At 34.3% G+C, this 72089-nt stretch overlaps 5 protein-coding genes across 8 annotated transcripts in view; 3 read left to right on the plus strand and 2 right to left on the minus strand.

Annotated features, from left to right (window-relative positions):
- Positions 1 to 23306: 23306 nt before the first annotated feature.
- On the minus strand, positions 23307 to 25510 carry LOC121241647 (beta-1,6-galactosyltransferase GALT29A-like). Its single transcript, XM_041139508.1, is given in 2 exon segments — positions 23307 to 24617; positions 24620 to 25510. Coding segments are annotated over 2 exon segments (1338 nt in total). The 5' UTR covers positions 24765 to 25510; the 3' UTR covers positions 23307 to 23424.
- Positions 25511 to 43118: 17608 nt separating this feature from the next.
- On the plus strand, positions 43119 to 44972 carry LOC121240874. Its single transcript, XM_041138399.1, has one exon. The coding sequence runs from the start codon at positions 43119 to 43121 to the stop codon at positions 44970 to 44972; it is 1854 nt and encodes a 617-aa protein (XP_040994333.1).
- Positions 44973 to 46173: 1201 nt separating this feature from the next.
- On the plus strand, positions 46174 to 48306 carry LOC121240875 (pyridoxal phosphate homeostasis protein-like). The gene is made up of 3 exons (XM_041138400.1): positions 46174 to 46398; positions 46633 to 46699; positions 48131 to 48306. Exons 1-3 carry the CDS (start codon positions 46174 to 46176, stop codon positions 48304 to 48306), a joined length of 468 nt encoding a protein of 155 aa, XP_040994334.1.
- Positions 48307 to 67127: 18821 nt separating this feature from the next.
- Positions 67128 to 71155, plus strand: LOC121241377 (subtilisin-like serine-protease S). The gene is made up of 10 exons (XM_041139125.1): positions 67128 to 67296; positions 67394 to 67491; positions 67754 to 67906; positions 67995 to 68106; positions 68299 to 68836; positions 68931 to 69025; positions 69565 to 69804; positions 69953 to 70067; positions 70225 to 70429; positions 70509 to 71155. The coding sequence occupies exons 1-10, from the start codon at positions 67220 to 67222 to the stop codon at positions 71054 to 71056; spliced, it is 2181 nt and encodes a 726-aa protein (XP_040995059.1). The 5' UTR covers positions 67128 to 67219; the 3' UTR covers positions 71057 to 71155.
- The window catches only part of LOC121241376 (pentatricopeptide repeat-containing protein At2g27610), a 6884-nt gene continuing 2917 nt past the window's right edge, over positions 68123 to 72089 (minus strand). Inside the window, exons 1-3 of one of the 4 annotated variants that reach the window (XM_041139120.1) lie at positions 71419 to 72089; positions 70200 to 70685; positions 68123 to 68771 (exon numbers count right to left, since the gene is read on the minus strand). The exon at positions 71419 to 72089 is cut by the window's right edge and continues 2917 nt beyond it. In XM_041139120.1, the coding sequence (XP_040995054.1) occupies positions 71857 to 72089 (233 nt within the window). In that variant the 3' untranslated portion in view covers positions 68123 to 68771; positions 70200 to 70685; positions 71419 to 71856. Of the gene's footprint in view, positions 68772 to 70199; positions 70686 to 71418 lie in introns of those variants that run through there. The other 3 variants (XM_041139124.1, XM_041139121.1, XM_041139123.1) reach the window with 3 other exon arrangements.

Below are 72089 nucleotides of genomic sequence, written 5' to 3' on the forward strand. Positions count from 1 at the left end.
CAACACTTTTAAATATTTTTAAGAAAGGAAAAAAATTCATAGTATTATTAAACAACATTTTCTTAATCATTACATAAACAACACTAAAAAAATAGAGCGGAAATAAACAGGATCCCCTAACGAGATCCCTATCATTTTCCTAAAATAAAATGATAAAGTTTGCTAAATATTTTTAAGAGAAATAACATCATCTAAATAAGTAGAGTTTTTAACATAAAATGAAATAACGAATATTACATAATACTATATAATACTCTTAAAGAACAAAAATCATTTAAATAAAATGATTTGCTAAAACTATGTCATTTTCGAGACTTTACAATATATAAAGGCTTACTTGAAAATATGATATTGGTTCAATAATACTAAAAATGCCCCATTTAAAATAATTTTAGACATTTAAAATATTTCGAGAATTTTAAAATACTCGACTTGCCCTAAAAATCATCTGCTAAATTAAAAATATGATTTCAAGATTTAACGCGTAAAAGCGAGGCTCGTGACCAATTCAGAGAAAAAAGAGTAGTTGGTCACACATTGGACCCAAGAATTTTGGCCACTTTGGTAAAGCATCTTGAGGCAGTTTCCCCCCATCCATAATAGACCAACTTCTATCCATGGCAGCCCCCAAATAGTCTCTTTATGTGAAAGGAAAATCCACCTCACCACCTCCCTTCTACACTGCAGCAGTAGCAGCCCATTTCCACTCACTATTTGTACCCTTTTGTAACCTAATTATCATCCATCAATGTGTCACTCAAACTCATACTTCCCTTTTCATAAGTGTATTAGGCATGCATGTCATCATTTCACTTACTTCAACCCTTTTTATTTATGTTCTTGGAAAGAACACTTAGAAGCTCTCTTGGACAGTTTTTTCAACCTTTTTGTGTGCCATTTTTTAAACTCTTGTAAAAAACTTCTCACAATTATTCCTTCACGAAAATTGTTTATATTTGAGTATATTTTCCGTGGGTATATTTTTTGTTTGATTTCATGGTATTTGGTTTGCTCAAAAGTTAATTTAAACATGGAAAGGTCAATCTGTTCAAAAAACTGGATAGTGTGTTGTATTTTGAAGTTTTTGACCAAGCTAATGGACAAATCATTGTCCGAGATTTTTATGTAGTATTGTAAACATGTTTATATGAATATTTCTTAAAGATTAGTTGCATGATAAAAGTTTTTGATAAAATATTTTCTATGATCTAGAAACTTAGAAATTAGAAGGAGAAAAACAGTTTCTGTTTTAAAAAAGTTTGGATCTTTTGTGGTCTATTCTTGCTCCAATGGCTTTGATAAATTTATTTGATGATCCTAAGCCTTTTATCTACATGTTAGGATGTTAGCTTAAAAATTTTTATGTTAGTTTCAAATATATAAATTTTTTCTACAAGAGAATACTCGTTCAGCTAAATCCATATTTTAGTTTATTTTTAGCCATGTGATTTGAAGTTTAATAATTGGATTTACTTTAGTACACATTTTTAAATCATATGATGTTTTGGTTTGAAGATCTCATCATGGTATGCCTCAGATAAATTTTTTTACCTAGGCAAGTTGAGAAACAAATTCTGTTTTTGGCTAATGTTGGAGCCAAGTACGTCAAGTGAGATTTGTGATTTTTGGTGACTTTTATATATTGATTCAAAGCATGTTAGTTCTTAGGAATGTGTTATGAACATATTAAAAGAAGATTTTGAATTTTTTGAGTTCTTGAAAATGTTTTGAAATAGGTCAAACCTTGAGATTAAGAGTTTGTATTTTAGTTAAAAAGTTTGGATCGTTTTACTAAAGCGATTTGTGTTTCTGAGAAGTATATTTTGTTGGATGTTTTAAACATGTTTTTAAACTTAGGATATGAGCATCTTTATTGAAATATTTCGGTTTGATCATGAATTTTGGAGTTGGAAGAAATTGCAACAAAAAGTAAGGGATATGGCCTTCGGTAGTTTTTGCCTTATAATGTTTTTCATAGTTGTGTTTGGTTTTAATTTTTTTAAGTTGATATTTGAGTTTAAGACTAAATTTACATGAAGAATATAAATTTTGATGATTTTTTGTGTTAGAATGTGAAATCATTAAATTATGGGTAAAATAATCATTTTTCCACATGTAGAGGGTAAAAATGGTAATTTTATTCTAAGTTAGCATTTTTCATGTTTCTAATTGTTAGTGATAACATTTGTGACTTGCGCATGGGAACGTATGGGCTAAGCTTATTGGGACAATGGTTAGAGAAACCCTTGGTAATGCACCTACATCTACACATACCCCACCGCCTCCTTCAAAAGTTGCGGCAAGGAAAAAGCGTAGGGTAGCGCGGGCTATAAGCCTCTCACAGAACCCCCTACTACTCCGGCAATCTACTAGTCTTCAATATAAGGAGGTAGACAGATATGTGATAGAGGATTATCTCCCATATATACAAGAATTTGATATATTAGCATGGTAGAAAATCAATGCCGTGAAATATTCCATCATTAGAGAGATAGCCTGCAGTATTTTGGTTATCCCTATTAGCATCATTGCCTCAAAGTCGGCCTTTAGTACCTAACGGCGCATATTAAATCCATTCCAGAGTTCATTGTCTGCTGCCACTGTGTAGGCATTAAATTGCACGCAAAATTGGATCAACGAGACGGAAATTCATGTTCTGAATGTTCTTGACTTTAAGGAGACCGACGAGGAGGAGGGTGGTGATCAACGTAGATCTAGTAATCGTTGATTTCATTTTATTATTTTGATTTATTTATATTCATTTCATCGGTATTAATTTCAAATTTTATTGTTGTAGCAATACATGAGACGACATCTACTCCGCTGCAATATGACTTTGCGATATTGGACCACCATTGTCATTTGCCATAGGTTTGTACAATTTGGACTGTCATATGTGCAACTCAAGCCTCAATCCTAATCCCAAGCCCAAGGACCAAAATTCAAATGATTTATTCTCATCTTGATCTCCATCTCATCTTAGTTAGTCAAATTTTAGTTTTTAATTTTTTTCATTTTTAATATATGTTTGTAATTTTAATTTTTGTTTCTTGTTTATATTTCTAATTTATTTTCCTAATAATTTTTAAATGTTTCAAATTTTATGATCTCACAGCAGGCAGCACTAATTACATATCTTTCCACCCTTGGCCACCCATCCCAAATGTCAAACAGCTCACTTAGTTCAGTTGTATTCAGTGATTCAGTTATTTGAAATGTTGATACAATGTTTTATGTTTGTAATTTTGTAATTGTTTGCTCTTAATTTTTATTATTGTAAGAGCTTAGTTATTATTATTAATTCATTAGGTAGTAGTAGTAATTCATTTTCTCTTAATTTGTATATTATTTTTATTAGTATAAATTCTTTTTTTTTTTTTTGTTAATTTATCGGCCTATTTCAGCTGCTTCTAAGCCATTTTGGGCCCATAAATATGTTCTAGGCTGATGGCCCATTTTTGGAGAGGTGGGGGGCGAATGGATAGTATGTCTACCCCTGCACCCCGGTACCCAGACGGGGTATCCCACCTTGACTCACTCAAAAATGAGTAGCACAAAAGCTATCTCAAGTGCAGGAGGATGTCGCGTAATAATTAGGAATAAATTTCTAGATCGTATCCTCAGGAAAAGTTATTTAAAATCAAACTCGTTTAAAATAGTAAAAATATTCACAAAGAGAAAATAAAAATGGTGATATGTGCAATGAATGGAAGAGTCTAACGGGAATGAAAAGGGCACTAATCATGGACTAGATTCATATTTTTGAATTTTTGAGTGTCGAAATGAAACGTAAAAGACTAACAAATTAAAATTAACAATCAAGGAATCAACTAAGCTAAACAATCTTAATTAATCTGAAAATTAAACAAGAAAATTGAAATTATTTAAGTCCTAATTAAATTTTAATCAATCTAATAGCAATGGAATTAAGAGATTAATAAAACTAAGGTGAGAATTAAATTAGATTAGAAATTAATTGACAAAATATGAACTGAGAATTGAAAAGCCCCAAAATCAAGATTCTAGAAATCATCCTTGTACTCAAATCACAAATTCTCAAAATCAATCCATACAAATTGTAATCACTGTTAAATGAAAACTTAAAGAAACAAGAAAAATAAATAATACGAACTAAATAAACAGCAAATAAAAATGCCCAAAAGTCTACGCCAAATATCTCAAAAATACATCACAAACTTTAAACTAAAATTAAATAAATGGTAGAGAGTGAAAAGAGCAAGCCAAATGAATGCAGATAAATGTGGTAGGCAATGGAGGAGAAGGTTGGAGCTGCAATTGGACCCTAGAGGAGTTCTTCAAGTGCGTGCAGCACTGCATTCTCTCCCTTCCGTATGAAAAAGAAAGAAAAAAAAAAAATCCCCGTGCTTATATAAAAACCACAAAAAAACTTTTGCCTTGCGTGTTGCATCCAAATAGCCAATCCTTTTTTTGCGTGCAGTTCAATCCATTTCGTTAAAGAGTCCAGCTCTCCTACACCAATTCAAACCCGCTTCAGTCCCATGTCCAACTCCATGAAGATCAAGTCAAACCAAATCTCCAATTGCAGCGTCAATCTGTGTGAAAGCCAATAGAAGAATAAAATCTCATTTGTGCCTAGCCGTTCGTGCATGCATTTTTTTCTCTTTTATTCAGTAGCTCTTATATTTAAATAACATCTTCATTTAAATGAGAGAGTTCATTTGACTTTTCTTTGCATTTTTTTTTTTTTGCCTAAAAAAAATAAAATAAAATTAGAAAAGAAATAAAATAAAATAAAATAAAAAGAAAGAATAGAAAATGAAAAATATGTTGTGCATGTGTATGAACATTATCCAATTAAATCACAAGTTATAAAAATTAAGCATTGACTATGCTATAAAGCAATTTAAATTACAACTCGGATTTATTTATCTTAACTATTTTTTCATGTAAAATTAATAATAATGTAATGAAATAAATAAAATATATCGGTTCTAAATGTATAAAATATGTAATAATTCAGCTCAATCACACCTCCGCACACCGGGGGCAGGTTCTAGGGTACAAAACCTCACCCACGCCTATGCGGACATGAGGGTAGGGAGGGGACTATCGCGCCACGTAGGGTGTGGGTAGCACCCTCAGGTAAAATAATAATTTTACTTTGAATTAGCGTTTTTCATATTTTTAAGTTATTAGTGGTAAAGTTTATAATATTTAGAACTCCTACTTACATTTTCTCGTATTTTATGTTTTGCCTCATAAAATGTAACGATTATTGTAAGTTAGCTTCTAACTTACTATCAAATTGCTGTGGATATAACTCAAGTGGGTTACTTCGAGGAGGGAGGACCTATGCAGCCAAAGGAATATCCATGGGGTATTGTCCCCATTAAGTTTACAATATTTTGTAATTTAGGATGTTTATTCTATTTAGGTGATGAACAGTATATGATGTAATATTATTTGGGTTGGGCGATCAACAGATTTTGGTCTGTAATTACCTTATTGATGAAGTGATAATAACTTATGGATACTATTACTATTGATGGGTGAGTAATATACAAATCTCTGGTACTAATAATATTAGTCTATAACTAATACTTTACTATTTTTGCATCAACTTTAATACGCGCGTGTGCATGGCATACTATCACACAAGCTCCAATTTTATGTGAGGGATGTAGCCTATTTGGCAAGCATCCTGGGCATCGCAGTTCCTCGCCAAACGATAAATGTGGGTCGGGGGAGCCACACACCACACCACTCAAGAAGTAGAACAGCCATGGTATTTGGAGAGTGCAGCCAAGGGAGTGATAAAAGTTAAAGTTGGGAATGGATGAGGTTTGCTCATAAATTACACTTGTTCTTCTTTCTTGAACTTTTTTTTTTGAAAATATTGTACACTTCCCACATGCCCCCTCAAATCTTCTCTCTATTCAATGTTTTTTTTAAAGATGGTAATTGTTTTTTTCATTTTAATTAATTCTTACTTTGTTGTCAAGGATACCTAGACTAAGGAAACGCTCCTCCAAGGGTCGAGTGAAGAAGAGTTATACCCCATTTACCTTCAACAGTTGAAGCCCAATAAGGCTTCGTCCAAGATAACTCTGCTTTCATCTTTTACTATATTTCTAGGAGTCACAACCCATGTCCAAGTCTGGCATGCTCGATTGGGACATCCCTGAGAGTCTGTAAGTCTCTTATTCCAGTTTCTGGTTCCACCAAATTGTGTCATGTGTGTGAGTCATGTCAAATGGCCAAGAGCCATAAACTCCTTTTGGTGGACTCTCAACACCAATCGACACGACCTCTTGAACATGTCCACTTAGATGTGTGGACCTCCCTTGTAATGTTAATTAGTGGCTGTAAATGTTATGTCTTATTTGTAGATGATATCTTTCATTTATCTTGGTTGTTTCCTCTCAAGCAAAAATCTAATGTCTCCTTATGTTTCTTTTAAGTTTAAATTCTTAGTGGAAAACCTATTCTCTTGTAAAATTATACATCTCCAAATAGACAATGGTAGAGAATATGCCTCCACTTCAAAAATTTCCTAGCAAACCATGGAATCCTACACAAGCTCACATGCCCACACACCTCACAACAAAATGACACTTTTGAGAGAAAATATTGACATATCACCAAAACGGACCTTGCTCTCCTAGCTCAATCCCATCTACCTTCCTCACATTGGGTAGATGCCTTTCTCACAACCGCATACTTGATAAACCGCATGCCATCTCTAGTACTAGACAACCTGTCTCCCTACTTCAAATTGTTCAACAAGCATCCAGACCATTCCCTCCTCAAGACCTTTGGTTGCACTTGCTTGCCTCTCCTTCAATCCTACACACCTCACAAGCTCTCTTATCATTGCAAGATACGAGCATTCATTGGTAATCAAAAGGGCTATTGATGCCTAGATGTTCAAACTAACCCCGTCTACATTTTTAGACAAGTAGTATTTGATGAAAGAAGCTTTCCAGCTACAGGTATAATAGATATCTCCCCTTCCACTACATCCTAAAAGGAACCTTCCTTGGCCACTGCCCCTCCTTCGATAACAGGTAATTCTTTCTCACTACCTTTAACCATTTCACCCCTTAATACTTTACCTCAGCCAATATCACCTCCAGAACACCATGTTGCAGACACAAGTTCCTCCTCACATGAAGACTCGCCAACCTTTGAACAGAACACCTCTTCCCACTCTCCCAATCATATCAACACCCGCTCCCAAACTAACGCCCTCAAACCAAAACATTTCCTGGATTTTAAACTTTATCATTTTACTCGCCATACCATATGTGGCCCTTTCTTCCATTAGTATACCATTGGACCCAAAAACTTTAGCCCATCTAGCGAGTGATAAAAATTGGCTTGCAACTATGAAGGCTTAGCTTTCAATTCTCCTTGCAAACAAGACCTAGATACTTTTTCGCTGACCACCTAACAAGCATATTATACATATTAGGTTCTAGTGTAGACGATTCTCTCTTTTATCGTACTAAGCATAACATCTCTATTTTTTTCCTCATTTATGTAAATGATATCCTTGATTAGTAACTCATTTAGTGTTGTCTCTAGTCTCATCTCGAAGCTAAGGTGTGAATTTGCAGTAAAGGACTTGGCTCCCCTCCATTATTTTCTTGGCATACAAGCTCACCACGCCAAACATGGCCTCCACCTCCATCAAAGCAAGTGCATTCTTGACCTCCTTCACCGTATCAAAATGATTGGCTGCAAACCAACTCCTACCCGCTACAACTTGGGCAACAAGATGTCTAAACGCACTAGGGATCCCTTATACAACACTAAAGAGTACCACCACATTGTACGTGCACTTCAGTACTAAACTCTAACTCGACCAAATATTTCATATAGTGTTAACCAACTTTGTCAGTTCCTGCAATTGTCCCACTTTAGTAAATCTCACAGCAGCTAAACAAATGTTAAGGTATCTCAAGGGAACACTTGGAACTTGGACTGCATTATACAAAAGGGTCTCTCAAGCTTCATGGGTTCTATGATTTTGATTAGGCATGCAATCCTAATGACAGAAAATCCACATGCAACTAGCTACTGCATTAATTTGGGTTCTTGTCTTATATCACTGTTAGCCAAGAAACAACTCGTGATTGCACGTTCCAAACCGAGACTGAGTTTATATATAGAGCAATGGCTCTTACTATGACTAAACTATATTAGGTTCGAATGTTGTTTAAGGAGCTTGGTCTGCCTTTCAATACTCCTCATTGTCTCTGTACGTGTTGATAATCTTGGTGTTCTATCTTTGTCCTCCAACCCAATGTTCCACGCATGCACCAAACATATAGAGGTCGACTACTAATTTATTAGGGAAAAAACATTTTCAATAGAGACATCCTGGCTCACTACATCTCAATTGTCTCTCAACCTTCAGATATTTTTATCAAAGGTTTGACAACCATACGCTTCCTTCAACTTTGGGACAAACTAATGGTTTGACAACTCACGATGATCTCACGGGGGAGTGTTAATCATGATACCCAAACAACTCAGTTACATGATAGTTCAAAGTCCATAAATAATCAACTTCATCAACCAATAGCAACTCACTCATCAGAGGACTCTGCACCAACTTAACATGATTAAATGCATCAGGATTTATCTTATCATTGCACCGGCTCAGTCTTATCACATAAAGCTTTGTAACTTATCTTTACGACTTATCTTATCCGGAGATAATCTTATCCCTCTAGTAGTTGTTACGGTTTTGTATTCTTTAGAAGCCTTATAGATTCTATATATAGGGAATGACAAAAAACAGTGATCAATTGAACCATTCTAAAACATAGTTACTAACACCAAATAGAAAACACGAATTGTAGCTTTTAATTGATTGAGAAGAAGTCTCACTTCTTTGATTGAGAAGAAGGTTTTTGTCTAATTGTTGTGCCTTTGGATGGGCGAAATGCTTTCCTACTGCACCGAGAAAAATGCTTCTGCTTTGTTTTTGTTTTTTTATTAATAAAGCTTATCCACTTTGGCTTGGTGTGCAAGGTGTGCTATTAATTGAGCTTTCTTGTCGCACTTTTGTTAACATATATAGATAGAGCCCGCCAGAAATTCAATAGAGGAATTTTTTTAAGTTTTAGGAACTTCGTGAGAACTCAAAAGCTTTCATGAATCAACCCAATCGCTTACGTTTTAATCTATTAGCATAGTCAATTTTGCTACTCACTATGGTGTCAAAAAATGTAATTTTACTTATTTGAAGTACTTAGAAGCATGAGAATTAGAAACAGTCTGCACCATTACTTGTGTTTGAATATTTAGGATTTAATGGCACAATAAAACCATTTTCGATTTCCTGAATAACGCTTGTTCAAAAACTCGTTTTGATTATTTTAGGGCATTTCAAAGTCGAATTTCGATAAACAATTTACACTTTGAGGTTAGTATAAATATTTAGTATATTACAATGCAAAGTTATTTTTCAATTTTTTGGAATGAATAGTAACCTCGGTGTTAGTACCTAGCGTAGTGTTTTCAAAATCACAGTGTGAAATGTCTAAATTAGATTAGAGAATTTTTATTTGGACACTTGACAAGATTTTAGTCACACTTGGGAAATAGTATTGGACACTTGACACTAAGAGGAACCATGAGATGGAAATGTAAAGGAAATCAAGCTTTGTGATTATGTCACCTAAGCCAAACACTATTTATCCAACCATATAATTTGTGCCAAACCAAAGAGGGTTTCAACCCTAGTGAAACTCCAGATACTTCGAATCCAATTGAAACCCAAAATGTTAAAGAAAACTGAAATTTTAAATGGTTTACCCAAACTCCAAAGTTTGCCTCCAAACCTTAAATGAACCTAATTTTAGCTTAGTGTTTATCACTTGATTAAATCACTTCCAAAAGCTATTAACCCAAATTCATGTTGTTATATTATTATTTATTTTTTTAAACATTGGTAATTTTATTGGGTCAGAAAAAATTGAATTTTGGCTTGATAGCAACTTAAACGCCAACCAAACCCATTAAAACCCTAAATGGAAGCTTATTCAGTTAAGACCCATAAAATTGAGCCACCAAAGCAAGGCTTGCAGAGGAAGTTTTCCCCTTCCATGACAGTCCTCACACTACCCAAAGCAGCTCCAAACAGTGCATGATGGGAAGGCCAAAAGCCACCTCACCATCACCCTTCACAAAAGAGCTTTCTTGGTAGAAAACCATTCACTGTTTCCCACAATTTTACCCCTAATTTTGGCTGACCACCCCATCACTCTAAGTGTCATTCACACCCCTCATATCACCCTCCAAATGTGTATGAGGCGTCAAGGTCTTTTTCCCTTTACTTTGGTCACTTTCCAACCATTTTCTTGGAGAGAAAACTAGAGAAGCCCTCTTGTAAATTTTCTGGCTTACCTTACTCGATTTTTTCTGAAGCAGTTGTAAGTATTTTCTTACAAAGTATCATTCACTAAAATTGTTACTCTTAGGCTACATTTGGGTAGTGAGAATACCTGAGAAGTGTTGAGAATGTTTGTGAATAATTATGAGTAGAGATTAAAATGGGTTTGTGGGTCCCATTAAGAGTATTTTGAGTTGTTTGGATGTATGAAGTATGTTGAGTTGTTGACTTTTGAATAGATAATTGAAAAATGTGTGGGTCCCATCAATGATTGATTTTTTTTTAATGATGATTTTATTTATATATAATAGTGATAAATATTATAGTGATTTTATTTTCTTTTATATATAATAGTAATAAATATTATAGTGATTTCATTTTTTATTTATATTTATTTTTTATTTATATATAATAGTAATAAATATTATAGTGATTTTATTTTTTATTTATATTTAATAGTGATAAATATTATAGTGATTTTATTTTTTATTTATATTTAATAGTGATAAATAGTATAGTAATTTTATTTTATTTACTATATAATAGTAATAAATATTATAGTGATTTTATTTTTTATTTATATTTAATAGTGATAAATATTATTGTGATTTTATTTTTTATTTATATATCATAGTTATAAATATTATAGTGATTTTATTTTTTATTTATATTTAATAGTGATAAATATTATAGTATTTTATTTTATTTTATATATAATAGTAATAAATATTATAGAGATTTTATTTTTTATTTATATTTAATAGCGATAAATATTATAGTGATTTTATTTTTATTTATATATAATAGTAATAAATATTATTGTGATTTTATTTTTTATTTATATATAATAGTGATAAATATTATAGTGATTTTATTTTTTATTTATATTTAATAGTGATAAATATTATAGTGATTTTATTTTTTATTTATATATAAGAGTGATAAATATTATAGTGATTTTATTTTTATTTATATTTAATAGTGATAAATATTATAGTGATTTTATTTTTTATTTATATTTAATAGTAATAAATATTAATTTTTATTTATATTTAATAGTGATAAATATTATAGTGCTTTTATTTTTTATTTATATATAATAGTGATAAATATTATAGTGATTTTATTTTTTATTTATATTTAATAGTGATAAATATTATAGTGATTTTATTTTTTATTTATATATAATAGTGATAAATATTATAGTGATTTTATTTTTATTTATATATAATAGTGATAAATATTATAGTGATTTTATTTTTTATTTATATATAATAGTGACAAATATTATAGTGATTTTATTTTTTATTTATATTTAATAGTGATAAATATTATAGTGATTTTATTTTTTATTTATATTTAATAGTGATAAATATTATAGATTTTTATTTTTATTTATATATAATAGTGATAAATATTATAGTGATTTTTGAAAAGATTTTGGTATGAAGATGGTTCAGTGCGTTTGGCATGTGGAGTATTTCCAATAGTACGATAATACTTTGAAAGTGTTGAGGTATGTTGGCTACCCAAACGTAGCCTTAGAGTCTAATTTCTATTGGTATATTTTATATTGATTTTCATGCTTGTTTAATGGGTCAAAAATTGGTTTAAACAGGTAGAGGTCATTCTGGTAATAAACTAGACAATATGTGATATTTTGATGATTTTGACCAAGTTATTGGCAAGATCGTGATCTTATTTTTTTATGAAATATTGTTAACATGCTAATATATAAGATTCATGATGATTCGTTGCATGTCATAAGTTTTTGATGAAATTTTTACTTAGATCCCAAAAGTTGAAAACTAGAAGGTTGAAAATAGTTTCTATTTTGAATAAGTTTGATCTTTTGTTGAGAAAGCTTGCTCCAATGGATTTAAAGATATGATGTTTTATGCATGAAGGAGTTCGGTTAGGTCATGTATTCGAGATTTTCAGGTAGACTGATTTTTTGATTCATTTTGCCATGTGATCTTAAGTTTGATACTTGCATTTACTTTAGGACATGAATTTTAACCATATGATGTTGTTTACTTGTGATTTATTTCATGCTATGTTTTGGATCAAAGAGGTTTGATCAAAACCAAACCACATAGGAATCAGTTTTAGGGAAAGTGTTAGGGCTAAATGCTTCAAGATGGATTTTTGTGGTTTTGGCTTGATGGTTCAAAGTGTGTTAGTTCTTAGGAGTATGTTATGAATGTATTGAAAGTATGTTTTTGAACTTTTGGACTTCTCGTAGTTGTTTTAAAAAGAGATAAAACCTTGAGAAACAAGGGTTGTGCTTAAGGTTTAAAATCTTTAAGTTTTATATTAAAAAGATTTCTAATTTTTGTGAAATAAGTTTTGTTGGCTTTTCTTGTATGTTATTTGATTATAAGATATAATTTTACATGTTGCAATATTTTGGTTTAAGCGTGAGAAATGAGATTTGATAGAATTGCAACAAAAATCAAGGAATTTTGCTTATGTATGTTTCGGCCTTGTCATGGTTGACATAGTTGTGATGTGTTTTTAATTTTTCTAATTAGATATTTAGATTTAGGACAACATTTACATGAAGAATATAAATTTTGGTGTTTTGGAGTTAGAGTGTGAAATCCTTAAGTTATGGATAAAATTGTCATTTTTCAGCATGTAGAGGATTAAAATGGTAATTTTACTTTAAGATGGTATTTTTTTGTTTCCAAACTGTTAGTGATGAGTTTCTAACGCTAAAAATATCTACTTAGTGATTCTCGTATTTCAAAACTGTTAGTGATCAATTTGTGATGTCTAAGTTACAGTGATCGTTGCATGACGGATAAAAGTGTTCGAAATATGAGAAACTATAAGTAGAGCTTTCTAAGCGTCCAAAAATAGCACTAATAGTTTAGAAACATAAAATTACTATATTAGGGTAAAATTACCATTTTACCCCTTCACATGTGAGAAAATTATCATTTTACCCATAATTTAGGAATTTCACATCCTAACTCCAAAACTCATCAAAATTTACATTTATCATCTAAATTTTGTACTAAATCCAATTATTTAATTAGAAAAATTTAAAATACATCACAACTTTGTCAACCATGACAAGGCCAAAACATACAGAGGTCAAATCCCTTGATTTTTGCTGCAATTTTATTAAATCTCGTTTCTCATGCTTAAACTGAAATATTGCAACATCTAAAATCATATCCTATGATCAAATAACATACAAGAAAATCCAACAAAACTTACTTCACAAAATCAAAATTCTTATCAATGCAGAACTTCATGTTTCTAACTTAAAGCACAACCCTTGACTTTCAAGGTTTCATCTCTTTTTAAAACAGCTCAAAGAAATCCAAGATTTCAAAAACATTCTTCCAATACATTCATAACATATTCCTAATAACTATCATGCTTTGAATCATCAAGCCAACACCACAAAAATCACAAAACATCTTCTTAAAGCACTTGGCCTAAACACTTTCACCAAAACCGATTCCTACATGGTTTGGTTTTGATGAAACCATTTGATCAGAAACAAAGCATGAAATAAATCACAAATAAAAAACATCATATCGTTAAAAGTCATGTCCTAAAGTATATTCAAGCATCAAACTCAGGATCACACGGCAAAAATTGAATCGAAACATCAATTTACCTGAAAACCTCAAATACATGACCTAACCAAACTCCTTTAAGCATAAAAAATCATATCTTTAAAATCAACACCAAAAATTCTGAAAGTAACATCCTAACTTGTAAATCAAAGTCTTAGGAACATAATATAAAAATATTAAAGTCATTGGAGCATGCTTTCTCAACAAAATATTCAAGATTATTCAAAAATAGAAAGTGCTTTCAACCATCAAGTTTTCAACTTCTTGGATCTAAGTAAAAATTTCATCAAAATTATATATTAGCATGTTAAAAATACTCCATAAAAAAATTAGACCAAGAGCTTTCATCCAAATCCTATAAAATGAACGAATATTCATCAATATTATATATTAGCATGTCAAAAATACTCCATAAAAAAAAAAAAAAAAAAAAAAAAAAAATAGACCAAGAGCTTGCTAATAACTTGGTCTGTGATACCCTGTATTTTAGTGTATTTTAATTGAAGGGTTATTTTAACTAATTTAAATATTGAATCTCTTGTTTTAAGTTTATCGAATTTTTCGTTGGTTTATTTTTATGATTTTTAAGTTGTAAAATTTATTTTGATATGCTTTCTTAATATTAATTATTGTTATGCACTTAAATTTCTCTTTATTTTAAATTAGTTTATTGTTGAATTTAATTATTTTATTTTTATTTAGTCAGTACATTTAAATTATTTTATTTAACTTGCCGGTTTGAAATTCTTTTCGTTGGATCATTTTGTGACCCAAGATGTGAGGATTAGACCTCATTTCTTTTCCTCACTTTTTCTTTTTCCCTCTTTTTCTTTTTCCTTCTTCTCTTTCTTTTTCTTCTTCTTTTCCCTTGCTTCTCCCTCCCATGCACAACGTCTTCCTTCCCTTTCCCCATTCATTTTTTTCTTCCCTCCCAGCTCACCGCCAAGCACTGTCGTGGCCGTCACCGCCCTTTCCAACCTCTTCCCCACTAGCCGGTGACCACCCCCCTCTGTTTTCAGCCCCTCCCGCGCCGCCAATATCCTCCATGCACGGCTTCAAGCCGCACGACCTTTGTGCTCTAGCGCCGCCGTCGTACCACCATCGGCCACCATATTTTCACCATAACACCGGTGGCCTCCTAGCTACCTAACCCACCCAAGCTCAGCCCTGATCTGCCACCTTTGAAGCTTCTCTAACTCATTTTTCGATTTGAGTTTTGTGGACTCCAACCGTCGCCCACGCCGCCACCCACGGCCAACCGCCACCTCCATTAACTTCACCAACACCTCTAAATTCTTCCCTAGTAATCCCAAGTCTTCGTTTGTCCCTGTTCCAGTTGGGTTTTTGAGACCCATGACCATTGTCCAAAATACATTGTTTCATTGTTGCGCTGCCACTTCTAGCATCTGCGTGATCCTTGAAAATTATATTATAGCACAATAAGTATTTTTCCAAAGAACTTTTGAGATTTAAATATATTTTTGCTCTAACTCATATTTATTATGAACTGGTTGGTTATGTCGGACTGAGTCCGAAGAGTAAGGGGCGATTGGATTGGAGGATGGAGTTGTTGTGTGATTGGATTATGTTGGGTTTTGTTGGCTATTGAATATTTGTGTTGTGTCATATACAATGCATTTATATGCATGTTGATGTCTGTAAATGAAAATTGAGTTTTCGCATAATTGCATATATGTTCATGTGTATACTTGAAATACTGGGTTTTCATGTGTGAAATGATTTTGAGTATGTTTGAAATGATTGAATTGATCAATTTGAGAGAAAGGAAAAGAGACTGTAGGGATGGTGGTATAATCCTGCTTGTGATTCCCACTTACAGTTCATGCAGTAAAGATGGTCGTAAGCAGGGATGGTGATATAGTTCTGCCTGAGATTCCCGCCTACGGTGCATGCAGTAGGGGTGGTGGTAAATAAGAATGGTGGTAGAGTCCCACCTGTGATTTCCGCCTACAGTACTCTGATAAGTACCTCTTGTGTCAAAAGGAACTATAGGGATGGTGGTATAATCCAGCCTGTCATTCCTGCCTACGGTGCACGCGGTAGGAATGGAGGTAAAGAGGGATGGTAGTATAGTCCCGCCTGTGATTCCTACCTACGGTGCATGCGGTAGGGATGGTGGTAGAGTCCCGCCTGTGATTCCCGCCTACAGTGTCCGATAAATGATTATGTTGGGTCATTTTCTGAAAAAATAGTGTATTTTATTCATGGCTTGTTTTGGGTCAAATGAGATTTTTGGCATGCATTGAAAAATAATCATTCAGCGAAAATGAGGTTTTGGGGTCATATTTATGTTTCGTCATGTACACATGTTTGTTTGCTGCATTAATTCATTTTTATCTCGTGGGTTGTTTGGATTATTAGTTACCTGTGATACCGTTTTATGGTATCTCGTAGATTTTGATACAGATGAGGACGACAAGTCTTAGGCTTTGGCTCTGCTGGAGGAATGATTTGGGGTTGCTCTCGTGTACCAAAATTTATTTTTCCACTTGTTATGTATTTTGCCCTTTGTATGATATTTTTGGGATAACTGTATAACTCCTTTCTGTACTACTTTTATTTTGGTAACTCTGTATTTAAATTTCTGGTACTTAGTTGGCTAACTTTTAATTAATCGTTACAACTTTTGTTGTGCACTTTTACATGTTACATACACTTGAGCACTTATCGTTGGGATACGTGACCCACGTTGTCATCATCCAGGCGCCCCGATTCCCGAGTTTCCATACATAGGGGTCGAGGGGCGCCACATGGTCAAAATCATCAAAATATCACACATTGTCCAATTTATCGCCTAGAGTGACCTCGTCATTCTTAAACCCAATATTCATCATCAAACAACCATGGAAATCAACATAAATCATACCAAAAGAAACTAGACTTGAAGTGGAATAACATTTGTGAATGAGACTTTGTGAGCAAATACATAAACCAACTTGAAAAAAGTCAATCTAGAAAATCTGTCTGAGAGCTTATCTTGTTTTCTCTCTAAGAAAAGGCTTAAAAAGTGACCAAATGGAAGGGTAAAGGACCAGGAAGCCTCTTACACATCTGGACGGTGAATTGAGAGGTGTGAATGACACTTATAGTGATGGGGGTGCCACCTAAAACCAAGGATAAAACCATGGGCAATAGTGAATGGTTTTCATCCAAAGAAGCTTCCTTGTGAAGGGTCGTGGGAGAGGTGGCTCTTGGCCTTCGTATCATGCACTGTTTGGGGCTACTTTGGGTAGTGTTAGGACTACCATGGTAGGGTGAAACTTCCTCCACAAGTCTTGCTTTGGTCGCTCAATTTTGTGGGCCTTAATGAGCCTTAACTGAATGGGTTTCCCTTTAAGTTTTCAATACGGTTTGGTTGGGGTTTGGGTTGCTATCAAGTCAAAATCTAATTTTTCTTGATCCAATAAAGTCTACTCTTTAATTATAGTCAAAGCCATACTTAGATGATTTTTGTGCTTCTCCTTGCTCTTCGAATAGATTAGGATGTCATCAATGAATACGTCAACAAAACTATCCAAATAGGGTCTGAATATTCTATTTATCATGTCTATGAATGTTGTTGGAGCATTGGTTAACCCAAAAGGCATCACCAAAAACTCATAGTAGTCGTACCTTGTCTTAAAGATAGCTTTCGGCACATCCTATTCCTTGACTTTTAGCTAATGATAACCTGATCGCAAATCGATCTTTGAAAATGTTGCTGCTCCTTGTAGTTGATCCAGTAAATCGTCGATCCTTGGTAACGGACACTTGTTCTTGATCTTCACCTTGTTCAGCTCTCTATAGTCTATACACATTCTCATGGAATCATCTTTCTTCTTTACGAATAGCATATGTGCTCCCCAAGGCGAAGAACTGGGACGAATAAATACTTTCTCTAGCAGTTCCTCCAACTACATCTTGAGCTCTTTCAATTTAGTGGGGTCCATACGATACGGTGCCTTCTGTGTCGAAATTGTCGTAGGTTTCGTCTCTATTTTGAATTCTATTTCTCTTTCGGTGGTAATCCAGGTAACTCATCAGTGAAAACTTTGGGAAAGTCTTCAACTAAGGGTATTCCATGGATTTCTTCACTCCCAACTGCCTTCTTCACAGTCATTAATAGAAATGTTGAGGCACCATCCTCGATGCACTATCTGGCTTGCAAAGCCAAAATTACAGGAGGGGTGGCCTTAATCGATGCTCCTGCGTAACTTATCTTGTCTTCACTTGGGTGTTCAAACACAACTTCTCACTTATGAAAATCTATCTTGGCATGGTGCTTGAATAGCCAATCCATCCCCAAGATTAGGTAAAACTCCATCTGACCGAAAACTAACAAGTCAGCCTTCAACATCCTTCCTTCTAGCTCCACGGGACAATCCTTAACTGAACGGGTACAAGCTACTGTATTTCCATCAGGAATCATCACTACAACCCTTCGAGGTAACAACTTAGTCTGCAAACTACAAATATGTGCAAACACTGCAAACACAAAGGACTGCAAAGCGCCTGAATCCAATAGTGCACATATCGTGAACCTTAATTGGTTAACGTTTCCTAAAAATAATATAACGCAATACTACTATTAATACCAATCCTATTATTCAAGCTAAAAACAACTGCACAAATAATAATAAAATACCAATGATAACGTCAGCTTCCCCAGTCTCTGTTGCATCAACATCAATATAGCATGGGGTTATTGCAAACACGCGCGCTGGGACGTGGAGCCTTGGCTTGTTGTCACTAGCTTCACTACCTTGTGTGGTGTTGGGAAAATTTCTTATCAAGTGTATGGGCTTCCCACATTAGAAACAAATTCCATATCCATAGCGACATTCTCCTGGGTGACGCTTTCCACACTTTGGGCACAACGAGTAGAAAGACAGCATCTGTCCTCTTGTTGATATACCCTTGCCTTTAGCCAACTAGGAAAAGATCTTCTCTTCCTAGCACTACTGCTTGCAGCAAACGACATGGTCCTCTTTCGTATAGCATTGGTCTAGATAGCCAGACCTCTCTGCTCAGCTTCTGTTATCGCAGCCATGTTTTCCAACTCCTAATAAGTTTCTAAGTTTCTATTCGATGACAAGTCACTTGATTACGGATCCTAGGCTGAAATCCTCCTTGAAACTTCTGCGCCTGCATCCTCTTTGTAGAAATCAGGTGATGTGCCAACTTCCCTAATGCCATAAACTTGGCGGCATACTGCTCCACAATTAAACTTCTCATAGGAACAACCTCTAACTTTGGGACTACGTGTGTGCACTTGCTGCTTTTCTAATATCTAAGCACGTCAGTCAGCAGATGTATAACTTTAGTAAATCCTTGTTCCCTATCCATCAGGGATTCTGATTTTCTTGGTTGATATCTCCACCAATGTTCCGAGATATCCTACCCCACGTCATGTGTCACTTCCTGAAATACATAGGCACATGTATCAAAACCACGTACTAGCTCTTATACTTCAAGAAATTCAAGCCTAATAAAGATTAAAATTTCAATCCTAATATTTGGTGCGATTCCTAAGGACATGTGGTTTTAACCCTTAGACGTAGTATTCTGATACCACCCTGTGACGCCCCCAAATTTCTCTTGGGATCAGACGGACTCTGAAAGGTTGGGACATACAATACAAGGTTACCTACCCCAGTTCATGACAATTAAATATGCAATGCACCAAGCATGCATATATCAATACATAATATTCACAGTGAATAATTTTTTCCTTGAGCAATAGTATGCACCAAATGAGATATATCCCAAAAAACTTGAAACCTAATACATAAACACTAGAGTGATAGACAATCTTGATTACAGCATAAGTCTAAAAGGTCTGTAATCACAAAAGTATGGGAGATAGAGCTCCATAAGTGCATGCATAAACTGAAATATCTACTGGGCTAATCAGTCAAGTAGCTCATGCAACTCGGTTAGGGACGCCATTATACTATCTATGAATCGAATCATGGAGGCTATAAGCTTCGCATCATGTTTGTGTTGCCTAGTCGACTGTGTCTAGTCGGCCAACATTCGTTGTATCTCCCAGTTCTAACACATTGTCTACCATTTAATGGGAAATGGTATTTGGGACTATTAAGGTGAGATTTGAATACAAATCTAAATAAGTTAATAAAGAACCTAACTAACAGTTTAAAGATGCATGCATAACAATTAAAGCATGAATGCATAATATGATCATAAATAAACTTGACGTGACTTGACATTTAACATGACAGATACTAACATGACTTGAACTTAAACGTAAATTGAACTTGAAACTAAGCTTGACATGACATGAACTTAAACATGACTTGAACTTGAAATTGAACTGAATGTGAACGTTTAAATAACATGAACGTGAACGTGAAATACATGAACTTGAAATCATGTTCATTAAATAAGAATGATTAATAAAAGTGACCATGTGGGTACTACATAGTTTCCCTTGAGCTGTGTATCCCTACCGATTACCGCATCACAATAAAGTTGTGAGTGTGTTAACATATGTACCAGTTCATATGTATTTGCACCTACTATGCAAAACATAATGTATGTATCCCGTGTTAAGTATCAGCACCAACACAAGTACGTATAACATGAAATTGAAAGTATAGGGACACCATCGACGTTAGTGCCCCATCTTCACTCCGGAGATCAGTTAATTAGACCCCATTTGGAGCCTGTAAATCTTTACTTTGTCAATCTAAGGACTTTCACACTAATTTAGACACTCCAATATGAACAAAATAGTTTCACTAGGATATTATCTTATCCTATCATTTAGGGTCATAATAAATGTAAACAGACTTAATTGACTTAAAAATACTATTTTCGAGACACTCTGTACAGGAGACATGACGTCACATGAAATACAAGGACAGATGACCTAACGTAACGCAACATGACACATTTGCGTAAAATGAATGACATGAAATAATATGAAGCATACAAACATTCTGTGGCATGGAATAACATGAAAAAGACAAACATTTCTTGACATGGTATAAGATGAAAAAAATAAATATTTTGTGATATGGCATAACGTGTAACAGATAAACATTGTATGATAGAGTATAATGTATAACAAATAAACATTGTACGACAGAATATAATATGTAATAGGTAAACATTGCGTGATAGGATATAATGTGTTACACGTTAAACTTCATCAGCCAAAACCAGGGGCAAAACCGTGGGCAACAGTGAATGATTTTCAGCTAAGGAAGCTTCCTTGTAAAGGATGGTAGTGAGGTGGCTACTAGCCTTCTCATCATGCACTGTTTGGGGCTCCTTTGGATAGTGTTAGGACTACCATGATAGGGGAAAACTTCCTCCCCAAGCCTTGCTTTGATAGCTCAATTTCTTGAGCCTAGGGTCCGTTTGGTTACTAAACACCTCTCAACTCATCTCAACTCATCATTATAATTTTTTCAAATTCTAACACAAAATATAATAAACAATTCAACTTTTTCAAATCTCAAAATAATAATAATATTAAAAAATAATATTCTAACAATATTTTATCATCTCAACTCAACTCAACTCAACTCAATTCACTTCAACATCCAAACGCAACCTTAATGGGCCTTAACTAAATGGGCTTCCATTTAGGATTTTGATAGGGTTTGGTTGGGGTTTGAGTTGTTATCAAGCCCAAATCTAATTTTTCTCGACCCAATAAAAATACCAAGGTTTAAAAGAATAAATAATGATGTAATAACATGAATTTGAGTGGTTAATAGCATGTGAAAGTGATTTAATCAAGTGATTAAACATTAAGCTAAAACCGAGTTCATTAGGCTTTGGAGGCAAACTTTGGGATTTGGGGAAAACTATTTAGGGTTTCAGTTTTCTCTAAACTTTTAGAGTTTCAATTAGATTCCAAGTATTTGGGGTTTCACTACGGTTGAAACCTTTTTTGGTTTGGCACAAATTGAATGGTTGGGTGGAATAGTATTTGGCTTAGGTGGCATGATCACAAAACTTGATTTCCTTCACATTTCCATCTTCTACTTCTTCTTGGTGCCAAGTGTCTAATATTACTCATCAAGTGTGGCTAAGATCTTGTCAATTGTCCAAATAAAACTTTTCAAATCTAATTTGGACATTTTACCAGTGTTTTGGATTTCGTACCGTACCGACCGATACGGCAGATATTTTTCGTCAGGTACTATACTCGTTTCGTACTGGCCCAAATACCGACCATACCGGACTCAATTTTGGCCTGTACCGGCCTCTATTTCGGCCTGTGTTTTTTTTTTTTTTTCATTTTTTCAAACTACAAGCTTATTTTTTAACCCTCAATTCAAACTATACTATTTACAATTTATATATATATATATGTATTTATATATAATTTATTTATATATCGACTATCCCAAAACGCCATCCCGAAACGGTACGGGTATCGAAATATTTCGTTCTAGTGCCTTGACCGGTACAGTATTCAAAACATTGCATTTTACACTGACTTTTAAAACACTGCTCTAGGTGCTAACAAGGTTACTATTCACTCAAAAAAAGTGAAAAATAACTTTACACTGAAAAATCTTAAATATTCATACTAACCTCAAACTGTAAATTGTTTATCAAAATTTGACTCCAAAGTACCTCAAAATAATCCAAATGCGTTTTCAAATAAGCGTTATTTCAAAAATCGAAAATGGTTTAATTACACTCTAAAATTCTAAATATTCATACAAAACTAATGGTACAGACCATTTCTCATTCTTACGCTTCTAAGCACTTCAGATAATAAAATTATACTTTTAACACTATAATAAATGACAATACTAACTAAATTGACAGAATAAAATATATGCGATTAGATTGATTCGTAAAAACTTTCGGATTTTACGAGATTTCGAAAGCCCGATGACATTCTTCATTTGAATTATTGGCGGCCTATTACACAGGCTATGAACTGCACCACATTAATGCTACTCGACCATAAATCCCAATGTTAATTATAGGAATGTTTCCGTAAAGTGTTAATATCTCTTCGCATTATAGAAGGGGAGCTTCTATGGAGACCGATGGAATGCACCGATTGGTGAATTCCTGTTTTTCTTTTTCTTTTTTTTCTTTTTTAAACATTAAGAAATGTATGCATTCCTTTCCTCTCTTTTTTTTTTCCTTAAACTTTAAGAAATACCTTCTTTTTTTTTCCTTAATGTTTAAGAAAAAGAAAAAGAAAAAAAGAGGAATACACCAATCGGTCTACCTAGCTTTTTCCCTGTAGAAAATGTTTAGTTTGGGTTAAAAGAAATAATGATTTCAATTAGAGACAAGCAGACATTTTGCCACACAAAGAAATGTGGACCTAAATCTTGAATCATACTTGCATTTTCCATTTTACATTTTTTTCCAGAATATGAAACAGAAATTCTCAACAATTCTGTCCCTCAAAACTTCTTGAGCAGGCGAAAAAAAAGATCAATGGTATATTACCGAAGGAGGAATCTTGAATTTGCCGGAAATGAAGGGAATTTCCCAAGGCTTCTCAATCACATCTCGATAGAAGGCATACTCTGCCTCATAGTCGTGCAATGCAAGCTCAATCTTCTGATTGGTATGATAGTGATGCTTAGCAGAAGCCGATTTCCCAAACCCAAAAATGCCAACTTTATCACAAATTCCCAAAGCCAACATCACAGCCTGCATACCTGAAGAGTAATGAAAATTAGGACCATCATGAACAGCTCCCCATTCCTTCAATGGCTTCCCCGTCTCCTCTGCAAACCTTTTCAACGAGTAATACTTTACAATTCTTCCGCACAGAGCGTCAAAGCGCGGATCGGTGATGAGCAAAGGAGCCTTATGGGAGGAATTGCAGATGGTGTAGTCCCAGATATGCGCCGGTTGACAAATGTACATGACTATCGGTACTTTTAGCCCATATGGATGGCAGAAGCACCCTTGTCTCCTCACACAAAAATGCAAAATGTTACTATTTACAAACGAAATATTGGTTTTTGAGCCCACATCGCGCTCAAAACCCATGATTCTGGCGTTATTCAACCTTATCACAACCTCGTGGCTATCAATCAGATCGCCGTAATCACTTTTCAACAAAATCCCACTGTTTCCCACAACCGCACACGACGCGTACCGCCGGTCGGAACCCACCAAGCCAATGTGCTTGTCAATCGGATGTTTCATTTGTCTCGTCAGCTCCGATATGATTTCCGGCTGGAAGAACGCTTTCTTTCGAGCCCATTCTTCCAATACTCGTCCGAAATCCAACATATAACGATGTAACTGTGACGGCCGCATTGTCAACGGCAGCCCATCCCAGGACCTCGCTCTGACATCGTGGTGATTGAACCTTCGCGGAGCGAAGAAGGTCCTGTACCTTACCCGGTCGCTAAAGTTTCCATCCAACAAGCGCTCAATCTCTTGCTTCGCTCGTGCTTCACCCATGTCCATCGCGGCATATTGGAGCAGCGTGGAGTTAAAGACCGGCGCTGGCGGCGCCGTCTGCCCGAACATATTGATCAGGTCAAGCTCGATAACGCCCAAGCCCACACTGTGGCGGGTCATTGAGCGGAAGCTGACGGTGGCAGCCAAGACGAAGAGCAGAAGAATGCTGAAAAGAGGGCGGACCGACCGTTTCATTGGGGCAATGAATCGCCGAACTGGTTGACAGGTTGCGCTAGAGACGGCCACAAGTAGTGGGTTGTGGGGAAGTTGAAGGTAGCGGATTCAGATTCATCTTCGCTTTCAAGGATTTTCGAGCACCGGAAGAGAGAGAGAAGGGGGCAAATCTGGATCATGAAATGCAAAAGAAAACGGAATAACTCAAGTAGCAGTGAGAGTCTGAAAGCAGTAATCACATGAAAATAAGAATCGAATTTGAATGTGGGATTTGGTTGGGAAATGGGAATTCCATCGTTGTTCTATCACTGATTGAACAGAAACAAGGAATATTAAAGATCAGGTTTTTTGTGGTGAGAAAGAAAACCATAGAAAATTCATAAGTTTCGTTTCTTTTCTTTGGGAGTGATTGAGCTGAAAGCAAGTTTTGAAGAGTAGCTCAAAGCGAGGGGGGTAGTTTAGAGGGCAACTGGGGGGGATTTGGACAAAGTTTGGAGAAACAAAAACACAGAAATATATGAAGGACTAGAGAGAAAGTGGGATTGGGAAGGTAAGCTGGGGTCTCTGGATAGATTAAGGATGACAAATCAATATATATATATATATATATATATATATATATATGAGCAAAACCCCACACCTTACTGACAACCAGAAGCGCACCTTTAAGCAGATGATAACATGCCCACATCAAAGAGGAAGGTGAGGTGGGGTGTGGTGTGGTGTGGTGTGGTGAGGGTGGGACTTGAGGATGGGTCATGGGTGGGTTGATTTGAGAGAGGACCCACATCAGATCCCAGCACGATGATGCAAATTTTTCAATGTATTCAAGATTTTGAGAGCAGGAATCAAGTCTGTGTATTGGCTTTGGCATTCCCATCATGATTCATGACTGAAAAAGCGTGCTCCAAGTCCAAGATGCATACATGATATGGTCACATTGCTACTTAGATTTGATTTAGGCAATAAATATCAGATTTACAAGTCCCTGAAAGTGGTTAGTACGTCTTTAGGCAATATCAGCGGATAAAGTACTGCTTTAAATTATTTCATTTTGTTGGTAAAATGATCCAAGAAATTTCATGAAAGACTTCCTTTCTACCAATTTTGCGGGGACCAGGACCCCGTGCTCTCCTCCAGGTGGGGGTGAAATCGACTAATAACTGAACGTGCATCTCACGTTTATTGAATTGGCTCAAATATCGCCATCTGTCTATGCTTCTTGGTAAAAAAGAAAGAGTCAATGACATTCTCAAGTTGGTGTATGGAACACACCATTTATATTTACTTAAATGATAAGATTTAATTTATAAAATTAACTTTCAAATTAAATTATTTCACGTACAGAGATCTTACAATATTCAGAAAGAAATAGTTACTCTTTCTAAATATATAAAGCATTAAACGACTCTACTCTTTTACTGTCTCCTTTTAATACATCAAAGACTGCCCACAAGGTCGTCATCATCATTCCTGCTTAAAAAAATGAATCTCTAGTAGACTTGAAACATACGTGATCAATGGATCGGTACTCGAGTACAATCAATGAAGGATTACCACACATGTTTATTACTTATAAGTTATACGCGACTACATATGTCACCACACTTTCCTCCTCCGCTATTAATTTATAAAATGTTGATTGCAAGTTTTTATTATTTATAACCGAGATTGTGAATGAGTTGCGGATCAAGTTTACGTTAGATTTAAAATGTATCAAAGTTACAACTCATTGGAAGCTCATTGTCAAGAATTAAAAAAAGATAAAACAATGAAAAGATAAAGTCAAAAGAGAGGTTGATTGAAATACAAAAATGTTAAATTAACATAAAATAAGTGGAACTCGGCTATTCATAAAATAGAAGAAAACCTCTATAAAAAGGAAATGATCTTTACAAAGTAGAAAAACTTTTCTGCACAACTAATAATAGATATAGTTATGAGTTGTGAAAGCGTTGCACTCTACTTTTGAAAAAATGTAGGGTATGCTATTAAGAAATAATTTTATTTTTTTTATTATTTGGATCTCATATTGATGCAAGAGGATCTGAGTCAAATGACGCAAAGTTGTCAGATTGTATATTGACTGCACTGAAATACTTTGAGATGGCAGATCAGCGCAAAAATAGCATGAAATCGGGATCTTTCATTGATTGGGACAGTTTTGAGCACGTTTCAGTATTTTGGCCATAACTTTAGCTACGGGTATCAGAATCGCGCATATGAATACAATTCGAAAAGCTTTTTTCAGCGTGCATGTCGTGGGCACCCAACTATGCTATGTGTGCATGTATTTTAGGCAAGGTTTCACTGTTTTCTCCTCTGAATTCTTATTTTTAGTTATATTTTATCTTTTACATTAATATTTCATTTATTATTTAGGAAGTGATTCTAAACTTAATTTGGGCTAGATTTTTGGCAAACTACTTCTTTTATTACGTATTTATTTTTGGCATGACTATTGAGATTTTTCTATTTTTGGTTAAATTCTGATACGGTTGATTTTCAGCTATTGCAACCCGGCTTGTGGGTTGACTGGATCATTCTTGAATTATGATAATTTTGAGTTTAGCATCAGAGGTGTTTTCTCTGTGTTTTGAGCGATTCTCTTATCTTATTGCTTGTAAATTATCAGTTAAAACTAGCCTGCAAAATAATCATTATTCTGTCCAACATCACATATTTATTTATTTATTTTCAAAATAAGTGTAAAAATTCTATAACTACAAATATCATTTCTCTTTCTACACAGTCACAAGTATAAATACATTCTCTTGAGACATTCTGTCTCTCCAAGTCTCTACAAGGATAATATCTTCTTAAACCTCTTATCAACCATATTTTATATATTTGATTCAGAGCTGCGTCAGGTCATGGGAAATTGTAGACGTAGACGTAAGCTTTTATAACAAGGGTAATGATACCCTTTCAACCGGTTTACTTCTCATTTACCACTCATGCTATATTTTAAATTTTTTACTTTTTTATTATTTTCTTTTAAATATTTTTTAACATCTTTAATCATTAAGAAAAAATTAAAAATATATATATATAATTTTACTAATAGTCACTTCTTTAACTATTAAGTAAAATTAAAAATTAAAAAAAATCAAATATAAAAAGATGAATAAATTAATAATAAATGAAAAGTAATCTTATCATTTTCCTTATAACAAATTATCTACTTCTCTTTATTTATATTTTATATATTTGATTTATTAGTTACTTTATAAATTTGCATCCACGTCAAAGTCATCATTGTGAGCCATTCAACGGGGTATCATTGGTGGGCTCTGCCATGCCGTAATATACAAATTGTAAATATCTAAAAAAATGTATACATTTTCATTTAAGGGTGAGAAACAACTTTTTATTGTTCAAGCTATGAGCATCAAATTTGGCTCGACCATCCGTCTTGCGAACTTAAATTACAATTTTGTTGGATCAAATATTTGAAATCAGCCAATTGCTTGATGGAAACTCTCTGATTTAGATTTATTTCTTTTTTATTTTGTTCATTTGATGACTACCGCAACATCCTCCCGTTGAATAAATATATTGAGGACTGCGCGTGGTCCTGGTTGAATAAAGAGCCACACTGTATATATCCACCCCTATATTTTATATTTTTTAAAATATATTATACTAAACTAGGATTTTTCTTTCTCATCTTGTCTAGCACAGCTACTTCTTTTCCTTTCCTTCTCTTTTGTTGTGATCTCTTGATCTTTTTTTTTATTCTTTTACTTTTTCTCAAATTAATATTTCTTTCTATTGAGATATTAATCTCGATTTATTTCAACTTGTTAAAATCGTTGCTTATAGGGTTTTGATTGGAATATTCATTTTTTTTAATTGTTAATTCTTCTACCTTGAATTTATGAAATCATAGACGAGAAATAGGGTGGGCGGCATGGGGCCAATCTGCCCTTAACAGCCAGACAGAGAACCTGTCTAGAGGGTGCGGGTAGCACCCTTAGTGAGAAGCATTTTCAAATTGCCCACTTATAAGGGCACGAGTGGATATGACTTCTCTTAGATTGGAAACGGGTAGCAATTTTTCGGATGAGAGTGGAGTGGAGGCAAGAGGTCACCACAAACCCTTGCCTCCACTAGGTTTCAAAATTGAAACCAATCTTTTATCCATTTCTTCTTTCCCACTTTTTTGGATAAGTTCCCCTCTCCATTTGCAAGTAAAAACACAAATCCAATTTTTTTGGTAATTTCCATTCTTTAAATAGATTGATTGGAAAAATTATTTTCTTATCATGACAGATAATTTTGATCATCATGAGATAATGTGGTGCCTCTTTTTTTTTCAGAATTTTGTCACAGTTTCATATAAACCGTAGTTTGCAATTTACACGTATGAGACAGGGAAGAAAAGAAAAAATAAGTATTCTTCACGTATATTTGCTAAAGAAAAGTCTCAATCTATTACTTTTCAAATAAATCTATTTGCAAGAGTATTGTTATTGACACACCAACTATATTGTTGACGTAGAAACATGCTATATATATTAGTTTAAAAATTGTTTATACTTTCACTCTTTTTATAAATATAATAGACCTCGTAACAAGTGATGTGTTATTGTTGAGGAAAATATCAACCACAGAAAATAAGGTGCGGCATGTATTATTAGTATGTGAAGAGTTTTTTACAATAGAAGCAGTAGTGGAAAACTTAACAAAGTCTATTGTCTAAACTTGGATGGACTTATCCTTAACATTCCCCTATAAGTCCAATGAGGTGGAAACTACATTGAGCTTAGAATGAATTGTTGTAAATTTTGATAAAGATAGGGGCTTGGAAGACAAAAACTTGACTTCAATAAGTTTCTTGGCAACCAAGTCCCTGACAAAGTGAAAATCAGTTCCTGTATGTTTTGTACGAGCATGGAAAACTGGATTTACAAGCAAGTACGTTGCTCCTATATTGTTGCACCATAAGATAAAACGTTTTGAGAGTTTACTACCAAGTTCCTGGAGTAACGATTGAACTTAAGCTGTTGTACTGGCCAATGCTTTATAATCAGTCTTGGTGCTTGACCGAGCAATTGTAGTTTGCCTTTTCTAGTTCCATGAAATTAGATTTTGTCCTAAGAAAATACAAAATCCTCCGGTTGGTTTACTATCAACATGGGAGCCCGCCCAATCGGCATCCAACAATGCTTGTTGAACAGTATTTGTAGAGTTTCGAATATAGATACCATTGTTGATTTTCTGTTTTAAATAACGAAAGACGCTTTGCTGCTTGTTAATATGAAGATTTTGCCTTGTACATGAACTGAGATAATTTGTTGACTATGAAAGCAATATCTATGCGACTAACTGATAAGTATTGTAAGACCCCAACTATACTACGAAATAGAGTAGTGTCATTGAAATCCTTAGCATCAAAGGCACTCAGATTGGTGGAACTAGCCATTGGAGTGCCTATTGTTTTGGCCTCATGCATTTTTATCTTTTTGAGAATATCCATGATATATCTTTGTTGAGATAATAGGATTTGGCCATTGGAATTGAGTGCCTCGATACCCAAGAAAAAATTCAAACTTTCCAAGTCCTTGATTGCAAAATCACAATGCAAAGTATTCAATAAGTCATCAATGGCATGCTTATGTGAGCAAGTAATCAATATGTCATCGACATAGATTAATATATGCATTGTGAACTTGGTAGAGTTGTGAATAAACAGGGAAGTATTTGAACATGAGCCATGGAAGCCTAACTTCAATAAACGATTGCTTAGACATGAAAACCACACCATTTGGGCTTGTTTCGGTCCATACAATACTTTGTGCAGCTTGCATACGTGTTTTGGAAAGTGAAGATGAACATATCTAGTAGATTGGGTCATGAAAACCTTGTGTGAAAGTGTACCATGCAAAAAAGAGTTTTGCACATCAATTTGTCTAATTGAACATCTTGAAGAGACATAAATGGAGACAATTGTTCTTACCATTTGCTTTGATAACCGGAATGTAGGTGTTAGAGACATCAACACCAAATTTTTTGAGATATCCCTTGGCAACTGGACGTGTATTATAGCGTTCAGCCTCACCATTAGCTTTCCTTTATATCCTATATACCAATTTTGAACCAAGGATATTTCAGGCTGTGATGGTTGGAACTATACTCCAAGTGCCATTTTTTAGTAGCGTAAAGAACTGATTCATGGCAGTTCTCCATTCAAGGTGTCTGACTGCAGTAGTATAGCAAGTGGGTTCAACCCTGTTTGAATCAATTTCAGCGAGAAGGACTTTGGGAAGGGGATAGCAAACGATACCATCAGTGTGTGATTTGGGTTTATAGATTAGACCGATTGACCATAGGGTGTAGGGAGGGCAGGGAATTTGTTGGTGGTTGAGTGGAAGAGGTTTCGAGAAGATTCAGGATTGAGGAAGGAGATGTTTGAGATTAGGATGAAGGTTCCGGCAAAGTTGAGAGTGAGGAAGGAGATGATTGGGTTTGTCGGATGTGTCGGCTATCGCTTGAATCTTGTAATTGGGTTGGTACAAGTTTAGTTACAACACGAGTTGAGTAAGAAGGGACAAGCCTGAGTGTGGGAAGAAAAACTATGAAGGAGGTTCACTCTGGACTAATGGAAACTGATTTTGTGTTGGCAGAAAATAGGCTGACTCGAGCTAAAAAGGAAAAACTGATTCCTAAAAAATGGCATCCCATGAAATGATTATTTTTCTTATTTCAGGTTGAGACATTTTATACCCTTTGTGATTTAGGCTATAACCGAGGAACATATAATGGATGGATCGGGGCTATAATTTGTGACGAGGATATAGTCATAGTTTTGGCCAACTGGCACAACCAAAGACGCCAAGGAAAGAATAATCAGGGCCATTGTGAAAAAGACATTGAAATGGAGACTGATTGTGAGAAACGAGTGATAACATGCAATTGATTAAATACCAGGCAGTGTCAAATGCATCATAGGCAAAGAGGAAGGTGACTATAATTTAAAAGAACCAAACCGGTTGCAACAATATGACGGTATTTTCACTTAATAGCACCATTTTGTTTATAAGTGTGAGGGTAGGAAAGGCGAGGAAAAATTCCAAGAAAGGACATGAAGAAAGATAAAGAGTGAAATTCATCATCCTTGTCGGATTAAAAACTTTAATTTTGCAATTAAAGAATCATTCGACAAAGGGTTGAAATTTGCAAAAAACATTGAGAACATCAATTTTGCAAGAAATAGGATAGAACCTTGTATAGTAACTGCATGAGTCCAAAAAGGTAACATAATAGCAAAAACCATTATGTGAAAGAACCGGGGAAGGGCCTCTAAACATAACTATAAATTAATTCTAGCGGTGCTGAGACACGATTACATTACCATAAAAAATGACAAATGCTGACTTTTAGAACTAAGACATGCAGGACATGAAAATCTAGACTTAGAAGAAAGTATAGGGAGAGAAAATTGAGATAAGACTCAACGAACAATTTTAAAAGCTTGATGATATATCCCAAAGTGCCATTGGAGAAGTGAGGTTCGTCCTCTAACAAGTGCAGTTGAATGAGAATCCTTATTTGAAGCAAGAAATGAGTAAAATCCATTCTTACTCGGCTCGTGTAGTAGAATGTTCCCCGTTGCTCGATCCTTCACAAAACAAAATAAGTATGAAATTCAAAAAAGATATTAGTAGTTGTAGCAAATTTTTGATGATTTGCAGGACATGAAGAAGAATATGTAAGAAAAAAAAAATTAAGCGTTAGAAAGTTTAGATGTACCATAGATGGTTAAACCAGTGTCTTTACCAATGCGGATCTGATCGGAACCACTATACTCTTCAGCTTTGACATTGAGATTTGATAGATCTAAAGTCAAATGATGTGTCACGCCAATGTCAGGTACCAGTTGAAATTGGATGACTGAGAGGGGCTGATGAAATAAGCCTGCATAGAGGAGGGTTCACTTTGGTAAGACTCATCATATCGATTTTAGCATCCTAAAGTAGTATGTCCCACCTTGTTTCACACTTGACAAATGAGTGAAGGACTGGTTGAGCCAGTGGGGCATCAACTATAACCTCTACCACGATTTGAGCGACCAGAACCATGACTAGCAAACTCGTAACCAGAAGAGCGACCATTATAACCACCTCCAGACCCATTGGAATGAGTTGTGACATTAGCAACGACCATTGTGAGATCAGTAGATGAAGTTTAGAAGTGAGCATATATGGCCATAAAGATCCTCTAGCGAGATTGGGTCAATGCCAGCAGTTACAAAGGTCACTAAAAGTCATATTCATTGAGGAGTTGATCGGTGGCAACAGGAGTTTAATTAAGTTAAGGTAGTGAATTTCTGGAAGTAATACGAGATGGAGGAACTACCTTAATTTCTTTACAATTGCCAGTTGATAGTGTCGATTCATGAAACGAGCACGAGATGTAAAGGTGAACATCCGTTGTAGCATTGTCCAAACTTCGCGAGATGTTTGGCACTACATAACATGAGTGAGCATGGTCTCGAAGAGGGAAGAGTTAAGGGAAGAGAGAATCAACTGATCTTGTAATGTCCACTACATGAATGCAGAATTGGCAACCATTTGGTTGGTGGCGGAGGTGATCAAGGATGGAGGGCATGGAGAGGACCCATCGACAAAGGCAAAAAGATGCTACCCCTTAAGGTAGGGAACAACTTGAGCTTTACAAAGAAGGTAATGTCTCTTGTTAGCTTGATCGGGGTGAAGTTAGGAAGCAAGGTAATAGGTGCATGAAAGGTGTTTGACGTAAATAGTGGATTGGGAAGCATTGGAGAGAAGATATTAGACTCTGAGATGGGTGTACTAGAATCGGCCAAGGAAAAAGTGATGTTAGCCATCCGGCTCTTGATACCATGTTGAGGAAAGTATCAACCACACAGAATAACATGTGACATGTATTATTAGTATAGGAAGAGTTTGTTACAATCGTAGTAGTGGAAAACATAGCAAAGCCGAATTGAGCCGATCTGCTAAACTTGGATGGACTTACCACGATCAGATTCCTTATCCTTAACAGTCACACACCTTGCTTGTAAATAGCATAATTGTTTTCAATATCGTTTTATCTAAAAGCCCAAAATAGTCACTCCTCCAAACCAAAAACCCACACAATCTTCCATTGTTCAATACTAACTTGCTGCCATTAAACATTTCTCGTTGCCAAAACTCATAAATTTGCTAAAACATCATCTTTAGTGGCTTTGTTCCACAGCTAGCCTAGGGATTGGGTGACGGGCAATGGGATGAGAAAATGTGAAAGGGAGGTATGAGATTGTGAGTTTTAACTCCTATGGAGAAGTCACTACAAGAAAAAGGGGTTGTTGCGGCCAAAATCTTTTGCGGCAAGTAAGATTTGGTCGTAAAAATACGTTTTCTAACTATAGCTGCATTTTTTATGCATCGAGTGAAAAAGGAGCCACAAATAAGGATTTTTGTAGCGATTTTTGGTCACCACAAATAAATCGGCTTGAAAAGGGGCGTAAATCACAACACTATTGCTTTTACGGAAACAAAGAATCACCTCAAATAGTTAGGATATAAAAAAGTGGTCTTTTCTCCTTTCTTTCTTTCTTCCCTAGCCCGATACTCTCTCTCCATTCTCTCTAGTTTTCTTTTGGCCCTTACCCCTATCATGCCCCTAATGTGCTGTCGCCACTTAGGGAAGGCAATGACTCTCTCTCTCTCTCTCTCTCTCTCTCTCATATGCTATTTTCTATTTCCTCAAAAATCCTAACCATTGCATCTCCAACGACATTGGGTTTCTATTTCCTATTTCTCTTAGCGAGTTTGTTTTGGCTTTATGCTTCTTCTTTTGCTTTGTATTGATTAATGGTTTTTTGTTGTTTCACTGATTTCTAGCTTAGAAGTTGGTTAAGGTTTTCGATGTCAATGTTTTCATGTTAAGGGGTTCAAACCTATTGTTGGCCCATGTTGATTCTGTGTTCATTTATGCTCTCTATTTATTTATTTTGCGCTTTGCTTGATTATGAAATTTATTTTTTCTTTGATAACTTGAAGTTAAGTTTTAGACTACAGATGAGACCTTTTTTTGTTGGGATTGGTACTTACTCTTTGATTTTAGGTTTTAATGGCTGTAACTTCAGTTAACATTTGTGCATTATGTATACAACTTACTGCAACTTTAAGTATGTGAATAAGACTATATATGCTTCATGCATGATTACCAATAGTTATGCACTTATTTTTCACTCGGGATTTGCCAGTATACCTTGAAAGCTTGTTGACTCATTCCTTGGATGTTATAATTGTTGCCGTTCTTGCTTAAAAATTGTAGAATAGATAGATCCGGATAGATTGTTTGTTTTAACTTGTTTTTGAAGTGCTCTGGTCCGTCCTTGAGTTTTAGGTATTTTATTTATTGTCTATGGTAATTTGGTATTTGTTAACATGGATTTTAATGTCCAGCTGACCTGCAAATGAAAAACTGTTGGCATTGTTGGCATTTCTAATTACTGTTCACATTGTTTTCTTTTTCTTGGCTTAATCTTAATTGATTAGTTGTTTCAGTTCCAATTTTGGCAAATAATTATCCTTGCATACTTTATAAGTATCCTCTGTGCTCTTGAAATCAATTTCTTATTGAGTGATTGTTGTCTTAGGAATCAAATAATGGCAAGAACTTGGTTGGCTCAAAGATTAAGGTTTGTTCCTTGACTATAGTTACTTTAAGTTGTTTTGATTAAGTACAAATAAAGTTATGGTTTTGATAAAGTGTTTTTTGTATTATATGATGTAATCATTTCAAGGTCTGCATAAAAATTATTGATTAGATTCAGTCATACACTTTTTGCAACTTTGCCAACTATATCCTTGATAAATGTTGATGTGGGATATGGAAATCTCGACCTTTTTTTTCCTTAACATTTTATCTTCCAACTTTGCAGGTTTTATAAAGGTGTTAATGATTCGACAGAGAGATCCTAAGGAAATGAAGCATAAGGTGAGATGTCAAGTATTGAAGCCAGATACAGTTATTGAAGGAGATCCTTTGAAAATTGATCAGGTCAATATTCGCCAAATCAAGTTTAAAAAAAAGCAGGGAGTTACAGTATCTCTCTTGGACAATCAACTACGATGTTAAGGGTGGTAGCTCAACTAGAGGGAAGTCTAAAGGGAGGGCATTGTGAAGACGGGGAAACAAGGGGTTGGGGTTGGGCTTGGCGAATTTTGGATTATTTTTCACTGACTTTTTGGGTCATTAGGGGGCTTTCTATTATGGGCAAGGTATTTTCTTGTATACATTCAGTGTACTTGGTTACTCATTTTTATATATATAATATTTTTACTTATCAAAAAAATATTCACCAAAAAAATATAAATAAATAAAAGAGCTTACTGGTACATAATAGAATATAATGGTAAATATAATGCCATGAAAAATCTCTTTTAGCATGTCACTAAATCTTTAGAGCCCACAATCACATGAAGTAAACATTAGACTGCATGTGTGTTCGTAGATGTAGGTCTTTTGTATGCAAAAACCTATTCTTTAATAGAGTTTTTGTTTATGAAACAGATTTCATCTAAACAGTTAGTGAGGACTGAGCTGTGTGGTGGATTTGGTGAGTAGAGTGTTTTTTGCTTAACTTGTTTTTTAAGTGCTCTGGTGTTAGTCTCTTGTATTGACCCAGTTCAATAGTTTTTCCCAGAATGTAAGTGGATCGAGGTTATTTCTAGAAGATCACTAAATCAGTTGGCATATTCATTTTCTTCTAATTCAGGCATGTTGCTTCTTTCCTCCATTTGAGTTTGTATATTCTTTTACTCTCTTTTTATATTTTTTCTTTTTGATTAGGTGAGACAACATTTATATTGAATTTGGTAGCCTTGTGAGTTTCTATTCTTATTTCTCATATTAATTTATATGTTCTTGCCCTATGGTGTTCCCAATCTATTGATGCTTAAGATTGTTTACAATGTTTTAGTGGTGAGTCTTGTGACTTGTTGAGGACATTAACAATTTATTGACACTTAATATTGTTTCCAATGCTTCTTAAGATAGACTGATGTTGTATGAATCTCATCTACTTGCATTATGCTCTTTGGTTTTCGAATAAGATCCTAGTGTACTTGTGAAAATATAAGTGCGACTTCATAATTCATTATGTCACATGTAACTGCTGGAGGTACTCACACTTTGGTACGTACTTACGCGTAATGGGCATGTATGGACATGGGGTCAGCCATGGCCACCTAGAGACAGGTATAATCTCCTCATGTTTTGTCCTCATACATGTCAGTATTTTGAAAATTAATATTGAAAATTAGTGTTCAATTTATACAAGTATTACTATTTGTCAACCTTCACACTATTTAGTCCAACTTGTTAAGCAATAAACATTTTAAATAGCTTTAAAATTATTAATATCGAATACCAGACTATCGAATGTAGGATCCTTATATTAAAAAGCTCATATGTTACAATCACTATGAATGCAGGATTCTTTGGGTAGAAACTTATATTGATGTTTGCTGAATAATATTGATGGGTATAGACAGATAAACTTAGTGTAATTTTGACCCTCAATCAATGTTTGCTGATATTTCACTATGTTGTATATAGGGGTGTAACCGGTCCAGTTCGGTCCGGTTTTAGACAAAATCTAGGACCAAACCGGTATGTACCGGTTTTGTATTTTTCAAAACCGATTACGCACCGGTTATCCACCTAAACCGGTACTTCCGGTTTCCGGTCCGGTCCGGTCCGGTTTTCTGGTTTTTTTAAAATGTAAGTTTTACAATTTTTCATTAAAAATTTTTTTATAAAAAAAAAAAAAAAATTTGATCTAAAAAAATCTGTTTTATACTTTTATTAATATATTAGACTATATAATAATGTATTAATATTAGACTATTGGTATAGTTATAAGTTATATATTAGTATTAGTTATAAACATTTAGTAAAAATATGTAGTATTAATTATAAGTATAACTATAGGCATTAGTCTATATTAGACTATTGGCATTAGTTATAAACTTTTAGTGATTTAGTATTAACATTTTATGTAATAATTTATAAATTATAATAAGAAATTATTTCATATATGAATATATATAATTATATATATTATATATAAAAATTTCACATAAAAATTTATAATTATACATAATATATAAAACTTATATATATTAACATATATATATATATATATAATATTTTGTATAAAACTTATATATATAATAATACAAATATTATTTTTTATATATATATATTTTATCAACGGGTCCGGTCCGGTCCGAAAAATCCTAAAACCGGAACCGGCCGGTTTTCACATTCTAAGAATCGGTTCCGGACCGGACCGGTTCAAAACCGGTAAAACCGGTCCAGTCCGGTCCGGTTCGGACCGGTTTTCTGGTTTGAATTTACATCCCTAGTTGTAGACACCATGCGATGGACTAGAAGTAAAGGAGGTCAAAACTCTATTTAGGTGGAGCTGAAATATATATATTTCCTATAAATTCTGTTATTTATGATGGCATGGTTGTTTATAATTGCTGTGTCAAACCCATATATATGTAGTTTTGCAAAGTCACTTTTGCCTCTTCATTTTCATAAATGATGGTCATAAATATTTTTTGCAGTTGGTAGAAGTGAACTCTAGAGGACTTGAAATGTTTACGAAAAGTTGGCTTCGAGTCACCTCTCGCCTCAAAGCATTGATGTGCTTTTGTCATGGTTATGGAGATACTTGTACATTTTTTCATTTCCAAGATTTAGGCACAATGAAAGAGATGAAACTTCATAAGTTTTTATTTGGAGCTGGTGTATTTGTAATATATTGTTTACATTAATCTTTATGTGTTCTAAGATATCAGGCTCTGATACTGTCTTACTAGTTTTTATTATTTTATTTTTGTAAAATGCTATTTCCGGCGATAAAAACTCGCTAGAAAAACTTTTTACAGATTTCATCGTAAGAATCTTTCCCAGATGAATTTTGCAGCGAATAAAAGGTGGAAAAATAAGTAGACTTTTTCATAAATCTTCCATCTTTTTCATTTACTTTTCACAACAAGATATATCCAATAAATTATTAACCAGATATGAATCAAGCTCGGCATATAGGTGCTACAGATGACACAATATGCTAAAAATAAAAATATAAATGTATGACCTAATAAATTGTCATACATAGTCATACAGCCATGGCTTGTATTGCAGCTGAACATGACGATTTTCCTATTTTCTTTTTCTCTCTTTATTTTGTTGCTTTTAGGATCGTTTAGATAGTAAAAATATTTTATCTCATCTCATCTTAATTTATAATTATAATTTTTTTAAATTTTCAAATAAAATGTAATCAACAATTCAACTTTTTTAATTTCTAAAACAATAATAATATTAAAAAATAATATTCTAACAATATTTTATTCAACTTTTAACTTTCATATCAACTTATCTCATCTTATCTCATTTCAACTCATTATTTAAATGACAACTTAAATGCATGACTGCATACCTTCTCTAAAAGTGTTATAGTTTTTATTTTTAAGACTTATCTGAAATTATTATTTGTCTCAAAGATTTAATCTATGAAAAGATATAAATTTTATCATTTATATTTATGTTTTAACACTCACATCACGTGCACGTAAAATATTTAATTAAATAAGTCAAATAGAGTGTAAAATTAGAGTTCAAATTTGGAATATTGATCTATTTTAATGTTATATAAAATCACCACTTATCTAAAAAATTTAAATTAATAAAAATAAATAGATTTTATTATTTATATTTATGTCTTAACACATTGAAAAATATATTATATATACGTCCATAATAAGGTGCGGCACTCCAGGACTTCAACTTCAGAAAATATGCCACTTCAACTTGTGAAATATCAGACCAAAAATTAACGAGAAGTGTTATTACAATCATAAACAGGCCAGACTCGGAAAAATAAATCTATAAATTGATATGATTTTATATGATACGTTAGATTTATTTTACAATAAAAATAAATTTATATGTAAGTTAGCGTACTATATTAAGTTACATCAATTTATAGATTTATTTTTATAGAATTTTTTGTAAATAAAACGTTTCTCAAAATTAAAACTAAAAATAAAAATAAAAACGAAAAAAATAAAATGAAGGAGAAAATGAGCTTCTGGTTTCTTCTATGATAGAAAAAATTAAGGCCTCGTTTGTTTTTAGAAAACATCACATTCCATCTTATCTTATCTAATCATTACAATTTTTCTAACTTTCAATACAAAATAAAATAAACAATTCAACTTTTTCAAATCCTAAATCAAAATAATATTAAAAAATATATTCTAATAATATTTTATTAAACTTCTTAACTTTAATTTCAACTCATCTCATCTGCAAAAACAAACGAGTCCGTAAGTAAGTCAAAAAAGTTGTTATAATAAGAAACAAAAATATTAGAATAATGAGTAATGCTACATACAGTCGTGGAATGAGCAAACGCCGTGCAGTCTCTTTGAAAAAGAGTGGGGTCTACTATTAAAAAATTAATTTCTTTTCATGTGGATCTCATGTTTATTTACTTTTTTTAAAGTGACTACACGGTACTTGCACATTCACGACTGCAAGTATTATTTCTCTAGAACAATATAGGGTGGCCGGGGAACGAATTTTCATCTCTCGTGATGTAGCAGTACGGTGGCTCAAAAAATTTAGGATTAATTAAGATGAGAAAATTACACGAGGTTTTAAATTTAAAAGAAATAACTAAATATGTTCTGAATTTAAAAAAATATATTTAAAAATCGCACTTATTTTGAGATACAAAGATATTAAACAAGTTTTTATATTAAAAGATTCACTAGTACACATATCATTTTCATACCATTGAAAATATTTGTAGTAAACATTTTTTCCACTTTTATTCTCACTTCACCCTTTTTTGCCACATTTTCAAACATTTTGCAGATTTTATTTTTGTAAAATTTTCAACAAATTTACAAATTATTACCAATATTGATATTATTTTTTTTATGAATAATAATTTGAAGAAGCCTTAAATATACAAATCTTACGTAAGTTTTTTTTTTAAAAAAAAAAAAAATAGGCTCCACCATAAAAATGTAAGAAAATCATTTTTTTTTTTTTTCTGATAGGGCCTATTTATGCAAAAAACAATTCTCAGTTTTTCCACTTTTATTCTCACTTCATGCACCCTTTTTTGCCACCTTTTCAAACATTTTGGCAGATTTTATTTTCGTAAAATTTTCAACAAATTTACAAAATTTTTACCAATGATATTATTTTTTTTTATGAATAATAATTTGAAGAAGCCTTAAACATACAAGTCTTACGCAAGTTTTTTTTTTTTTTTTTTAAAAACAAGAAAAAAAAAGGCTCCACCATCAAAATGTAAGAAAATCATTTTTTTTTCTAATAGAGCCTATTTATTTTTTTAAAAAAAATTATTCTCATCAACCACTATTCACTATCCAACACTCCACACCCTATGAAAAAAATACTATAGACCGTGTGGGAATAAATAATGGCTGATGCATAACATTCCTCTTATTTAAAATGATCGACTTGCACACCTAAGACTTATACCAAATAACATTAATATTATTTTTTAATATAATATCTATTCAAATCTAAAACTGTCAAGTATATAATTCTAATTTTTTGTTTTGAAATAAGTCAAAATTAATCAAGGAGTGCTTCATGATCAATTCAATATCTCAAAATAGTGTAATCCAATATAATCGTTATGGTTTAACTGTTGGAAGAACTGCCTGATCTCCAAGTCTTCCTTGTCGTTATTAAACATTTTAACTAGAAAATTGTTTTTACACGCTTCGATAAAGCTCTGTATAAAAACGAAGTCCGACAAACCTCACGTGGCTTTCATACCGCAAAAGTAGGAACCAAAATATAATAAATCTACGCGGTATTTAAGAAACAAAAGGAGTGGATTAATGGATTTAAACGAATGAAACAATTCGGAAAAACCGGAAAAACCATAACTCCCGAATCCATAGCAGCGGTTCTGTCCGAAACTTCTTCTAAAACTAACAACACCAACCAAAGTAGCAAGAAAATGACAACTCCCGAAACCAAACAGCTTCTACGTACGTACACATCAACGGAACAACAGCTAGCAAAGTATTGTACGTAACTGACTAAGGGAAATGCTAAGAGCAACTGAACAATGTAAAATGCCACGAAAACCATCCTAATTAAGAGCAAATTTGCGAAGAGATAATATTGCAGAGACAGATGATCACTCAGAAATTCTAAAAAAAATGGTCGAGAATGAGTTAATTACCGCGTGGAAGAGAAAAACCAAAAGAAGCATGCAATATCGTTTGTCTTAGTTGTTAGCCAAAGCGAAAAAAATGGGATATTAAGACACGGTTGGGATGCACCTCGTCGTTTATAAAAGGATTTCTATCCTTTTATTTAACTTCAGTGAAGGTGCTTATCTTCCTTGCACTTTCTTCTTCGCTCGCTCGCTCGCTCTCTCTCTCTCTCTCTCTCTCTCTAATCGATGCAACTTCATCTCACGGAGATCCTTGCATTTGCATCAGGAATCGGCCTTCCAGAGCATGTCAAACCTGATCAGTAGATGATTTAAGTCCCACCATGAGACAAAGCCTTTAAACACATTCTGCATTCAACTGATCTGTTTTTGGTGTGGAGGTGCCATCGGCAGGGTTGTAAGATATATATATATATTGAGTCGGTGCTTACGTTCAAAGGAGATTAAATTGGTGAGTCTCAGAGCCTTTCGTATATATACAAGCTGGCCAGTTTATAATTTGAACGTTAAGACATGCATAGAATTAGTTTTATTGGGTATAATTATAATGAGAATTGCTGCATACAAGAAAAAAAAAAATTACACAAAGTAAACTTACAAATTGATATGGTTTCGTGAAATCTGTTAGATTAATTTTAAAATAAAAGTGACTTTATAATTTTACTTACCACATCAAACCATATCAGTTTGTGGGTTTATTTTTGTGTAATTCTTTTGTGACTAAAGTATTTTCCAATTATAATTTTCTTTGCGTGTTTGAACTTCCGGAGGTTTGAATTTTGTCAGTTCTTCTTCATTCTATTTTAATCTTGGTTGGTTGGTTTGGTTTACAACTATAAATATGCAAATTAGAGTGTTTTGTAATTTATCTATATATGTCACGCGCGACCGTTTGATATAATATTGTTTTGAGTGATTATCCTGGATGCTTTTCCTTTAAATTAAAGCATGATCACATGATTAATCAACATTAGTTGTTTTCATAAGTAAGATTATACTTTTATTTTGATATTCACATGATAATTTTTTATGTATTTTAAAAAATATCAGAGAATGTAATTAAATTCAAATATTATAATTTAAGTACCGATAAATCAATGTTATAAGCTACAAATATAAGTCTGCGCATTGTGTGTGTATATATATATATATATCACTAATTTTAGCCGCTCTACTCTAATCCCTAATTTAATTCCCTTTAATTACACTGCAGGCCTAATTTACAGAAGAGTTGATCTAGGACAAAATGGATGGGGGAATCGACCGCGGAGGGGACATGAGTACTTTTCAGTATGCAAAAGTACTGATTAAAGGAAGATGGTTCGTGTTTTTCGCCACCATGCTGATTATGTGTTGGTTTGGGGCAGCCTCCATTTATGGAGTGTACTACAAAGTGATTAAAGAAACTCTTGGGTTTGAAGCGAAAGAAATGAATCAGATAACTTTTTATGAACATGTGGGTGCATACTTGTCGGTATTCGTTGGCCTTCTTTGTGACTTGACACCAGAATGGCTTGTGCTCCTCATCGGTGCAGCCTTTAACTTTGCAGGCTTTTTCATGCCGTGGATAGCCGTCATGCACAAAATTCCGAAACCAAAAGCTTCGGAAATGGGCGTTTTCGTTGGCCTTGGGGCCGCTGCACCAAACTTTGCACACACAATAGCGCTCGTCACCTGTGTCAACAACTTCCCGGAGAGCCGAGGCGTTGTGTTGGGTCTAATGAAGGGTATGGCTGAAGCTTCTGTAGCTGTCCTGACCCAGATTTACCAGCTCGTTATACATGGAGATGACGATGTTAGAAATCTTATTCTTGCCACTGCTGTGCTCCCCGCTATAACTTCAGTTGCTTTTGTGTTCACAATCCGGAAGATAGAGCGGGATGATGACGATCAAAGGTGGCAACGTCATCCAAACGAGCTCAGAGTGTTCTTGAAATTCTATTATCTAACGAGCGTAGTTGCACTTTTTCTCATGATCGTGACTTTGTTTGAGAGATACTTCGATGTTACCAAGACAGATCATAAGTATCATGTCATTGTGATCTTTGTCCTGATCTTCCTCCCGCTTTATAATGTCATTAAAGAAGAGGCTGCTGCCCAGTCCAGACTCGAGAAACAGCAGTTCTTGGATCGTCTTGCTATATTAGTAGTACAATTCATTGAAAAACCACAAGAAATATTGCTTGCAGATTCTAATTCTTCTATTAATCAAATACTAGAAGAGAAGAAGCCCAAAAGATCTTGTCTCTCAAGCATATTCTTCAGCAAACCAGAAAGAGGAGAGGACCACTCCATTTTCCAAGCAATCCTAAGCATCGACATGTTGTACATCCTTGTTATCATGCTATGTGGATATGGGTCAGGCTTGACAGCCTACGAACACTTCTGGCGCCTTGGTAAAGCACTGGGAAACAAAGAACAAGTTGTGACCTCCATTATATCAATGACTAGTGTATGGAACTGCCTTGGGAGGATCTATTCTGGGTTCCTCTCCGAACTCTTGATTATCAAATGGAGAGTTCCTCGGTCGACGATGTTGGCGTTCATGCTTCTCCTGCAATGCATAGCCTTGCTCCTAGGCGCCTTCCCAGAAATCCCCGGCGCGTACTACTTAGCAACAGTGACAATTGGATTTGCACTTGGTGCACAATTGCCAGTAAACTTGGCAATGATTTCAGAGTTCTTTGGCCTTAAGTACTACGGCACATTGCTCAATTTTGCACAGTTGACCACTCCACTTGGCTTGTATTTAATGAATCAAAACCTCGCAAGAGTTCTTAATTACGAAAGGGAGGTAACCAACGACATTATAGCTCAGGGCAAGGATCCGTCGACTGTGATGGATCAAGTTTGCCGGGGTTCCCATTGTTTGAGGCTTTTATTCTCTACTTTGGCTCTCATTTCATTCGTCGGAGCTCTTGTCTCCCTAAAATTTGCAGGGAGAACACGAGGGTTTTACCAAGGGGATGTGTATAAGAAGTTTAGAGGTCAAAGGTGTACAGGAAATGGCAGATCTAGGAGTGTAGAAGGTGAGGCACACGTGAAGCACTTAGGAGGGGACGTCGAGGCCTTGGAGACTCATGAGATGGCTCAGGCCTGATCATGATCTCTGTTAATGAACGACAGTGAGCCTTTAAAAAGTTCACAGAGAGATTGGTGAACCAAAGAGATCATCATCAAATTAGAAGAAGAATTAGATATATAGGACAATGTAATTAATTTGTAAAGTTTCCTTTTAGATCTAGCACTTCTTTTTTTTTTCTTTTCTTTTTTCCTATTTATTTGGCTTTGATTAGGTATTATTGGAATTAGAGATTTGATCTTAATTGATATTAATAGATCCGGCGAATATCATCTCAACTCATCTTATTACTATTTAATATTATTTACAAATCTCTTTATTATTTACAAACTATGTCAATTCATCCCATTTCTAAATCTAAACAATACCAGCTTAATTACATCTAATAGTAGAAGCAATCGCGTGTATAAACATAAACATACATATATATATATATATATATATATATTTCATATTTACGCGTCTTTTATAAACGTACAAAGGTGCATGGAATAACTTAATCAAAAAAGAAAATATTATTGATTAACATGAAACGCCTCTGAGGTCTCTCTCGTAAATCTTTTACAACTCATGATCATGACACGATTAACGACGAATGATAATTTTGTATTAAAACTCATTTTTAATAAAGTGACAATCTTGCTAGCTTATATTGCTTAATTGTGAAATTGGTAATTGTAAGAGAGTTGCAAGAAAGTTATAGTTATTATATTACTCCTCAAAAAATAATCTCGTGGGATGGCCCAACTCATATATATTCCGGAAAATATGAGCAATTAATGATCATAGAGTTACCTAATTACTACTTTTTATTTCCCACTTATATATCAACAAAATAATATTTTTTTATTGATATATAATTGATAGTAAAATATTATATATATATATATATATACCAATAAAAAAATAATATTTTTTTAAAAAAATCAATTTTACTAATATATATCATTAATCTAACTCAAAAAAAAATACTTAAAATAAAATGATAAAAAAAATAGAAAAAACTTTAAATACACTATAAGTGCTAGTAAATGAGTAGTAAGAGGCCAGTAGTAACTCTATCACTACTCTTACTTTAACAATTCCGCTACATACAAACGCTATTGTGCAAGCGGCATATAATCGGCAGACGTGGCATAAACATTAATAAACAGTCTTGGTGAACAATCTGGAGCGAAGAGAGGGGCGCACAGCCGTACTTGTGCAGTGCGACTCTAACATGGCCACCTTCGTAGCCGCCACGGAAGGCGTCATAATAGCTTTCCGGTCCGTGCTTCGACGTGCCCATCTAGCCACTGAGCGCTTCAATTGTGGGTTCGACCGTGTCCAAGTGGTGGCTATGAGCAAGACCAAACAGGTCTTTCTCATCCGCCAAGTCTACGATGCCAGGCATCAGTGCTTGGGGGAAAATTACGTTCAAGAGCTCATCAACAAAGCTTCTCAGGTTTGTTTCCTTTCTTTCTTTCTCTTATCTCTGGGATTATTAATTTTCTTTTTTATTATATGCAATTGGCCCACAACCAAACAGAGCATGAGTATCAAGGTATATATCTCTGCACGAATTATTCTTTTGGTTTATTTTAAGGCCCAAAATTATGAAAATTGTAAAATTTTCTTTTTTCTTTGGGTCCTTTTATAATAAGAGTTATTAACTCAGGTAGCTTTTCGTCATTTGCAGCTTCCAGACGTTATTGAGTGGCATTTCATTGGGAATTTACAAAGCAACAACACCAAGCCTCTTCTAGGTACATTACTAAGAATAGACCATGTTGTTTTGGGTGGGAAGGAAGCGAACCCTCTTTTCCTAGCAACTAAATCAATCACATAACTGGGTTTCTCTCTAGAAACTTTAAATTGTTTTAATTTTGCATTTTACTATTCTCTAAGTTGTGACGCACTAAGCAACTGAGTCATCTTCTTTTTCCCAATTTGAAGATTTATATTCTTCAATATAGCTTAGAAGTTTCTGCAACGATGTGTTGGAGGTTGGAATAGAAATAAAGACGAAGGGAGGCTGATGAAGGGAGGGAGACGCTGCTTCGAGTGGTCTTCGGCGTCAAGGGAGGGAGGAATGGAAAGCAGAAATACGGGAGATGGAAACTGAGAGAGGGAGGGAGAGAGAGAGAGACAAAATGGTGCGTTCGGATTTTTTTTTACCACGTTAGCCCGCTCTTACCCAGTGCTTGCAAGAGGCAACTGAATATTGAGTTTTTCTTACTTTAAAGGGTCATATTTTTCACAAAGTTGTTCTAAACCCACCCATCAATTGGATCATTTACGTTGTGTATATGAATAGAATTTGGCATACAACATCTCTTTATGATCTACTTAAAAAGAAATTATGAGTCATGAACTAATTGCTTGGTTGGATTTTAATTATGCATCATCACCGTTCAACTAGTTTTATACATGAGCACCAAACGAACCAAACCCTTAATTATTTCATATGGCATGTTCTTGTAGTAAATAGATGTATAAGTTAAGGAAAAGCAATGCATGGCAAGCTGAAAAAATTATGTAAAGAACAACAAAACAATTCAAAATGTAGATTGCCTTGTTATTGATATTCAAGGCAGTTGGCTGAATGGTTACAAGTGTCACCTATCACCTATCCTCAAGTACCTACACCTACCTATATTCAAGCAGATTGGCTCAAGTTGGCTCAAGTTGGAATATTTGCAGAAAACTTCATACCTATCCTCTTTCTTTCACACTAAGGTGTCGTTTGGATTCGAAGATGAGTTGAGATGAGTTGAGATGGATTGTGAATAGTAGTGAGATGGGTTGTGAATAGTAGTGAAATTTGTGAGTTAAAGTTGATGAATAGTAATAAATAATAGTGAGATGACTTGAGATGACTTGAAATAACTTCCGAATACAAACCACCCCTAAATATTGCTAGTTGTTGAATTAACTCTAATGTGGATATGATAAAAACGTGCTTGTGAGTTTTATGTTTATATGCTCGTGGATAACTGATTATGTCTCATTGTTTTACATGCATTGTGCAGGGTTCTTCATTCATCAGCTTGCTGCCCAATTTTTTTCATTATACTTGGAGCCTGATGTTTTTATATTATGCTTGATGCATAGTTTTTAGATAATTTGATGCACAGATCAAAATTTCTCAACAAGTGATGTTGAAATTTTTACACAAGTTCTGGGTCAACATTTAGGATATTTGAGGGGTTTGGATCGCTGTGTAAAACCTTCTAGTTCTTCCTCAACGTCAAGTACCTCTATAGCGTTAGAGAATGCGAATTCCAAGATTAAAGAATTGATTGCAAGACAGTATGAGCTAGAGGCTCAATTGGCGAAACAAGCAGACATAGAGATGCGCATCAAACAATAAGAAGAACAACAACAAGAGTTCAGGAGAGAGATGCAACTCCAAATGCAGACACTTATGCAATAGTTTAGGCCTCCAAGCAACTAATTTTCATGTTTTGCATACAGAATTTTGGGATTTAATTATAAAGTTGATCATATTATTAGTATTATTAATATTTTACTTATTTATTTCAGACTTATGACTACTTTTATTTATATTAAAAAATTTGTAATGTATTTTTTTAAATATTATTTAATTATGCCTATTTTGTTTTAAATTTTTTGTTAAAATAAATAATTAACTATTCGAACGTCCATGAAACGTTCGAACAGGATACATCGCAAACAACCGTTCGAACATCACAATAAACCATTTGAACGGCTGTTAATTGGCAAATCATTCAGTCCTTTCATTTACGTTCGAACAGCTTACTCAATCCGTAAAATTGTAAAAATATAATTTATGTTCGATCATCAATTTATTTGTTCGAACATTCCCTCATGTCTATTTGGTCGAACAGACTAGTATCAATCGACCATCCATGTATGATACATTCGAACATACGTATCCATTCAAACTTTTTTGTTGGCATTCAAGCATCTTTTTAGGACAAAATTCATTTGTCCCAGAAAAAATGGCCGTTCGAACGGTCTAGCAAATTTTTGTCCCAAAAGATAATTTTTTGGACGAAATTGTAAATTTCATCCCAAAATTTTGGGACGAAAACCAAATCTTTTGGGATGAAAATTTTCATCCCAAAAGACATGACATGTTGTAGTGAATTTACTGCTCAGCTTGTGTTTTTAATTAGTTAGTTCCATTATTGTTGGAGTTCCTTGTTTGCAGCATAGTATGTTTTGGTGTTTAAACTATATATGCTTGCTACCCAGTTAATGATTATTTAAAAGCATATGCTAAACTCAGTTAACATATTTTTTTTTTATAAATTTTTTAGAATTATGGATTAATTCTCAATTGCATGAAGTTTCCTTATTCACCACTCTCTTGAAATAGGATGAATATGGGGTATCAGACAATATTGATGTCTTCGAAACCACTACAAATTCAAGTGTTGTCGTTGAAGATATATACCGAATCCCAAGCATGCATGAAGATTCAACGCTGCTAAGAAAAACCAAAGGGCTGGAAAATTTAGTGTAGAAAGAAAACAATTTATTTTTCTGTTCTTTCTTTATAGATAATAATGAACACGAGAAGATGAAAAATTATAGTATTTTCGTCATTACCTTTTCTATGTACATACTTGAAAATTTAAAGAGTACATGCTAACAAACTTCTTCTAGGAATATACTCAAGCACTTATTGTGCATTACAATTTACAAAGTGAATTAGCAGAGTTGGTTACAAGGTGTCGACCATAATACAATGTAATACAATGCAATACAGTAGAAGTACAATAACCATACCCAGAGGGTAGGTACCAACCTATTCTAGGTGATTCTAGAAGATTCTTCTTGAAAGGTGTCCAATGAAACAGTTGATGTGGTTGCTCTTTTGGAGGCAGTTGATGTGCTGGAATTCTTGGAGGCAGTAGTAGATAGCTCAATACGCCCCTGCAAGTCTAATGGTGTGTCAACCACTGTGAGACTTGCTCGCAGTAAGAGAAAGCGAGACGAGACAATTGGTTTTGTAAAAATATCAGTTAACTAATCTTTGGAGGGGAAAAAGGCAACTTGAAGTGTTTTTGCAGCAACTCTACACATACGAAGTGGAAGTCGATTTCCATGTGTTTAGTTCGTGAGTGAAGTACAAGGTTGACGGAGAGGTAAGTGGCACCGAGGTTGTCGCACCAAAGAGTTGGGGGTTTGGGAAGGAAAACACAGAGTTCCTTTATGAGAGATTAAACCCAGAGTAATTCAGTAGTGGCATTTGTTAGGGCTTTATACTCAGCCTCAGTGCTTGATCGAGCAACAATTCGTTGCTTTCGAGAACTCCAGGATACTAAATTTGGAGCAAGAAAAATACAAAAATCACCTGTAGAGCAGCGATCATCAGGGCAACCAGCCCAATCCGCATCAGAGAAGGTTTGTAGTTGAATGGAGTTGGATTTTTGAAAGAGAAGGCCAAAATTTAAAGTGTGTTTAATGTATCAAAGTAGTCTCTTGACTGCTTGCCAATGGGACATTTTCGGATTATGCATGAACTGTGAAATTTTGTTTACGGCAAAGGCAAGGTCTGGGCGAGTTAAAGACAAGTATTGTAGACTGCCTACAATACTTCTATAAAGTTTTAGGTTAGTGAAGGTGGGAGTATCAGATATGGATAGGTGGGATGAAGTAGATATGGGAGAAGTTATACCATTGGCAAACAACATGTTTCTGCGAGCTAGAAGGTCATGGATATATTTATGTTGGGAGAGATGGATGCCATCAAGTAAATATGATACTTCCAACCAAGGAAATAGGATAATTTTCCTAGGTCTTTTGTTCGAAAGACAGAGGCAAGAAATTTAATGAGATGTTCAATTTGGGCATCATGAGAACTGGAGACAAAAATGTCATCCTCGTACATAAGTACATAAATAAGAACTGACTTGTAAGAGTAGGCAAACAGAGAAGGGTCGGATTTGGATGGAAGGAAACCATATTCACAAAATTTGGAACTCAGTTGTGCAAACCATACACTGGGTGCTTGCTTAAGGCCATAAATGGCCTTTTGGAAGTGACATATGTAGTATGGGTGGTCAAGGTGGACAAATCCAACAGGTTCAGACATGTAGACAGTTTCGGCCAATTCACCATGGAGAAAAGCATTTGAAATGTCTAGTTTTCTAAGAGGCTAACCACGGGAAACAAGAAGGGAAATGACTAACCGAATGGTGGTGGGTTTGACGACAAGGCTGAAGGTCTCGGAATAATCGACTTCCTCATGTTGATGAAACTCGGCATTTGGCAACTAGTCTCGCCTTGCGACGTTCAATGGCGTCATCGACATGATGCTCTATGCAGAAAATCCACCTACAACCAGCAGTGTTAGAGGAAGGGGGAGGGGGAACCAGTATCCAAGTGCGATTTTTTATTAAAGCTTGAAATTCAATAGTCACGGCATTTCACCATTCAGAGAAACGAGAGGCCATGGTAAACGAGCTTGGTTCTTCTGGTATTTCAAGAGATGAAATTAGGGCTTGACGTGGTGGAGGGTATGGAATCTGACCATCGAGAAATTGTTTGGGATGGGAGGAGTTTGTTTTTTAGCGGGTTACAATGGGTGATCGAAGAGGAGGAATGGATTGAGCATTGTGCAAAGGGAGTTGACTGGTTGAAGGTGTTGAGGTGGGAAGGTTTTCATTGGTCGCGAGATGGGATGATGAAGAAGGGGGGAAAGGAGAAGATGTGTTCAGTGTTGAAGATGGGCTTGAAAATAAACTTTGTGATGTGTTAGTTGACAATGGGTTCGGGGTGGAAAATGATGGGCTTGTTGTTATGTTAGTGTAGGGTGGGTCAATGGTTGAAACAGGAAGGAAGGTAAAATTAGGTTGGGATGTTGTAGAGGATGGGGTCGTGAGTTTGGCATACGGAAAAGAGGACTCGTTGAATATTACATCACAAGAAATATACAATTTGTTAGATTCAAGATGAAAACATTTGTACCCTTTGTGAATGGGGCTGTAACTAAGAAAAAGACAAGGTAAGGAACGAAAAGTGATCTTTTAATTATTGTAGGGCCTAAAATTGGGCCAGCATTCAGAGCCAAACACTTAAAGAAAGGAATAATTTGGCTCTTTATTGTAGAGAAGCAGATGGGGAGATTTATTTTTTAGAGATGGAAAAGGCAGAAAATTGATGAGATGGGCTGCGGTTTGAGAAGCATTGGCCCAAAATTTATATTGGAGAGAGACTGTTGCTAGAAGAGCAAGGCCTGTTTCAACTATATGGCGGTGTTAACATTCAACCATACCATTTTGTTGGTGGGTGTAAGGACATGAAAGGTCATGAGAGATCACTTAAGATTGGAGCACATGGGTAAGGGATGGAAATTCCCCTCCCCAATCACTTTAAATATTTTTAATTTTTGGGTTGAATATATGTTCAACATATTTTTGAAAAAGAAGAAAAATGGATGTTGCATCACCCTTTGAGGCTAAGGGATAGAATCAGGTAAAGTGGCTAAAATAATCCACAAATGAGATATAATAGCGAAAACCGTCTCTTGATATATGAGGGGATGAACCCCAAACATCCACAAAAATTAAATGCAATGGTCTTAAGGACCGTGTACTAGAGAATTGAAAAGATAATTGCCTACACTTGGCAAGAGCATAATTTGAACAAAAAAACTCATGTTGAGACGGAATAAAAGGTAAACATTTGGTGCGCAATATGCGAGTGACAAGCTAAATGTTGGGATGGCCAAGTCGATAGTGTCATTGTGCAAGAGTAGTGCGTTCACCAATGAGGGCAACGGGAACAGGTGATGAGGAGGTTGGAGGAAACATGTAAAGGCCATTATGCGTTGGGCCTTGGAGAAGCAATTTTCCCGTCTTTTTGTCCTTCACAAGAAAATTAGATTCATCAAACTCAAAGAAAACAGAGTTGTCATGGTAGAATTATTTGACAGAAATTAAGTTTTTGGTGATCTGAGGAACACAAAGTAATTTATGAAGTGAGAAAACAAAGTTTGAGGAAGAGATTTGAGAATCACCAATGTGTGTAATCAGAAGGACAACACTATTGCCAACTTGAATTTGTTCAGATCCAAGGTATGGTTCACTTGAAATATTAAGGTTGTGAAGGTCCAAAGTTATGTGGTTTGTTGTGGCTAAGTCGGGATACCATTGTCTATCAGAAAGCTACAGTGAGCTGGTGTAGTTAGCCGAGAGGGATCAGGTGGTTCACATTGATACGCTTGGTCAAATCTGTGGTAGCACTGGAGAGCTACATGGCCAACTTTGTTACAGACCTGGAATGTGGGTTTGCTGGTTTGGGAAGTAGAGAAAGAGGGAGAGGTAGAGGACGACCTCCATGATTACAGCCACCTCGATAGTTATTTTGGCCACCTCCCTAATAAGTATTGCGACCTCCATGAGGTGTATTTTGAGAAGGGAATGAGGTGTTGAGATTGGCAGATGGTGTTGTGAGAAGACCGTGTTGTATGGTAGTGAGGGAGACACGACTTTCAAAAGTGAGAAACAGATTGAATAGCTCAGATGAGCTTATAGGAGTGGCACGAGTTGTCACTAAAGTGACGAAGGATTCATATTCGAAAGTGAGGCCATTGAGAAGATGTGAAACTACCTCAGAGTCTCGAAGTGTCTCACCAACAACATTCATCATGTTTGAGAGGAGCTGAATTTTTCTGTAATAGTCGGTCACTGATAGAGAACCTTTTTTGCGATTAGTGAGTTGATGACGAATTTGGAAGATTTTAGCCTGAGATTGTGAAGTGAAGATGGTGTCTAGTGTGATCCAGAGTTCACAAGATGTACGGGAAGTAATAGCTTGGGCTAAGATTGGTTTGGTGAGTGATGAAAACGGAGCACTGAGAAGCATTTGATCAGTGCGACGCCACTGAAGGTAAGTTGGGTTTGGTTGAGGAGGAGAGGGTCCAGTTGGAGAAGGTGATGATACAAGAAGAATAGGAGGGGGAGGAGGGGTAGAGCCATCAATGAATTGATATAATTCTTGGCCATGGAGATAGGGAATGATTTGGGCACACCACAATAAATAGTTATCAGAACTTAGTTTTACGGAGACTATATGGGAGAAGTTGTTGGGGAGTTGGAAGGTAGAGGAATGAGAGAGATCTTTATCAGAGGATGAGCCATCGGCAGCCATTGAAGGAAAACAGAGAAGGAAAGAAAAGAGAGAGAGAGAGATGTTAGTCGATGTTGTGCTTCGGTACCATGTAGATAATAATGAACACGAGAAGATGGAAAACTTTTGGTATTTTCTTCATTACCTTTTATGTGTACAAACTTGAATATTTATAGAGTACATGCTAACAAACTTCTCCTAGGAATATACTCGAGCACTTGTTGTGCATTACAATTTACAGAATGAATTGGTAGAGTTAGTTACAAGGTGTCGGCCATAATACAATGCAGTACAGTTGTAGTACAATAGCCATACCCAGAGGGTAGGCACCAACCTATTCTAGGTGATTCCAAAAGATTCTTCTTGAGATGTGTCCAATGAAACAGTTGACGTGGTTGCTCTTCTGGAGGCAGTTGATGTGCTGGAATTCTTGGAAACAGAAGTAGTTAGCTCAATATTCTTGAATATTAGTATAGCTAGATGCAATCCAAAGGAAATGACCAAAGAACCATACACAACTATGGAGTAGAATTCATCCACAAGTACAAGAAACTGAGTAGTCTTGAATGGTCAGCCAATTACCATTCAGAAATGCCTACCACTCCCAAATTGAGATGATGCATCGATCCAAGTTGTGCCATTGAGTAGGTCAAGGTTATATAGAACGCCCTCTTTAAAGGAACTTTTTAAGTAAGCCCAAGTGCTCTATTCTTGTTAACGTTATTCTTTTTGTGTTTACAGATTGAAAAGGCAAAGACAATTATATACACTATGCATGAATTGCAACACCTAAACTTTATCTTAGATCAATATTGTTGGAATCTACATAGACATCAACCAAAACGGCAGATCGACACACATGGAGTCTTTTTAATCAAGAAGAGGTTAAGAAAAACCCCTTGCCTCTACTAACATAGAAGATAACATAAATGTGGGAGAAAACAGTTGTCAGGGTGATGTTTTAGACAACGAAGAAAGACCACAAGGTAGGAAGGCAGCAAAGGCAATGCTGACTAAAAAAACAAAGGGTGAAGATGCCTCTTTGGATGACTTAGCGGAGCTATTAAGTGAGTTAAAGGAAGAGAGGAAGCTCCAATTTAAGGTTAGATGGGAGAAGTATAGACGCGCTTATGTGTAATGAGAAGAGATTATCTGCCTTCCGAAAGAGAAAATGGAGATGGACATCATGAGGAACATGGATGCAAGCAAACTAAAGTCGAATAAAATATTGTTAATATTTTTTAATATTATTTTTATTTTAAGATTTAAAAAATTAAATTATTTATTTTATTTTATATAAAATTTTAAAAAAATTATAATAATAAAATAGAGAATTTTCATAATTTTAAATTTTAGTTTTGAAAGCAAATAGGCTAACTTGCATACAATTAGAATATTGGCATGAATGCTTACACAGTGGGCCTATGGAAAGATATTAGAAGGGGTTGGGGATATTCTCTCAGACACATTAGATTCATGGTGTGAAATGGTTCTAAGAATATTAGCTCCAAGACAACTTTTTTTATCGTCGATGGGATTACGTGCAGCAACAGGCATCGGTGGTAGACTTATTGAGTTTTCGGGTGGTTCGATAGACCAATAACTTGTTTATAATTATGGATTAAAATAATATATTTTTTAAAATATTAGTTTGACTTTTATTTTAATTTAATGTAATTAAATATTTAAGCAATATTATTTTATTAAAAATTGTAAATGAGATGCGATTAGATTGCCTCACTACTCTTCACTAAAATGTCAACTTTTTCAGAACAGCCCGGAAGTTGATAGATACACAAAAGTTTTCATTTTTTTTTTTTTTTTTTGTTTTTTTGTACTTCACAAAAATAAGGAACAAGAAGAAGAGAAATGCTTTGGTCTTAAATTTGGGTCCCAAGCTGTGTCTCAAATTTTTTTTTTTTACTTAGTAATTAAGAAAATATTTTTTAATGATATTGTAAATTTTTTATTATTTTAAAAAATATTTATAATAATTAAAAAAATACATAAAAAAATAAAATACACGTTTAAGACATATTTTCGAATTCCTTTTTAGATAGCCATAGCAATTCTTCAAGAAGAATATGAGATGACGGGGGGTTCCAACTTCCTTCAGAATTATTAATGCAGGATCCAATGAATTATATATAAATATATACATATATATATATATATATATCACTGATTTGATATGTATTCTGATGGAAATACTGTGATTCGACACTTGTGAAAGTGTTTGTCCTAAATAGTGAAAAGAGCAGCTTGAGAATTCGAAGTTGTTGGAAATAATTTGTGTTATTTATTTTTCTATTGCGACCCATTCATTTAGCAAATACCAAGCCAGCAGTTTGACGTTGTTGGAGACGATTTATTTATTTATTTTTCTTAAATTATATGTACATAAATCTTGTGCCTAGATACATTAAGAGAGTGTTTAGATGTTAAAGTGAGTTGAATTAAATTGAGTTGATAAAATATTATTAAAATATTTATTTATTATTATTATTATTATTTTAGAATTTAAAAAAGTTGAATTATTTATTATATTTTATATTGAGATTTGAAAAAATTGTAATGATAAATTAAGATGAGTTGAAATGAATTGTGTTTTTAAACGAAGGCTAAAAGATAAACTAGTAGAGATGCAGTTTTATTTTTATATGCAGTTTTATTTTGGGGCCGGTGCACAGGTTTTCAAAATTTTTCTCAAGTCAAGCTCGACTAATTCAAAAAAAAAATTTCTTAATGCAGTGGCCCATACAGGTTGTTTACATCTAAGGAGATTTTAATCTTAGATATGGGAGAAGAATATCTCCAAGGAGATCTCATTTAGATTCAAAAATAAGTTGAATAAATTGAAATAGTTTGTGAATAGTAAAATAAAATATTATTATAATATTATTTTTTAATATTATTATTATTTTTAGATTTAAAAAAGTTAAATTATTTATTATATTTTATGTAAAAATTTGAAAAAATTGTAACGATGAGATGAGATGAGATAGTTTAGATGAGTTGAGGTGAGTTTCCAATCCAAACAGAGACTAACGTACGTTTAGAAACCAAACCAAACTCAACTCATCTCAATTCATCTCAACAACATTTTCAAATTCTAACATGAAATATAATAAACAATTCAACTTGTATAAATCTTAAAATAATAATAATATTAGAAAATAATATTTTAACAATATTTTATCATCTCAACTCAATTCAACTCAACTCAACATTCAAATACAATCTTAGACTTTTATCACTTGAGCCAAGCCCTACAAGTTTAGTAGAGATGAATTTAACTTATGAAAGGAGATGCTCATACTATTTAGGGCAAAGTATATAATCAGTCTATAGATTTTACATTGCTATCTTTTCACTCAGGTTTAAAATTGTCATTTTGATCATTTAGATTTATAATTGTTTTCAATGAAGACCTTATGTCATATTTCGGTTGAAATTCTAATGGTCACATGTGAAAAAATAATCTAAAAACTAAATAAAATAAAATAAATAAATAAAAAAAGGAGGAGGAGGAGGAGGGTGGCTGATAACCACCCTGTATATATGCCGGATGAAATTCTAGTGGCCACATGTCATGTTTAGGTTAACCAACCAAGGCTCGGCCTGGGTTGCCCTAAAGTTACCAACTATATTTGCTGTTTGGGTAAGAGTTGGTAAGCCAACTCAGACTCCTGGCCATGCCACCTAGGTTGCAACATCAGGTGTCGTTTGGATTCGAAATTTATATCAACTTATTTCATTTCAATATTATAATTTTTTTAAATTTTTAAATAAAATATAATAAATAATTTAATTTTTTCAAATCTCAAAATAATTAAATATTAAAAATAATATTCTAACAATATTTTATTCAATTCATCTAAAACTATTTCAACTCGTCTCTGAATCCAAACTGAGCAGTGACGCAAATGGAATGTAAATGATGATAATTGTTTGAAGAGAAGTACTAGATCATTAAAAACATTTTATAACAGTAAACTCACAATTTCACGTAATTTGATATAATACGTCGGATCAAAACTTTATTTTATTATAAAGTAAATCTAATATATTACAAGTCACGCAATGTAACACCCTGCTCTCCAGGTTTAAGAATAAAATCACTTTTAGAAATTCTCGAGGAAGACGGAGTGCTATTACTGAACTTGACTTAAAAATATTTTTTATTATAATTCCTTATAATATAATCATTCTTTAATAAAAATATTAAAATCATAAATGAGAGTGCACAGAAATATTTATTAAAATTTTTCAAAATCGGTGTCATAAAGATCATAACTTAAAATCTCTATACATGATCTAGGCCAACTCCAGCTTCCTGGAGCAAATCTCGTCCTGCTGTTCTAGTTTCATAAATATTCTGGTCTGGGGTGGTTTAAAAATATAAAAACAAATTAAAATGAGTCAATGACTCAGTAAAAAACACATCATAACGTAAACATACTTAGCGTAAGATTTTCATAAAAATTTTCATGCTGAAAATTAAAATCCTGATTGTTCATAAATATGTTAATGACATGCATGACTTATCAATCTGAATTAATTGACTAATCTAATTTATCTAACTAATCTGACTAGCCAACACACTTAATCTTATGTGCGAGGTTGTGTACCGGCCCCACGTCTTGTGACCGCAAAGGGAGCTGCGGATAGTATTCTGGCATACTATGGTAGACCACGCTTGAGTCTATGGCTTACACATCCACCCTGAAACTACACTGGTATTATGCATCTAAATGGCCATCTGATTAAATTTTTCTAATCTTATCTTGCACTTGATCTTAAGATAGCTTACATGTCTTATGCAACATGAGATACATGAAATGCATAATACATACATAATTATAACATGTGAAATGAAATATGATGAATGACGTACTTGAAAATATCATAACATGTGTGGTACATAAACATTGGCTTTGAAAGAGCTGGCTTTAATAATATATATAAATATATATATATTTATATATATAGTTAACGTATACTAATCCTAATTGATGATCAAGCTACTTACCTTGTAGTGTTGCTTCTTAAAATTTTTTACACAAAATTGATCATAGTGCTAAACTGAGTATCTTGGGTTCAGTCGTTGCACTTATGGAAGTTTATATTTTTTTTCAAATAACACACGGAATGGAGATATTTATATAGAGATTTGGGAGAGAATGCCAATGAGTTTTAGTTTAAATCAGTTAATACATGTAGTGATACTAATCTGCTGAACACTCAGTTGTGATTATCTAAAAAGAGAGTTTGAATTTAAAAATATAATCTAGTAGTTTATTCAATGTAGGATTGGCAGTGATTGAGACTGTGTAAGGAACTTCAATCAATAATGATTTTAAATTAAAATAAATTTCTAATAGTCAATCTTTAAATTCTAAAACGAGTCTAACTCGTTTAATTTTAAGTGGGACTTAACCTAGTTATTGAGCCTAATTAAAACTTCAAATCAACTTTAATAATATATTACTTGTAAGCTTATTTAATATGACTTATTAAATATAATTTAAATCTAATAAAAATTATCAATATTTCGACTTTAGAATTAATGAGCCGGATTGTTAACTAATTTACGAGTCTACTTTTACGGCATCCCTTAACTTAGGGATAAAATATTTCTTATGTTCGAAACTTGTGCTAATTGCTTTTGTCTAAATTATTTTCTATCGATCATTGGAATGATGAGAATAACTTTTCATCATTGTGTTTGTTTAGAGTCCATTGCTTGGTGTCCAAAGGCCAAAGGCCGAAGTCTAGTAAAATAGGATAAGGACACGTATAGCACTCCCCTGTTAATGAAATCATTTGGTTTTTACATTCTTTACCCTTCCACTTCTTCCTTGATAAGAACTTCGTAAATGAGTTGAGTTTAAATGAGTAGTTTGTCATCAAGCCATTCAAACATTAGTTGGACTTGAGCTCATTACCAAGTGTAACACCTGCTTCTCATAGGTTAAAAGTATCACGTGTTTTTTATAAAATAAATCCGACAAGAGATCTCATATTTCATAAATGAAATTAGAATTTATTTTGTAGAAATATATCTAATAAAATGTCTTCCTAAAACATTAAATGAATAAACTGAATAAATTTATGTTATAAAAGTAAATTTTATTCTAGAAAATCTGAAACTAAATTAACTCTTCATTCTAATCCTGACTTGCCTGCTTGTATTCATCATCTTTACTTGAGTGGTTAAAAACATGAAAATAAACTAAAATGAGTCGAAAATTCTGTAAGAAATCCATCACAACGTAAACATAATAAATATAAAAGTTTTCATAAAAGTTTTCTTGCTGAGAGCTTAAAATTCATGATTGTTCATACTGATGCTTATGCTATGCATGAGTGATTTATCTGAATTAACTGACTGTCTGACTTAAATGACTGATCTGACTAGCTAACACACTTAATCCTGTGTGCAAACGGCCCCACGTCCATCGGCAACGAGGGGAGCTGTTGATAGTATTCTGGCATACTATGGTGGACTACACTTGAGTCCGTAGCTTGCACATCCACCCTGAAACTGAACTGCATTGGTACCATGCATCTGAACGGCCATCTTATTAACTGATCTGATCTTATCTTGCACTTGAATTTAAGATAGCTTACGTGTCTTATACACATGAGATGCACGACATAATACATATATAATTATAATTTATGAATCTGAATATGATGCGGAATGACATGATCATATGCTATGTTAGATGACATGTTTGCATATGACATGAGTGGTGTATAAATAATGGATGTCCATGAACTGGCTTGAATAATACTTATATATAAGATGAACTGTGATAATTCTAATTTGTGATCAAATTATTTACGTCGTTGTGCTTCTTCTTGAATCTCACTTCGTAGCTTGTCACCTATACGCAATATTAACTATCACTAAATCTGTCTAGGAACAACATGTACTAATATCCTACTTAATTAAATTCATAATTCAAAAGATAGTTAAATAAATCTTTGTTTAACACCATAATCGATAAATCCTGATATTTTAAATTACTTAAATACTAATAACATATTATAATTTAATAGGATACTAGGGCTATTTTGAAATAAGTCATAACAATCCCAATTCTTAAAAATAGGGTTCATTTCTTAACATAATTATTCAATCTTATAAGAAACCTAATAAATATTAATATTGTTTAAATATTCTTAATATAATAATTTTATTAAAAATCCTAATAACTAGACAAAGGAATATTAACAAAATATTAGACTCAATAGTATAATTTAAAATACATTATAAATTCTGTAAGCATTTTTTATAAAAATGAGCTTATGACTAATATATTTATTTAATAAAAATAAACTCAACTAGAAATATTAAGCTCAATAAAAATCATTAAAACAATTATTGAAACATAATAAAATCAAGCTCAATTTAAAATACAAATCTATCCCAATGGTACATGTCTAATTAACCTCAAGTTTAGCCCACAAGGAAATTAGCCCTCCAGATTTAAACACCAAACAAATTAAAACAAAGCCCATATTACCTTTTAAAACATAGGTTTATCAAAATGAGCCCAGGGCCCGTTTGTGAATCAAAGGTTCCTTAAGAACTTAAGAAACCAAAACACACGGACAGAGCAAAGAAAACCCGTGCGAGAGAAACAAAGGGCTCACCTAGGGTAGCGACACAATTCAGCGATTCTGGGTGGCCGGAAGTGGTCGATAGCGTGACTGGGTCTTCTAGAAGAGTAGTGCAACGTCGAGTGAAGGAGAGAGAAGGATTAGACTGAGAATTGAAATGTACGGGGTGAGAGAGATGGTTGACGATGAAGAAAAGCTTATTGAGAGAGAGGAGAGATGCGTGGCGGCTCTTGGTGGCTAGAGGTGGTTGGCGACGCGGCTGGTTTCTCTGTGGTGGTGCGATGCCAAGAGAGGGAGAGAGACACTATTACACCGAAAACAAGAGAGAGAGAATGGCGGACAGAGAAAAAAAAAACTTATCGAGAGAGAGGAGAGATGCGGATTCGACAGTGGCTGGCAAGGGCTGTGAAGGAGGTAGGTTGCGGGGGTTCTAAAGAACAAGGCTTACGGGTTGGCAGCTTGCAAAGGATTGATACGAGGGCTTAAAAGGTTCTATGTCTATTTCAGAGGCTTCGTGAGTTTCTATAGAGTGAAAATGAGCGTTTGCTGATAGGATTTTAGACTTGGCTTTCCATTAGGATGATCAACTAAGAAGTAAGAACGAAGATAGATTAGGATTACAAATTCGAGAGATTGGGATGATGCTTACGGGTGGGGATAGGAAGAAACAAGATTTAAATTCAAACCAAAACTCTAGCGGAACGTAAAATTTGATAAAATCTAGTAATAATTATTAGAATTAATAATAAAACAAAAATCTAGTAAATTCAACAAAATTATAATAGTAATTATTAAAATTAATAAATATAAAATCTGATAAGATTATAAAAATAATAATAATAGAAAAAATAACTAAAAGATTTACTTATATACCCCAAATCTATAACTAGTATGTTACACCAAGTTAAATTTGGTGTTCAAGTATAATTCATTTATGATTTGATCAAGATCATTTATTTAGAAATTACTTTAAGTATGAAAAACTAGATTATTTATATTGTATCTTATTACTTTATGTACAAACTTTGAGTGTTTAGTAAGTATCTTTATATAAGTTACATATACATATATCACTGCTTATACTCGTAAGGATCTAAGCAATATACATAATATTAGGAACATTTTTCCTCTCATTTCTTTAAAATCTCAAGATATTCTCACTATAAATAGGAAGTTCTGAGATTATATGACATTACACGACTGAAAGCAAGTTTTATTCAAATTGTGTTTGTTTCATAATTGGTAGTAATTTAGTGTTCATGAACAACTCATTTAATAAACATATCGAGCCAAAATCGAATTTGACTGAGCTAATCTTAGATGGCTTATTGAATAATGTTACTTTTCTTTTCCCAACTCTATCTTTGATTGTCCACATGATATGTAGTTGTTGAGTAGTTCTGTTTGGGCTTGCTACCTGCCCTATACGAGGGTAGCAACCCTCTTCGTTGCCCTGCTTGGGCAGGATGGCATTAGGGCGAGGTTGCCTAATGCCATCCCACCCCTCGCACCCGCCTTACACAAAGGTTGTTCATCCCCATCATACAAGCTGGGTGGATGGAGGGCAGGAACTAGCCGTTACTCCTTTCCTAAACTACAAAAATTCACCAAAAAAATATTTCTTCCACCATTCCCTCCACTTGCACCTTCTAGATCCAAACAACCAACCACAATTGAACAAAAATCAAACCAAAAAATAGAACAAATGATTCAAGACTAGAAAGCAAAGAGGCCATTGGTCTCTGGTTCACGACTTAAGATCCACAGTGTTGTTATCTGGTTGCACCATAGAACAATGTCGCAACCAGAGACCCACGACAACGTGGATCTCTGGTTCATGACCAAATAACGACAACATGCATCTCTGGTTTGCGACCAAAGAATTTCGGCATCGCAACTAGGAAAATGATCCATTTTACTTCACGAGACTCATGATGTTGGAGAAGAAGAAGAGAGGAAAGGCTCGAATAAGATGAGGAAGGAGAAGAAAGAAGAGAATAAAGCAGAGGAGGAAGGACTAAGGAGAAGAAGGAAGAGACAGTAAGAGTTTGATGACGGGGTGTAACCGGTCCGGTCCGATTCGGTTTGGAACAAAATCTAAAACCGAACCGGTATGTACCGATTTTATATTTTTCAAAACCACTTACGTCCCAGTTACCCACCTAAGCTAATACTTCCGATTTTACCAGTTTTCGGTCCGGTCCGATCCGATCTGGTTTTCTGATTTTTTTAAAATGTAAAAAAACATATAATAAAGTGTTACTTCTTATGATAAAATGTTATTAAATATATTATGTTTAAAGCATATGATCAATTAAATTTTTATCTTTAAGATTAAAATTTTATTTTATAAATTATAATAACATTATCTTATATATAATTATATTAATAACATATGATGATCAAACAAATTACAAATGTTCATAGTTAAGATTAACATTTTATGTTATAATTTATAAATTATAATATGAAATTATTTCATATATGATATATAATTATATATAAAAATTTAATATATAATTACATATTATATATAAAACTTATATATATATATTTTCTAACCGGTCCAATTTGGTTCGGTCCGGTCCGGTCCCAGAAACTACGAAATCAAAATCGGACCGAATTCGGTCAGAAACTACAGAACCAAAATCAGACCAAATCCGGTCAGTTTTTATGATATAGGAACTGAACCAGGTTCAAATTCGATCTAGACCGATTTTTTGATTTTTCGGTTTAAATTTATACCTTTATTTAGAATTAGTGTTTTGTTTTTTTATATTTAGGTGGAGTGGGTGGATCTCCGAACGAGTGAATATTCTCCCCGCAACCCATCCTTTTTTTTATTCTTTTAAGTTTTCTACCCACCCCGCCTGCCCGGTACCATGCAAGCCGGGTGGGACACACGAACAGGTCAAGAAATGGGCCTCGTTGACCAGACCTTGTTCTGCCATATTTATTTCACAAGTTTTAAGTTGTATGCTGGCCGTAAACATCTCAATGATGTGATTAAGCAAGATACAATCTTAGCCGGTTATTAATAAACAAACGCAAGCTTCTTCTCAATGGATGACACATTTCTGTATGGATCATATGTCTTGTATTCTAATTGATGGACTCTACAGAAGCCGCCACATTTTGGAATGGCAATATTGCTACACTACTCACCACATCCTATATATACACTTCCTACTACAATCCAATAGCTTACTTCTAATTAATATTGGAGAAGAGGGTCCTTCCTCGAAGACAAACCCATCTCATGGTTTAGAATCTTAGAGGTGATATTTGAAACTTTCGTACTCAAGAAAGAGTAATATTATGTACAGTTGTGGAGTACGTAAGTATCGTGTTATCGTTTTGAAAAAAAGTAAGATCTACTTTTAAAAAATTAATTTTCTTTTCACGATGATTTCGTATTTATTGATTTTTTCAAAGTGATCGCGCGATATTTACACATTCACAATTATAACTATCATTTATCCTCAAGAAAGAGTCGTCCTGAGCCGGCCAAAAGACTTGCATAAAAGCTGTCAAAATTAATAAATTTCTACAATGTGCATATTTTTTTCCTGAGTATCTTAGCTTATGCATTTGAAACTTTCAACCTAATGTCACATCCAGCCGGCACTTAAATCTTTCATCATGCTTGAGTTTGAAACATTTGAGCTATATAAAAAGGGAATGCTTTCTTTTGCACAAACACCAACTTTTCAGCTGTTGCAATATTGTTTTGACATAAAGTTCATTTTGGGGTTTTTCTTTCGTCATGAGACTTGTCAAAGTTTTCTCTCTTCTGTTCTTCATTAGATTTGCCTTCTCAGATGCAACCACTGCTAACACAAAGGTATGGACTAGAGATCTCTGAAGAGCTACTACAAATCGCTGAGACCTAAGGCCTAGTTTAGATAGCAGGAGATTTCCATCTTATCTCATTCTATCTTATCTCAATATCCAAATACTACAAACACAAACACTTTTTAATTTTAAATTTTCAATCTTCAGTTTTTTTTTTATCTAACCATTACAACTTTCTCAAACTTCTGAACAAAATACAAAAAATAATTCAACTTTTTCAAATTTAAAAAAAAAATTATATTAAAAAATTATATTCTAATAATATTTTAACTTTGAAATATTTGTATTCAACTTTTTCTCTCATTTTCTAAAATTCTATAAAACATCTTAACTCAAATCATTTCAATACTATTCAAAAATCATTTCATTTCTATTTACAGATCATTTCATCTCATCTCATCTCACTATCCAATCCAAACCTAAGATCCTTTTGCTCATTTTACGTTATGCTGAAGAAGTGAAGTGATTGAAATACGATCGTGTTTTATACTACATGAATACTATCGATCCATTTCACTATAAGAATTTGTTCAGAAAACGTGTTTATCGCATTCCTTCCAATGCACATGATTTGCTTTAATCTGCAATTGTTCATGTCCGAGACTCCTCACTTCCTTTTGCTTTTCAACAAAAACAAAAGAAAAAGTACAGCATTCCTGGGAATTAAATCCAAAGAGTTACGTCTTTTTCTTCGAGTTTGAGGGGGTGTGTGAGAGTGAAAACTCTCCAAGATTGATAATGCCCGCCAACTAGGGCTGAGCACTAACAATGTCGGAGTTGAAGTGCCCTATCTCTTACTCTGACTCCTGCTTAGTTACATAGTCTGAGTTGGATTTGAGCTTTTTATTAGACTTTTTCTTAATCCATATGAAATTTTAATTTGACAATCTTGAGTTCTTACTAATCGAATTTGGACTCCTAGATTTCAATTTAAAAAAAAAATCAATTTCAATTTTATTAAAACATAACCAAAATTGAAAAAATAAATCATTGTACAAATTAATGTTATTATACATTAGTATTATATGTTATTATATGTTAATGTTTATATATAATATACTAATATATAATCAGTATTATATGTTATTATAAATTTATATATTTGTGTTTACACATAATACATTAGTATTAAATCCTATTATACATTAGTTATTCTATAATTAGTATTGCGTGTTATTACACATTAGTGTTTATATATAAGTTGTTATCATTCATTAGTGTTACATGGTAGTAATAGTTAATAGTATAGTGTTTACATATACTAAATTCTTATTAGTCAATTTAGTTTATATGTATTATAGTATAAGCATATTATTTTATAATAATTTTCTCATACTAGTATATTATTGAATTTAATTAACTATATAAGTTATAATTATACAAAATATATATGATTAATATATATAAAAAATACATATATTTTTATAAAATATGTACAATATCGGAGTTAGAGTTGGAGTTGAAAAATCGGAGCTAAAGCGGAGTCGCTACATCGCCACCTCCGACTCTGACTTTTTCGGTTAAAAAAACTCCGACTCTGACTTAGCGAAGCCTAAGTGGAGTCGGATTTTTTGATTTTGCACAGCACTAATGCCAGCACTGTTACATGCATATGTTTATGTAGCTAACACATTTTCAAATTTTCTGCAATTTTGCAGCATTACATAGTGTACATGGGGGAACACTCTCACCCCAATTCAGAATCGGTGGTTAGGGCCAATCACAAAATGCTTGCTTCAGTTACCGGAAGGCAAGGCACTAACTCAAAACATGATAAAAAATTCCTAGCAATAATATAGAATTTCAGAAATAAGTGCTGTACATACTAAAAGTGATTTATTTCTCAGTTTTGATGGAGCACAACGAGCGGCACTTCACCATTACACCAAAAGCTTTAGAGGCTTCTCAGCTATGCTTACACCAGAGCAGGCACAACAACTTGAAGGTACCTGAAATGAACGTAATCTCTTATCATTTGCTTTTGGGTAAAATTACCACAAAAGTTACATTTTCCAAGTCCAAAAATTGATCTAAAACATCAACAGCCAATGGTAAAATAGAGCTATTATACCTCTAAATTCATTTGCATCTTCACCTGAACTAATTCAGAGTTTTGATATTGTTTTTTGGGGTTCTAAAGTAAGCTTTAATTATGGCTAACGACGGCTTATACAAGCTCTAATTGAACTAATTTGCTTCTTCTGTAGCCAATGATTTGGTTGTTTCCGTGTTTGAGAGCAAGGTGAATAAGCTCCACACAACACGCTCCTGGGAATTTCTGGGGATACAGTCTACACATCAATATAATCAGATGCCAATGAACTTGAATTCAGATATCATTGTTGGTGTCATTGACACAGGTAAATGCTCCGCACTTCAGATTTCTCATCCAATTATTCTGTTTTTATCCCATTACCAACAAACCATAGTTTAACATTTGTTTTGTAGGAATATGGCCTGAATCAAAGAGCTTTAATGATGAAGGATTGGGTCCTATACCAGAAAAATTCAAGGGAGAGTGTGTTACTGGTGAACGTTTTACTTTGGCCAACTGCAACAGGTACCAAAACACTTTATTTGATAAGCAAAATAGAAATTCAATAAAGCAGGTACCAAAACACCTCAAACATCAAAGAATCCACTCCCATGATTGACACAAAATTCTTACTGAAATATTAAACACCTGAACCAATATTTTGAATGCAAGTACCTCACCGTGAGGCTTACCATTCATCAGGGCTTGAATTTTCAGGAAGATTATAGGTGCCCGGTTCTATTCACAAGGGTTTGAAGCAGAGTCTGGGCCTCTTGAATCTTTTAACCTCCCATTCTTCCGGTCAGCTCGAGATAGTGATGGGCATGGATCACACACTGCCTCAACAATAGCTGGATCCATGGTAGCAAATGTCAGCTTATTTGGTATGGCTAGCGGCACTGCAAGAGGTGGTGCACCAAATGCCAGACTTGCCATCTACAAGGCGTGTTGGTTTGACCTGTGCAGCGATGCTGACATTCTTTCTGCCCTGGATGATTCCATTGGTGATGGTGTTGATATCCTCTCTCTTTCCCTTGGCCCAGTTCCTCCCCAGCCTATTTACTTTGAAAATGCGATCTCTATTGGTACTTTCCATGCATTCCAAAGAGGGATTCTAGTTTCAGCTTCCGCGGGAAACTCAGGTTTACCACAGACTGCTACCAACGTTGCGCCTTGGATCCTTACTGTGGCTGCAAGCACAGTCGACAGGGAATTCAATTCAAACATTTATCTTGGAAATTCGAAAGTTCTAAAGGTGAGTTTAGCATATTACAATGCGCCCATTTAACAAATAAAAGTTATATCGTCAGGATATTTTATTAAAAATAGAAATGCTTTTGTGCTTTCAGGGTTCCTCTTTAAACCCAATCAAGATGGAAACTTCTTATGGTTTGATAGCTGCAAGTTCTGCAGCTGCCCCAGGTGTTACAGCAAAGAATGCAAGGTATCTTCTGTATTTTCTGCATGATTTATTTCATTTACACAAAATCAATTCAATCGTGATTGCAGTCTTACAAAAAAATTTATCTTCTTCCTAAACTATACAAAAGATTTTTCTTCCTTATATTAAGCCAATTTTATCTAGTATAACTTGATACAAAAATTTTATTTTGACAACTGCTTTTCCTCAACCCAACAGAAAACACCGCTAATGCTAACACTGGATGAATTATTTTCTCAAGAATTATCCTTCTAATCTTCACAATATTAAATCTTATCACCTCCTTCAATAATTTTAGAATTTTTTTCTTTTTCTTTTTAATTTTTCAAGTTCCTACGTTGTTTGCTGGAAGCATTATGAAAAAAAGACTCAGAACACTGGCATCCTTTGTTTGGTGACTAACTAGTAATATCTTTCAATTTTAATTAACTTGGGTACCAAATGTCTGACTCCTCAATGCTCAACCTATCCCAAGAGCTCAAAACAGCATTACTTGATTTCTATAGCTTTAAAAGCTTTCTTTTCCCCTCTTTCTGTATCAGCTTTTGCAAGAACAATACACTAAACCCAACCTTAGTTGGGAGGAAAATAGTGGTGTGCACAATTGAAACTGTTAATGATAACCGGAACGAAAAAAGCATATTCCTAAGAGAAGCTGGTGCTGTTGGAATGATACTAGTCGATCCGTTGGTAAAAGATGTTGGCTTTCAGTTCGTCATCCCAGGCACTTTAATTGGTCAAGAAGAAGCAGAAGAACTTCAAGCATATATGATTACAGCAAAGTGAGTTTATCAAGCTTTATAAATTTTGGTCCATCGAAGAAAAGAAAAGCCCGAAAATATTGGCAATGGAAGAATACTTCATCATGAATTCATTAATAAAAAAAATTAATAGTTTTAAGTTGATCGTGGCTGCCTGCTGCTATTGCAGGAATCCAGTTGCTAGAATCTCCTCGACTACAACAGTTCTGAACACTAAACCTGCACCAGAAGTGGCCGTATTTTCTTCCATGGGACCAAATATAATAACTCCAGACATTATTAAGGTAAGTTTATCTGGTATTCTTGAATTTTATACTAAACCAATTCACTCAAACTACTTCCAAAAAGAAAAAGATTATACCAACATGGTGGGAAAAAACGAAGGCACAAAGAAAAGTTAATTCATGGAGACTTACCTAAAAGTAAAAATTCCAACTGCAGCCAGATATCACAGGACCTGGAGTGAATATTTTGGCAGCATGGTCTCCAGTGGCAACTAAAGCTACAGCTGAACGATCTGTCAATTATAACATAATCTCCGGCACCTCAATGTCTTGCCCACACGTTTCTGCAGTTGCAGCAATGTTAAAATCTTACCAACCTTCCTGGAGTCCAGCAGCCATAATGTCTGCAATAATGACAACAGGTAAGTTGTGCCAACATTATAATATCAGAAATTGTAATTTACTCCAGTCTCTGATTATCCAATATCTATGGCTTCACAGCAATGGTCCTAGACAACACTCGACATGCCATAGGAAGGGATCCAAATGGCTCTCCCACCACGCCTTTTGACTATGGATCTGGACACATCAACCCAGCTGCAGCATTCAATCCTGGACTTGTATATGATTTTAATTCCCATGACATCATCAATTTTCTCTGCAGCAATGGTGCAACGCCTGCACAGTTGAAAAACCTTACAGGGAAACTAGTACAATGCAAGAACCCTCCTACACCTTCCTACAATTTTAATTACCCTTCAATTGGTGTTGCCAACATGAATGGAAATTTATCTGTTTATCGAACAGTCACTTATTATGGTAAAAATCCAACGACATATGCTGCAACTATTGACTACCCAACTGGTGTAGAAGTTAGAGTCACGCCTGCTAAACTGAAGTTTACAAAGATGGGGGACAAAATGTCTTTCAGAGTTGATTTCATGCCCTACAAGAACAGCAATGGGAGCTTTATGTTTGGGGCATTAACATGGACCAATGGTATACATAGGGTTAGGAGTTCTATTGGTGTGAACGTGGTTTCAGTGTAGGAACAAGTGTTAACTCCATAAGCTTGTCAGGTTTTGGGCTCTAAAACATGATTATATGTTACTCATTATCTCATTTGTTGTTCTAAACAAGTCTTCAAGAGGAAGTAACATGTAAATACATGATGTCAAATATAACAAGATTCTATGACAGAAATATTTTGCTCCGTTTATTGTGAGATTCTATTTCAGCAATTCCTAGGCATTAAAGGATGAGTAGAGTTCCATTGTATATTTTGCAAAAGAAAATTTGAGTTCTTACAGGCGTGGTTTCATGTGAGAACATCTCAGTTTTAAGGGTCAGATATTGACCAAATGACAGTCAGAAAACAAAGAATCATACTAAAGAAACAAATCCCAAGTACCTGAAGGTTATTTCCACATGCCTCTTAAGCCAACATGTTGTGAGCATAATGGGGAAATTACTTTCAGACTTCATGGGGCAAAACAATTAGCATGAATGAAGATATCAAACTCTTTTCCAAAATGGCACAAATTCCCTCTGATATCCACTCAAGTACTTAAACTTTACAAATTTTTAAAAATTAGTACTTGTTCCTTCTTTCTTCAATGTGAATGACCATCACTTTCACAATCACTTCAGAAATCTGCCCAAGGCAACATGTCAATTATGTTGCTTGGTAAGCCTAAAGATTGCCAATGTGAGCAATTCTTTGCAATGTGGTTTCGAAAACAGAATTGGAAAGTGTAAAAGTTGTATAGCTCCTTTGCCCAAGAAGAATATTCTTCACATGAGAAGCCATCAGAAAACTTCATATAAAATCCATTTTCCAAATGGAGTGTCACCAATAGTCCCCGCATGTGCATAAACCACCTTTAAAGTGGTGGAACCGGTTCGAGTCCCTCACAACAATATCTCTAGCTTCAAGCTTTGATAATAGCTTAATAACAGTATGACAGTCTCCACAGACCCTAAGGTTCTTTACAATCTGGATCGGGGTACCGGGAGTTGTAGTGATCAATCCAAAAGCAATGGCCAGCCTCTCACTGTGTTGAGAAAGGATTGTTTCTTTGT

Source organism: Juglans microcarpa x Juglans regia, chromosome 7S (assembly GCF_004785595.1).
Source record: "Juglans microcarpa x Juglans regia isolate MS1-56 chromosome 7S, Jm3101_v1.0, whole genome shotgun sequence".
NCBI classification, from domain to species: Eukaryota; Viridiplantae; Streptophyta; class Magnoliopsida; order Fagales; family Juglandaceae; genus Juglans; species Juglans microcarpa x Juglans regia.

Excerpts from the sequence above, each read along its gene's own strand:
- LOC121240874 (XM_041138399.1), top strand. The coding sequence starts at position 43,119 with ATGGATGGGGGAATCGACCGCGGAGGGGACATGAGTACTTTTCAGTAT.
- LOC121240875 (XM_041138400.1), top strand. The coding sequence starts at position 46,174 with ATGGCCACCTTCGTAGCCGCCACGGAAGGCGTCATAATAGCTTTCCGG. Across the intron at positions 46,399-46,632 it reads TCATCAACAAAGCTTCTCAG|CTTCCAGACGTTATTGAGTG; the intron begins GTTTGTTTCCTT and ends CGTCATTTGCAG. Across the intron at positions 46,700-48,130 it reads CAACACCAAGCCTCTTCTAG|GATATTTGAGGGGTTTGGAT; the intron begins GTACATTACTAA and ends GTCAACATTTAG.
- LOC121241377 (XM_041139125.1), top strand. The coding sequence starts at position 67,220 with ATGGGGGAACACTCTCACCCCAATTCAGAATCGGTGGTTAGGGCCAAT. Across the intron at positions 68,107-68,298 it reads ACTTTGGCCAACTGCAACAG|GAAGATTATAGGTGCCCGGT; the intron begins GTACCAAAACAC and ends TTGAATTTTCAG. Across the intron at positions 70,068-70,224 it reads TAACTCCAGACATTATTAAG|CCAGATATCACAGGACCTGG; the intron begins GTAAGTTTATCT and ends TTCCAACTGCAG.